General features: G+C 34.8%; 1 protein-coding gene, 1 long non-coding RNA gene and 2 pseudogenes across 3 annotated transcripts; 3 read left to right on the top strand and 1 right to left on the bottom strand.

Annotated features, from left to right (window-relative positions):
* The window catches only part of LOC120173422, a 3,172-nt pseudogene extending 3,151 nt beyond the window's left edge, over positions 1–21 (bottom strand).
* An 809-nt stretch (positions 22–830) lies between these two features.
* On the top strand, positions 831–6,594 carry LOC120169714 (vacuolar fusion protein CCZ1 homolog B-like). 2 transcript variants are annotated; one of them, XM_039177838.1, is made up of 11 exons: positions 831–947; positions 1,063–1,271; positions 1,384–1,477; positions 1,749–1,932; positions 2,035–2,073; positions 2,189–2,298; positions 3,199–3,294; positions 3,481–3,918; positions 4,573–4,728; positions 5,453–5,682; positions 6,294–6,594. In XM_039177838.1, the coding sequence occupies exons 2-11, from the start codon at positions 1,090–1,092 to the stop codon at positions 6,322–6,324; spliced, it is 1,560 nt and encodes a 519-aa protein (XP_039033769.1). In that variant the 5' UTR covers positions 831–947; positions 1,063–1,089; the 3' UTR covers positions 6,325–6,594. The 2 variants fall into 2 exon arrangements, with proteins under 2 accessions (XP_039033769.1, XP_039033774.1); XM_039177843.1 differs by lacking the exon at positions 2,035–2,073.
* Positions 6,595–23,401: 16,807 nt separating this feature from the next.
* Positions 23,402–39,095, top strand: LOC120166903. The gene is made up of 3 exons (XR_005519986.1): positions 23,402–23,413; positions 27,288–27,295; positions 38,876–39,095. It is a non-coding gene; the product is annotated as an uncharacterized LOC120166903 (long non-coding RNA).
* Positions 39,096–43,604: 4,509 nt separating this feature from the next.
* Positions 43,605–47,281, top strand: LOC120169704 (annotated as a pseudogene).
* The last annotated feature ends 21,442 nt before the right edge of the window (positions 47,282–68,723 follow it).

Below are 68,723 nucleotides of genomic sequence, written 5' to 3'. Positions count from 1 at the left end.
AAGACTTTGAATTTGAAAGTTTTGCTTGGAAATGGAATAGAGAGAGATTGAGAGAAAGGTGGCGAAGGGTGATGAAGTAAGCCTAGTATAACGTAGGTTAGTGGAGTGTGAAGTTGAAGCTAAGTGGTTATGGACGTTGCGGGAGTAGTCACCGGGGACTGGGGAGAGTGACGGCATTTTTATACTAATGCATCTAAACCGTCCTCGTCTGTATTCTACTAATGCTTCAATCGTTTGATTTGAATTTTCGTTTGATCCTCGTCTCTAACGCAAAATTTAATATGTAAATATTTAAATGAAATGATATATAAAAATATGTTAAGTAAAAACGTTAATTTTAATTTATTTATTATAATTATTTAGTTTATGAATATAAATGACTTGATTTATTAATAATAAAAGCTAAATAGTATAATTTAATTAAAAGCGTATGATCTAAATTAAAAATTAAAATTAATGATTTAAAATATAAATTTATCTAGAAAGTGATATTTTCAAAATAAGTAATTAATTTTTGAAAATACATTATATAAAAACTTAAAATAATTTTATTAAGTTATTTATTATTTTATGAAAAATGATTTTAATTGAAATGGTATTACTGAAGCGTACCAAAAACATTTGAGAAAATAATATTATTAATGTATCAAATAATTATTTAAAATTTATTCGATCAAAATTATTTTAAATTTAATAAAAAAATAGGCCCTTTAATTAATTCTTGAAGTCTTGTAGTAGGCTTTAGGCCCAAAAGTTGATTCCCAACTCAAATTGGGCTTTAGCACGAATTCCCCAATTTTGTAATTTACTAATATTTATTTGTAATCATTAACTAACAGTTACTCCTTCCACCTACGATTCGAAGTTCTTTTTCCAGACCAAAGTCTTCTCGCTCTCATTCTTTGGTTACTTAGGATCTGAGAAGCTTCATCTCCAAATTTTACACAGTAAGTGATTTTGCTTCTCTCAGTGGCTTTGTTCTTAATTGTTCTTTCTTTTCTTTTCTAATTGTGTAGCTTTGTGCATTCAATTTTTCCTTTTTTATCTGTTTATTTCAATCAGGTTCTTTGAGCCAATTCAGCAAGTTTCATGGGTTTGTCGTCTATTGGCACTGCTAGTGAAGGCATGCAACTCTGTATATTTGATTTGAGAAGAGGCCAACACGAAGGCCAAGAACTTGACAAAATTTTAGTCTTCTTTCCTGCTGATTTACCCTTTTCAAATCAACTCTCCGTGATTGGGCTCAGCGAAGGGCTCATTACATTCACGCGGTTAGTACTAAAGGACTCCTTTTTCTGATCGAACATGTTCAGATTAAAATTAGAACAAAGTTTCTTATTCTAGCTAGTTCTTTTTCAAAGAATTTGTGTCTTTTTCCTGCAGAATTTTCTCTCCGGAGGCTGCTTGCGAGGTCATAGAAGCAGAGAAGCACTCTCATGTCTTTTACGAGGCAGAGCCAGATATCTGGATGGTTATGGTATGATATGATTGTAATTTTCTAGCATGAAATATTTTTCTATGTTTTTTTTGCTTCTGAATTATAATTTTATGTATAGATGTACTAAATTCTTTTTTATTCGCCTCTATAGATTGTCTTGGAATCCTTTTGACCTTGTTTATATGAATTTCCTTAATTATCAGCATTTTGTTGGAAAAAGAGAAGAGTATGTATAACTAGGCCAGTCTGTAAAATTCTGGTCTTCTGATGTTACTCTAGGTAAGTCTGATATCTGTTAAACTTGATGTAGATAGTGGAGAAAAGTAAGGAGGACGAAGCCATATGGAGGATTGATGCATTAAGAGAGGTTCTTAAGGAAATTCACTCACTTTTCATGATGTTTCATGGATCTATTAGAGCATTGCTTGAAAAAGAGCCCGGTGGAGGACTAACTCGTGCACTATTATACCCTTTCATCATGGATTATCTAAGAGGTAAGTTGATATGAAATTTTATATCCGCTTGAAATTTTTGCTAATTTTATTGTTCTTTTGTCTTTGATTGAATTTATTTCATTGTAAGTCACTAATTGTCAGCATGTCAAAAGCGGTCTCTCTGGGATAAGTGCTGCTGGGGTAATGCTGAAGTTGCTGTATCAAATGGCCTTATCTGGATTTGTGCTTCCAAGTTTTGCTGAAGTAGCTACTAGCTAAATCTCATGCCTTATGTATAATTTTTATTTTGAGGCAGATTTTCTGGTTGGGAAGAAACTCCAGTTGCCATCATTCCGTGACTGCTTAAAGGAACGAAGGACTGTACAGATGCTAACTGTAGGTCGAGAGGCTGCAATTGAAGTTCAGGTTTGTGTTGAGAATTGTGTTTGTTTGGAAGTAGTCACATGTACTTTAGATGCCATTTTCTTTTTCTTATTTTCCAAATGGTTTAAAGTTCCTACCTTTGATGGGAAAACTTATATTTTGGTAGTTTCAAGTTATATACCCTTGTAAGTTGTATCTAAATTACTAGTGATTGGAATGTAGTATAGGTAATAGATAATTTCTATGCTTGAGTGACTGTTGTGGTTTAGATTTGTCATAACTATGTAGTTTGAATGAGGTCTGGTGCCATTACTACTCTGTATCTACCGAACCATCAAGCCTCATTTTTCCGCTTATGTGTAAGAGTTTTCCCATATATTGTCCCTACCATAGATTTCTAATAGCTATATAATTAAAGCAAAGTGATGCTATACAGTCTTTTGCATTTGTTTCTGGAATCATCAAGAAATTATTCCCCTTTCAGTGGGCAAACTAACACAATCAAGCTCACCTGTAAAGTCCAGAGTCACGAGTCTTTTATTGAGTACACTCAATTTATCAGAATAAAGATATAGCATTAATGAGTAAATCTGATTGAACAGTTCTTGATGGTTATCTTGTAAATAATCGTCTGATTCTTCCAAAAATGAGTTGGGATAATCCTATTTGACCTTTTATACCAGATGTGAGAGTTGACAAATGACAACACTGTATTGCTTAGTTTTTTGTTCTACATCAATTTTTAACCTGCTAAGTGCTAACATTTTAAAACAGGAGATTATAAACTTATTGAAACCAATCATTCTTTCCCCGACTTGATTGAAACTTTATTTACCTGCTACTATGAGCATAGAAGACGAATAATAACATATGTACTTTAAAATGGCAGTTGTTCGCAATTGTTATATCTTTAGTTTTAATGATTTCATCTTGTTTTGGCAGACACTTGTCAGAATATTAGAATCTTCTGCTGGCAATATGCCATGCTTCTCGCTCATTTTATTTCAAGACCTGCTTGTGTCCACAACACTTTCTCCGGTATGGTCTGACCTTCAAAGCTGATGTAGCAGTTTTCTAGTTTTTGTTAGCTGCCTCAACTTTTATCCCAAAGTGGTTAATATTTAATAGCTAAAGAAAGTTTCCTTGTCAAAATTCATATAGGTACTATTCCTTTTAGGCTTTATTAAAGCTAAATACTAATGTTTGTAATGATCTTCTTGTCAGGAGGATACCATAAACATGTTCACATATGCGGTTTTAAGGCTTACCCCGCTTGCTCTATCCTCTGGAGCAAAGTCATGGTCCTATTTACGGAAAGGAAATTCTTCATCACATGTTTCTACTGGTTCTGCTTCAGAACAATTTTATGGTTCACACGATGCTTCTCATGCTGGAAATGATAGATATCGTGTTACAAGGCCCTTGCAGCATGACAAGTGGTTCAAAGGGAAAGACGGTTTTCTTGTCACTGATATTTGGGGTGGGGACATCGGTAGCTTGAATGTAACTACTCCAACAGTTTGGCTACGGCAGACAGAGGAGAGGATGTATCTCTGTGCTTATCAGTACAAAAGCCTTACGTTAATCCTTCTGATCCCTCTCTCTTCTATCCTTAATGGGGACCAAGGTGTTTCAATTGTGAAACAACAACTTCTTGAAAATGTTAGTTCCTACATGGCTATATATCATACATGGCATAAGCATTTCCAATTATCAACCAGTTCATTCAAATACGTTTGTTTAATTTACAGATTCTATGCAGTTTTCTCAATGTGTCATCATTGATTCACAACATGTGTAATGCATTTAGTTCTTATTTTGATTGTCTTTCCCACTTCTTATCCTTCAAAATCTTGCTTGTCTCAGAGCCTTTGCCCTTATAGTCGGCGACTAAGTGGTTTCTGCTAGTTTAGATGCAAGCATATGAAATTCTTATTTTTCATCTTTTTGCCTAAGCCAATGGCACTATTTGATTTTGGTATTAGAACTATTTTCTTTCTTCCTTTCCAAGATTTTTACCTGAACTTTCTTCCCAATTCATTCATTTTGTTGCATAAAAATTTTAGCATCCACCTTTTTCAATTTATTGATGTTATGAACAAGGATTGGTTAGATAGATTTAATCATATCAGAAATGAGCTCGTTTAGGACATTCAAATGCACAACAGACCTGACTTAAGCATCAAAGCAATTCAGAATAGACAACGATCCATAATTATTAGGTGCAATAATTGTACCAAGTTTAGAAATGATACGTTTACATGATTAGCTAGGCTGACAGTCTCTTTGACCTTTTGCATATGTTAAAACCTGTAGGCCTCACTGAAGATTTTGAAAGTTGAAGAAAAGTTGTCTAAGGGATGGGGTGGAGAGAATGCTTATCATGTCAGTGGTTATCGTTACTTGTTAGTGGATGGTAGCAGAGACATATCCAGGGCTTCACCCCCAGCTAAGGTTACAACGTTAGCAAAGGTAAAGCACTGCTGTTTTTTTATATGGTTACCATACTTTTTGCCCTAACATGGCCAAGAAAAAAATATTGTAATCACTTCACCGATTTAAGTTTTGTTTGAACTGAATGTGTTAGTGATTGATGTGTCTTATAATTCGTTGATAATTGACGTCAAATTTACTTTTTAATAATATGTGAGCATTATTGTAGATAGGGGAGTATTTATGAGTTGAGAGATGCTCAGCTTGATTTATTAGAAGTCAGTGTTGGAACTTCTCGATCATGTAAATTTGTAAGCTATTTTCCTGTGGTGTTTCCTACAAACTGCAGGGTTTGAGGAGTGATCTTGATAGAATTGAATTGAATTGAATTTCATTATTGTCCTTCTGAAAAGATTAAAGTGCCCTAGGTTCAACTAACCGAAGTGCTAAGCATAATTTTACTCTTTCGTTTCAGTTATTTCTTAGTAATAGAATTCAGGTTGGTTTCGATGATCAATTTTACTTTAGACAGCCTTTACAGTTCTATTTACTGCCACGCAATAAAGCTTGTTTTGGCCAAATATAGTTTCCTTTTTTCAATCAAACTTCAACTCTAAGAATAAATCATAGCTGTTACTGATGACACTTTGTGATGTTATCTAGAAACTAGAAGCTGCCCTCCTTCGCATCTTGTTACAATCTGCTGATTCATCAAAATAAACATTAAAGCCTTCACTGGTTCTCTTTTTGTCTTATAATGCAGGAATCTTTACTTGCCTTAAATAGGCTTAGAGAAGAAGTAGATGCTGAAAAGAGTCGAGCAAAATGGGAAAATCCAGGTCACGAAAAAGATTTGGAAGTGTGCATTAGAGCGAAAAATAATGCCTGGGCCATTGCCCGCATTACCGGCGGAAAGGAGCTTTATATGGTTCTGGAGAAAGCTAATGAAACTCTCCTCTATGCATCTGATGCTGTTGAGAAATTCAGTAACAGGTGAGGGATTGTAGCTGTCGTTTGCAATTGTTTTCCTACAAGAGTGTTTTTATCGCATTACTATCCACTGCTCTTAATGATTACATATTCCTCGTACCTTTCTTCATGCGTAAGACAACCCTGAAATGTTTTCAAGCTCCTGGTCACGTATGGGAAGTATGCGGTTGTCTTTGATGATTACTATCAGACTATATTTTCAGTTATATTGATTTTTTAAGTGATCCAATTATGTGGTACTTCAGCTTGGCTGCAAATGTGAGATATGGACAGGGATGGTGCTACTAAGTGAAAATTAAACCTTGGCTCCCTTAAATTTTAGATTAAATACTTATTAGGTCCCTGTTAACTTTGAAGTCTATCTGATCCTGGTTCGTCCCTGGATATGGGCACGTGTCCGACACGGGTACTTTTGCTTTGAAGTATCCTTAATAGGTCATATCATCATACCATATTGTATACGGGTATTTCAAGAAAACATGGTTGGAGCAACATAGATCGTTTATTATTGACTAAAACCTTTGTTCCATATTAGTGAAACACATTTCTTCTTGAACATCTGGTTTACAGCATGGTGTTCATCGGAGTTGATCATGATTTTGCTAACTTTGCAGATATTGCAGTGGAGCATTTTCTTTGGACTAGTTAAGAAAAATTGCAGTGGAATCCATATCTTATTAGTATAGCAATAATGAAGTATTTTTGTGCTCAGACAAAACACTAGCTCGGATGAGACCCTATCAGGTGTTACAAGGTTCCTCTCAGTTTCACTACTGAACTTTGTGTGGCATAAAATACAAAAAGAAATAAAACTTATCTTCCATCAGCTGTATGCAAAAATGCAATTTGTGATTTGATGCGTGTAACGATGTCTGTTGATTTATTTATTTTGCTCCAGTGCCTTCATTTGTGTTCTTTAGAGATCAGTTTTGTATGAACAGACGAAATCAAGCACGGAGCTGGTGAATCAGAGGTAAAGGTAAGAGCATGTTGTAGTAGTAAGTTTCGGGATATATGTTGGAGATTAATCCTTCCCCTTCTGCTTGTGTGCCCCAACAAAAATGCTTCATTAACATAAAGCTAGAGTAGATCCTATCGGGTTTAGGGACGGAAACACGTCTCATATCCCAACTTCTCTATGGTTCATATATTTTGACATTTCAAAAACTTTTTTATTTTTATTAGATTTCCATTTTAAAACATTTTTGTTTCTTAATTGCTATAATTTTCCTTTTCAGGATGAAAAAGAAAAAATCACGAGAAATTTTTAAATACGAATTTTCGATGGCCCGACCCTGGATTTTTGAAAGTCTGTTACAAAGACCTTGATGTATTTCATTCATTTGTACAGTCAAAACTCAAATCCAAGAAGATACAAAAAAGATGTTTAAACCAGGCTTGATGGTTCATTGCAAATCAAACTCACAAAAAAGGCTGATATTAATGAAGTTAAATATGACTAAAAAAAAAAGCTTTAAAGAATCCAAAATTGCCCCAACGGTCAAAACCTATAACAAAATTTCAAATTTGAAAACTTGTAAAATATTTCCGAATATTTAAGATCGATCTATCAGAATCTTAGATCATTCATTAGACCAATAATTCCAACAAACCCAACATCTTCTCCTTGGACCTTTGCTTCTGGGAAACGATTTCTCTTCAAATGGTAGTTTCAACGACTTCACACATCCAAATGAGAGTCAGTTACGTTTAAAAAGTCTTTTAAAACACTTAAAATTGACACTTTCAACCCGATTACTTCAAGATTTTTATTATATGTTTAAATGTTTCATACATGGGATCTCCCGTTCGAATACCTTATTTACAAAGATACAAATATTTATTCTCAATTGATTAAGAGTCTTCGAACATACACTACATTTTATTTACCTAACATTTATCAAAAAGAAGTCGTTCATACACATATAAGATTAATCTAATGATTTTTTTTATTGGAATTCAAAGATGAATTTAATTTTTTTAAGGGTAAAACTTTCACTTTTTAGTAGAAAGATAAGTCCACGTACTCTTAAAATAATAAGTTAAAGGTAAGGAGGAGCAACAAGTGATGATGGTTAGGATAAAACAAAAAGATAAATATTAACAATAGACTCGCAGAGTGGCCACTGATTGAGACAACCATATATTTATGTACTTCCACTTCAAAACAAAGACTGAAATTCATTTTCAAGTATAATAATAAGTTGAAGATAATTTAGTTTAATATTTTATTTATTTAAATTCTTGAAGGTAAATACCAATGGTGGATACTAATAGAGAGAGAGTTAGAATCTAATTACACAACATAATTTTTTAAAATTTTATACATATTTAAGATTATTATATGAATGAAAATAGACGACTGATATTATCTTATTGTTTCTTTTTCAATAAATATCTTCACATTTCTTACTGTTAATCTCAATCGTCTATTTTTACTCATCCAATTATCATAAATATGTGTAAAACTAGAAAAAAAAAATTACGATTTGTAAGTAGATTCTACCTCATATATATATATATATATATATATATATATATATATATATATATATATAAGTTAGGTGACAAAATATATAAATCTATCATAGGTTATTAGGATGCTAATTTTCAATCAATGATAGTCTAAGGACTTTTCTTTCAATTTTCACCCAATATTTCATTCCTATTAAATAAATGATTTGAATCACATTTCAATTCATATAAATTCTTTAGTTTAAACAAAATCCCCAAAAAATAAAATTCCCTTCAGGAGGATATCAAACTTTGAAGTTGATATAATCCCCCCCCCCCTACAACCCCCCAAGAAAAATAATTTCCGTTCAAGATGATATAATGATTAGTCTTAAAATTACATACCAATGTGAAATTTCTGTGAAATTTTATTTTTTAATTTGATACAATTTTATATGACATAATTTTTATTTTTATTTAATTATACATATAAAAATAAAAGGGACAAATTATGAGATATAACATGATTGATGGTAATTCCTCTTATCTTTGAATTATGTCATCAGATATTTAATCTTGACTTATGAGTACGAAATATATTTCGTGCTCAACCGTTTTCCTTCAAAAAAAAAAAATTATTGAGAGAAAAATATCTTAATTATATTTTATTTTTTTAATAAAAATAGTATTTTTTGTTATCTTCTCGATTCTTTAGGGTTTCTCTAATTAATCCGGATCTATACGTGTCCAAATTTTGATAGGTAAGTCTCTCAGCGGGAACTTTCTGCATACATAATGTCTCGAAGTCTCGAACTCGAGATATACTTAAGTGATATCAAACTATTTACCACTTAAACTTGATTGAATAATATTGTTAAAAAGTTTTTTTTTTTAAAAAAGCATGCAGGCTTAAGTAAAACGAAGGATTACCCAACATTATCCAATTCGGAGGCTCTCAACATCAAGGGAAAAAGAAGAAAAGGTATTGGAGTTGAATTATTTATGAGAATGTGACTTTAATTTTACCTACAACAAATTCCAATTCACTGCACGCCGCGACATGAAAACGCCTCAAATCATATTAAACTTTCATCAATATTTTAAAATCAAATAATCATAGGGTAAAACTATGGGAGGGGCCATGTCAAAGAACTAACACCTTAAATCTTTTATAAAAGTTTATACAAAAAACTATACTTTAAAAATAATTTATAATTCTTATATAAATTTTATATGTAAATATTCACATTATAATTTAAATTTTAAGTAAAGTACACAAGTGGTCCCTGATTACAGGGTGTTGCTTTGTTAAGTCGAATGACTATAAAAAGTTATGAAATATCCCCCAATTATAGGATACTATTTTATTGAGTTATTCGACTATTGAAAGTTACAAAATAGTCACCTGACTATTTATATGTTACAAACTCATCATTTTCTATTAAAATTTGGTGATCGTCTGATATGGATGTTAACATGTTGACTGGATATGATAAAATTTGATCTCATAATATTTTTAGTCGTATTTTGTGGATCGAGTCTTCGTTTACATTATGTCGTGAAGTCAGTGCTTGAAACATTATGTTGGTGAGTCAATGTTTGAAAGCAACGATGATGCCAATAGACATCATTAAAATATGATTTTATCATATCTCATTCAGTAAGTTAACGTCCTGCTCAGACGAGCGTCAAATTTTTAATAGAAAATGACGATTTTGGAATATATGAATAATCAAATGACTATTTTGTAACTTTTAAAAGTCGGGGGACTCAATAAAATAATGTCCGAGATACTATTTTATAACTTTTAATAGTTAGATGATTCAATAAAGTAACACCTTGTAGTCGGCGGAAATTTTTTGTACTTTACCCTAAAATTTTCTAGTTCTACAATTTAGTAAAACAACGCTTTAAATTGTGATAAACATTCATTACTGATAATAATTATAATTAGGTAAAATGCCGCCACAAATTATGATAAACATTCATTGAACAAAAAACATATTGATAAATCCGAAAATATTAACCTTAAAAAATACTGGAAAATATTACAGATTTGACTTATACGGTAAAATTGTAGGAATAATGTGGTGAAAAATTTATCATATAAGATACATTAAAATTATTTTTTAAATTACGGTAATTATTACTGTACCTGAAAAATTCGTCAGGGTTATATAATGATTTTTGAAAAGTGTATGGACTTCACGGTAATTTTCGGATGCAAGAACTTGACATTCGACGCCGAAGAGCATAAAATCGTCCTGCAGTCTATACGTTTTTCAAAAAACGTGTAATATTCCTGATAAATTTTTCAAGAATCATCCTAATTTAAAAAATAATTTTTAGTGTGAACAATTTTTTCTACTACATTATTCAAGCAATTTTATCAACTTATAGTAAGTTTTTTCTTACTTTTAGATTTTTACTTAAATTTTTATTTTATTTTAATAAAAATAGTTATTTTAAATAATATTTTATTTTATATTAAGATTTTAATTAATTATCAAATAATACATGGTCCAAGATTATTTATTTCTACGCATTGTTTTTATTAAATTTATTGGAAATAAATGAATTGTGACAATTGTTAGTGAATCATTTCTTTTAGTTTAGATTGAGGATCGTTGTCGATGATTGTGTTTGTGACAAAAAGATGAAGGTGAAGGATTTTCGACCTAAATATCACCCTATTTTTTTAATATTCCCTATATAATATCGCTTTTCCAATATTTCTCAAAGTAACATTCATTCGTCTGATGTGGAGATAAGGTGTGTTCCCGGGAGCGAGCTTTAACGGGATTTGCTGATGTGGAGGTAAGACACATTTCAGGGGAAGCTCATTCCAACTGGTGTGGAGCCACAGTGGAAAGAGCTGGAAGGAGCGTTTCAGGGGGCGTCTTTCAAATTAGGGTATTGGTTTAGGGTTTAGGGTTTAGGGTTAAAGGTGATAGTGGTTTAGGGTTATTAGAATTTGATAATTTATTAGTTAAAGGGTTTCGGTTATGATATAAGAATGGTCGAAGGTTTTTTTTTTATTTAGGTTAGAGTGATTTTAGGTTAAAGTGGTATATAATTCGTTAAGGTGAAAGTGGTGAAGGTTTTGTAGGTTAAAGTGGTTTAGGGTTTTTTAAAGTGAGAATGATCAAGGGTTGTGTAGGTTAAAGTGGTTTAGGGTAAAGTTCGATTAAAATGAAAATGTTAATCACTTGAAGTAAGAGGTAAGTGGGAAATTTATGTAGAAAATACACATTCATTGGGAAATTGTAGAAAATACAATTACATTGAAATATTAGAAACAAAAACATACATTGAAATAGAAAATACAATTACATAAGTAAGAGTTAACGGTTAAGTGATGATAAAAGAGTTGGACATTTTTTTCCTATTATGGCTGATGTTTCTGTAATGCCCACATCTTTTTTGTTCCGTTTACCTCTCTCGAATATCCATATCACAATGAATTCAAGTGGATTTTGGACGACACGAATCCCTCAATAGCAATGGATCTGGTACAATTTTAAGCCAAGTTTGAATCTCATCTGGGTCTTTTTCGTTACCTATGGGGGGAAACTCAAATTCATATACCTTGAATACTTGTGAAAGTTTGAATATTTTTTTCCTCAAATTCATCTGGGTCAAATCATATTTGAGTGCTTGAAAGAAACCACAATCACACCACCTCTCTTGTATATTAACTCTGAAAGAGTTAGCTTCAATCCCTTGAAGAGGACGTGGCATTTCAGTAACATTAAATAATTCACGGGTGCGAGAAAAATTTGTAACCAACATCTCATTTGATGTTGCCATTTTTTTCTACAAATCAGTTATTAGTCTTGGGTGATAAATATGGTCGTTCTGCATCCAAGTAAGAGTTTGTCCCCCGAGCTTTGCAAATAGTTGACCCAAATGAAATAAGTCGTTTTGACCAACGCCGTGACTGGTAAATGACGCACCCCCTTTAAGATTGAATTGATTGCCTCAGCCAAGTTGGTTGTCATATGACCATAGCGATACCCCCCGTCATAAGCATTTGTCCACATTTCTTTGTTAATGTCCATAATGTACTCGTACCCCTTCTTATTATTGAGTTAATCAATCGATGGAATTGTCCAAGAGGGGGTGAATTGGCAATAAAAATTTTGGTGGAAGCTTTTGCAAAAAATTGAAAATATTTGCACATCGATTTAGAGTGGTTCGACTTTCTCAACCAAAGTCTACGTCCACTACCTTAGCTATCCACACTAATAATTTTCCAACAAATTCACTAATTTGTTCTTTCTTTTGAGGACAAAGAGTAACCTTACAACTCCTTCAAGAATTATACCCCAAATTCCTGAGCACTCTTTTTAAAGAGAAATACACAAATTTGCAAACTTACAAGGAAAACCTCACAAGGTAGATTGTTTGCACAATTCTAGAACAAAGAAAGAACACTCAAGGATAAATACAATAGAGCACAAATGGTGTTCTTTAGAGCACAATGAATATTGAATGAAAAATAGGCTTGAATTGCTCAAACAATGAGTTTGATGCTTTCTCTTTGATTCTCTCTCAATTCTTGTTAATCGTTCTTGATCAATGGCTTCTAAGCTTGTTTAAATACACCTTGAGATGATTCTATCCGTTGGTAACCATTTGGGTGATGTTAGAGCCGTTGTAGTGTGAAAATCAATTAATAAAACAGCTTGGAGCGTGGGGGGAATCGATACCCCCTCATAGGGAATCGGTTCCTGCAGTGTAAAATTCAAATATTTTGACCGTTAAACAGGGGGGAATCGGTACCCCCTGGGGGGAATCTGTACCCCCTGGACATTCTGTTTTCTCAGAGCCAAAACCATTCAGGGGTATCTGTACCCCCTGGGGGTATCTGTTCCCTCAGGGCAATCTGGGTTTTCTTGAAACCCCTTTAAAAAGAAAATATTTTTGGTTCGATTAAGGCTCAAAATACTTTGTAAATTTGTTTAAAAGATAAAAACATATTTTTACACTTTAGTAAGGATTAAAATGAACTTTCAAAGACTTGGAGTAATATTTTTATATTCGAATAATTATATCGAATATACTTAGAAAATCTTTTATAAAATCTTAAAATTCATTTAACTTAATTTGTTATATCGAAACATCAAAATGTTTTCAACAATCTCCCCCTTTTTGATATAAAAAACATTTTAGTAATTTTAAGATTTTCTAATTGAAAATAAATTTTGAAATCAAGTTTTGAAATTACTCCCCTTACTCTATCACTTCTCCCCCTTTTTGTTAAATAAAAAAGACTCTAAAACCTTTTAAACAAGGTTTTTTTGAAAAATTAGCCAATTGATATTTAGATATGACTTAAGCTGCTAAGATCACAATCAAGAGAAAGATTAGCCATTAGTTCCATAATTCAATATTCATAAACAATGTGAAATGGCAAAAATCGGTCATAATGCAACTAATATGTAAATGGTGCAAAAATAAAAATTAAGCTCAAAATGAAAGTTAAAACCAAACCAAATATATAAGCATGTAAGTTTAAATATACAATCATCCAAAATAAAACAATCCATAAACATCAAAATGTTTCACAATACAAAGTTCTGAGTTCGGTATTCAGTTCAAGTAAACTAACGCAAGATAGGTCTAGACGTCCATAGGAGGATCAAGAGGAGTAAGATAATATGCTCGCACTTCAAGTGTGAGAGCATCCATACGTTCACGCATCTCCCATTGAAACTCAGTCAGTTGAGATTCCATGGAAGCAAACCTTAGATCAAATGACTCTATAAATGTTCGAAAATACGGAGGCATTTGTTCCTCTTGTTGGTTCCGATGCCGGAGAATCATCGTCGGGTACAACCTCATCAATATCTTACATCAACTGTTGAAGCTCTGGATCGTTGTCAGCTGCCGGTGCCGGAGGAGGTGGAGCTCGTGAAGAGCTAGCTCCCGAAGTTTGCTCAATAAGACGATAAACCCATTGGCTCATTTCCTTATCCTTTTTCCATCCCGCTTTCTTTAAGGAAGTAGAATTGATTTGGTTTTGGAGAGGGATAGGAATATCATGAGAGATCCTAAGATCGAGTTCGATAAACAAATTACTAAGGAGGCAACCATAAACCAAGGTTTCTATATTCTTGAAAGGAACAGTGTTTATGGTAACTCACTAAAGATGATCTGTGTCAGATTAATCTTCTTATTATGTTGGATACAGTATATCCACCATATATCTATGTTCCTAAGGGAAGAGTACTTACCTCCGGATGGTCTAAACCACCAAGAGATCATATAATAAAGAATCTATCACGATGAGTTCTTAGGGTACTCTCACTATCCTTAGACTTATAGGGTGAATCCACAGTCTCTTTTTCATTAAACCTGAGTTATCTAGTCCAAAATGGGTAACGATTGTGCCGGAGTCAATAAAAATGAATTTTCCTAAGAGATAGGATCGAATTCCTATAGTTTCGGATCGACGCTCGTTTTGGACACATACCATATTGGAATAGAAAAATGCTGACTAATTGATGATAAACCAAATGTTTGAATTTAAAGAGTTTATCAAACTTCTAGGATTTAAGAATATGAAGATATTGGAAGTCCATATCTTTCATAGCTTGGATCGAAGGGATACGCTCTTCTCGAATTTTGTATGACTCAAAACAAGTATGGTACCTATAATATATATCTTGTCTATGACCAGGTACGTTGAAACAAGAGTTCAGAACGGTCATATTTGGGTCATTTGGATTAGGTGGAGGAATAATAGGTTGGTTTTGACTTGAGCAACTAGACAATGTCCTAGGTCGTTTAGGATTTGACATGGTTTAATAATCGGAATAGAATATGTAACATGCAAATTTAAACACATGTATGTGATATAATCAAACCCAAAAACTCAAATGAGTCCTCAATATTTCAAGGTTCTCTAAACCGAATCCTAAAGGGCAATGTTTTGAAAAACTATTTGGAAAATAATGTTTGAAAATCATAATGCGTATAGTTTTTATGAAAACAACACAATTGAATCAAAAACATCAATTAAAACAACAATTTTAGAAAAAAAATTATTTCAAAATTTAAAGATAATTTTGAAAAATTGAGTGTTTTTTACGAAACTGGTTGTAAAATCATCATATAACCAATGCCCGATGTAATGTCCATCTTAGAACTAATTAAAACTAGTCCTAAGTTCAAAAATCAATGAAATAGAGGATTTTGAAAAATTACCTTGAAAATTGAAGTTTGAGTAGATTTTGATGTTGTTTGCACTTAATTAATGATGCTAGCAGGTTTAGGAGATGATAATTGAAGTAATTCCGACTAGAAAATGTTGTTTTGAAGCAATGTAGAGATTTGAGTAGAGAAATAGAGTGAACGGCGAGAGAGAAGAGGATGAAGGGTTTTGAGAAAAAATGGTTTATTTGGGCATAATAAACCAGACCCCGTGGGGGGTATCAATTCCCTAAAGGGGGAATCAATTCCCATTCAAAGGGGGAATCGGTTCCCCTTCAAGGGGGTATCGATTCCTCTTGCCAGAAAAAATAAAAATCTGTAATTTAAACACTCAAAATGCTAAATTAATTTGCTCTAGTGGTATTGGCAACTCATATTAAGAAGATTAACTATGTTCAAAAAATTAATTCTATCCTAAAACATAATTTGAACATATAATTAATTTTTCACAAAGAATCATAAACTTCCCCTAACTAATAGCAAAGAAAATTAAAAGTGTTATTTTTATAAGCATTTTCCAAAACTAATTAAAAGTGCTAAACTTATTTTAAACAGTAAGTCAAGGTAGGTTGGACAAACCTAATTCCCTCCTAAGTGTCCAAAATCTTTCTTTATCTAAAGGTTTTGTAAAGATATCCGCTAATTGGTGCAAAGTATCAACATATTCTATAACTATATCTTCTTTAGTAACATGATCTCTAATAAAATGATGTCTAATTTCAATGTGCTTAGTTCTAGAGTATTGGATGAGATTTTTAATGAGACAAATAGCACTAGTATTGTCACACTTGATAGGAATGGTACCTACTTCAATTCCATAATCAAAAAGTTGTTGTTTCATCCATAAAACTTGTGCACAATAACTACCAACTGAAATATATTTCGCTTTAGTGGTAGATAATGCAACACAATTTTGTTTCTTTAAAAACCAAGAAATCAACATATTTCCAAGGAATTGGAAAGTACCGGAGGTGCTTTTCCTATCTAATTTACATCCTCCATAATCCGCATCAGATAAGGCATGCAAACTAAAGCTAGAGTCTCTAGGATACCAAAGTCCTAAACTAGAAGTGTTCTTAAGGTATCTAAAGATTCTCTTAACAGCTAGTAAATGTGATTCCTTAGGACATGATTGAAATCTAGCACATAAGCAAACACTAAACATAATATCTGGTCTACTTGCGGTTAGATAAAGCAAAGAGCCAATCATTGACCTATATAATTTAACATCCACACATTTACCTCATTCATCTTTGTCAAGCTTTGTTGATGAGCTCATTGGAGTGTCATGAGGTTTCCCATTTTCCATACCAAACTTCTTGAGCATATCGTTGACGTACTTAGCTTGATTGATAAAGATGTCATCTTTTCTTTGCTTGATTTGGAGTCCCAAGAAAAATGAGAGCTCCCCCATCATGCTCATCTCGAATTCACTTTGCATTAGCTTAGAAAATTCTTGGCAAAGAACATCATTAGTAGAACCAAATATTATATCATCAACATAAATTTGAACTACTAATAAATCTTTACCTTTATGCTTTAAAATAATGTAGTGTCAACCTTCCCTTTTGAAAAACTTTTTTTTAATTAAAAAATTTGACAATCTTTCATACTAGCTCTAGGAGCTTGTTTTAAACCATAAAGCGCTTTTGTCAATTTAAGAACATGATTTGGAAATTTTGAATCTTCAAAACCAGGAGGTTGTTCCACATACACTTCTTCTTTTATAAAACCATTTAAAATTTCACTTTTAACATCCATTTGATATAATTTAAATTCATTGAAGTATGCAAATGCTAATGACATTCTAATTGCTTCAATCCTAGCTACGGGAGAATATGTTTCATCATAGTCTATGCCCTCTTCTTGAGTATACCCTTGAGTAACAAGTCTAGTCTTGTTTTTCACTATATTACCACTTTCATCAAGTTTATTCCTAAATACCCATCTAGTACCTACAGTAGATTTATTACTAGGCCTTTCAACTAATGTACATACTCTACTTCTCTCAAATTGATTTAACTCTTCTTGCATAGCTGTGATATAATATTCATCATTTAATGATTCTTTAATATTCTTAGGCTCTATGCATGAAATAAATGCAACATAATTACAAATATTTATAAGAGAATATCGAGTTGTTACCCCTTTGGATGGATCACCTATTATTTCACCATCCTTGACATAGTTGTATTTCCTTGGATAAGAGACTTCCCTTTCTTCAATGGTTGGATTCTCAAGAGGATCTAGAGTTTTCTCATCTTTCGTTTCTTCTTTTGATGATGATTCTCCAATGTCATGTGTAACATCATTTGTGTTTATAATACCTACATCATCATTCACACAAGAATCCTTCTTCGGAATGGGATTATCATCGAAAACAATATGTATAAACTCTTCTACAACTAAAGTTATTTTATTAAATACTCGATAAGCTTTAGAATTTAAGGAATAACCCAGAAAATTTCCTTCATCACTTTTAGCATCAAATTTGCCAATATTGTCTTTACCGTTGTTTAAAACAAAACATTTACATCCAAAAGAATGAAAATAGCTAATGTTAGGCTTTTTATTTTTTTAAAAGTTCATATGGAGTTTTCTTCAAAATAGGCCTAATCATTACTCGATTAATAACATAACAAGTGGTATTTGTGGCTTTCGCCCAAAAATATTTTGGCAAATTGTTTTCACAAAGTATGGTTCTAGCCATTTCTTCTAAGGTTCGATTTTTCTTCTCAACAACTCCATTTTGTTGAGGGGTTCTAGGTGCTGAAAAAATTATAGCCAATACCATTCGAATTACAAAATTCAGTAAATCCAAGATTTTCAAATTCAGTTCCATGATCACTCCTAACACTAGTTATGGAGTAACCTTTTTCTTTTGGATTACTTTTGAAAACATGATGAATTTTTCTAATACTTCATCTTTAGTACTTAAGAATAGAACCCAAGTATATCTAGAATAGTCATCTACCAAGACAAATGCATATTGTTTTCCACCCAAGCTAGTAGTCCTAGATGGCCCAAAAGATCTATATGTATCAATTGTAATACTAGTATCTATATGTATCAATTGTAATACTCTACTAGTTGATACATCATTAATGGACTTAAAGGAAGTTTTCTATGTTTTTCTTTAGCACAAGCATCACAGATTTTATCATTATCAAATTTTAACTTTGACAACCCTCTAACTAAATCTCCTTGAATCAATCATTGCAAAACACTCATACTAGCATGTCCTAGTCTCCTATGCCATAACCAATTATCATGCTCATCCTTAGCAACTAGGCATAAATTAGTCATATTAATAGAATCTAAATGCACCATGTATATATCCCTATTTTATGACCAACAAGCATAATCAAAATGGATGCAATGTCAATCAATTTTGCAAACATTAATTTAAAATAAGACATTGTATCTTTTATTAAATTCATTTTTCAAAAGATTATGCTTTTAATCCATTCACAAATAAAACATTATGCAATGTCGATAATCGAGATTAAGAATTTATGCATAAAGTTTTTGAAAATGTTATGCATTAAAACTTTATAATATTAAAAAAATAAGATCTATGCATAAACATTAAGAAAAATTTAAGGTCAAAATTTTGCAAAATCAAAGTTCTTGAAAAATCAATATCAATTGTTAAAGAGATATCAAATACATTTTAAAAACAATTTTGACCAAAAATTAATATGATGAACTAGAGTTTATAAAATATTACCAAAAGTTACTATGTTCATCATACAATATTTTTCAACATACATGAGATAAAACATAATCATTTAGAATTATTCAACATTTAAAACCTCATGCATGCATAAACTAAATGAGCAACCAAATAAAATAATAACATTAAGTTTAGAGGTTACCCATTCTTTTTTCATGTGTGGATAGAGCATCTTGAATATCATCATCTTCATCACCATTGCTCCCACACACCTACAAGAGACATTTAAGTAGATTTTGGTATCCAAATTGCTTTGGATCCTTGAACATTAGTTTCAATGCCTCTTGTTCCTTTTGGAACCCATACTTGTCTAATTTTAAATCGTTTTCTTTTCTTTAAAGGACAAGTATGTTCCTTATGACCATGATAATGACAATGTGAACATATTGTCATTATTGAACTAGATGAATTATTTAAAATGATCTATTTTCTTTTGTTAAACATTCAAGCTTAACTTTCAAATCGAAAATTTCTTTTTCAATACTTTCAAATTTCATTTTTGAAAGCTCTAAATCCTTCTTCAAGATTTCATTTTGATTTTCAAAATCCATTTTCGTTTCTAGAAGAAGTTTGTTTAATTTGAAATTTTCTTTTTCAAAGTTTTCATATTTTATTTTTGAAAGCTCTAACTCATTTCTCAACATTTCATGTTGATTTTCCAAGTCTGTTTTAGCTTTCAAAAGAAGACCATTTTTAGTAATAAATTTATAAATCAGATTTTTATATTTGGAGTTCATGGTCTCAAACTCTGAAAATAATTCATCATAGGCATCTTGTAACTCATTAAAAGAACATAAATTTAACTTATTTGAGTTTGAAGATACCTTTGGCTCTATTAGAGCTAGTAGAGACATCATCGGAATTTGCACTTCTTTCTCGTCTCTATAGATTTCCTCAAGCTTATCCCATAGCTCCTTGGTGTTTAAACAAGAAGAAATTCCTTTATATATTTCTGGTTCAATTGCACAACACAACATGTGCATAACCTTTGTGTTTTGTTGAGCTTTCTTCCATTCTTGATCACTCCACTTATTTTCCTTCTTCGTAGGAGAGGAATATCCTTTCTCGATTATCATCCAAGCTTTCATATCATGTTCTTGGATAAATATCATCATGAACCTCTTCCAACGATGATAATTTGTTTCATTAAAGTAAGAAGGCAAGCCAATTGGTCTGGATTCTTCCATGGAGAATGAACCGAAAGTGGACGCCATCTTTATCGATTTAACTCTTCCTGAATCGACTCAAGAGGTGGTTAAACCTTCAAATGAGTGAGGCTCTGATACCAATTATTGAGTTAATTTATCGATGGAATTGGCCAAGAGGGGGGTGAATTGGCAATAAAAATTTTAGTAGAAGCTTTTGCAGAAAATTAAAAATATTTGCACAGCGATTTAGAGTGGTTCGACTTTCTCAGCCAAAGTCTACGTCCACTACCTTAGCTATCCACACTAAGGATTTTCCAACAAATTCACTAATTTGTTCTTTCTTTTGAGGACAAAGAGTAACCTTACAACTCCCTCAAGAATTATACCCCAAATTCTTGAGCACACTCTTTTTCAAAGAGAAATACACAAATTTGCAAACTTACAAGGAAAACCTCACAAGGTAGGTTGTTTGCACAATTCTAGAACAAAGAAAGAACAATCAAGGATAAATACAATAGAGCATAAACGGTGTTCTTGAAAGCACAATGAATATTGAATGAAAAATAGGCTTGAAGTGCTCAAACAATGAGTTTGATGCTTTCTCTTTGATTCTCTCTCAATTCTTGTTAATTGTTCTTGATCAATGGCTTCTAAGCTTGTTTAAATACACCTTGAGATGATTCTATCCGTTGGGAACCATTTGGGTGATGTTAGAGCCGTTGTAGTGTGAAAATCAATTAATAAAACGGCTTGGAGCGTGGGGGGAATCGGTACCCCCTCATAGGGAATCGGTTCCCCCTCATAGGGAATCGGTTGCTGCAGTGTAAAATTCAAATATTTTGACCGTTAAACAGGAGGGAATCCGTACCCCCTAGGGGGAATCTGTACTCCCTGGACATTCTGTTTTCTCAGAGCCAAAACCATTCAGGGGGTATCTGTACCCCCTGAGGGTATCTGTTCCCTTTGGGCAATCTGGTTTTTCTTGAAACCCCTTTAAAAAGAAAATATTTTTTGCTCGATTAAGGCTCGAAATACTTTGTAAATTTGTTTAAAAGATCAAAACATATTTTTACACTTTAGTAAGGATTAAAATGAACTTTGAAAGACTTGGAGTAATATTTTTATATTTGAATAATTATATCGAATATACTTAAAAAATCTTTTGTAAAATCTTAAAATTCATTTAACTTAATTTGTTATATCGAAACATCAAAATGTTTTCAACACTTATTTTTGCCAAACAATTCTTGTAGCATAGACTCAAACCTTTTAGGTAAGAGTTCATAACCTAAGCCATAAAGAATATGTAATAGTTAATATGAAGTATAAATAAGTAATATGAAAATGATTGAAAAAAATGGGGAAAAAATAACATACACAGGCGTATAACTAACTGACATTCATCATTCTTCTTGTATTTTCCATAATAGTTTGCAGTAATATGACGGACACAATAACGATATTGAACATGTTGAGGTTTCCACATTGGACCCAAAGAGTCCATTGCTACTTTGATCCCGACTCCTCGGTCTGAAATGATGCATACGCGTTCCCTAATGACAACATGCAAACGTAATTTTTTTAGGAAAAAAGTCTAAGACTCAATATATTCTCCTTCAATAAGGGCAAATGCAATATGAAGAATATTGCGAATACTATCTTGGACCACATTCAATAATAAAACTTGCTTGTATTTCCCATACAAGAAAGTACCATCAATTTGGACAACTAGTTTACAGTACTTCACTGCATTAATACACTAAGAGTGAGTCCAAAATATACGGTAGAATTGATATCGATCGCGAACTACTCAATCATTCACATAATGATGTTGAGCTTCGAACTCAACAATTGTCCCGGGATTAAGTCTTTGCATAACTTGAAACCAACTGGACAACTCGTTGTAAGAGGAATCTCATTCGCCATAAAGTTTGACAATGACATTCTGTTTTGCCATCCAAGCTTTTTTGTAGGAGACATTGTACTCATATTATGATTGTATAGCAGATATCAAAACTGCAACAGCTATATTAGAGCTTTGCTTCACAATGGGCATGATAGATTGGCAAATAATGTTCAAGTCCAAGTTGGGATGATCCTGGTTGATACCTCTTGCACAACACGTATGGGGATCGTTGTATCTTGTTAGTTCTCATAAGTTGTTCTTCCTCTTCCTTTTTGATACACGAACCATCCACTTACATCCGTTATCATGTTGGACACAGTAGCAAATATATTTCTCCGTGGTAGATTGATCAACTTGGGAGTGAACTGATTTATGAATATTGTAATTCTTAATTGCATTCATTGCTCCCTCTTTCGATGAGAACTCCATTCTAATATATAAGTCACCATCATTGACTGATGAGTGAAATACATAGTTACCAACATTAGGGAGATCCAGAAATTCATGCCCGTACATTGCACATAGTCAGCCCCATACATATGTGCAGTAAGTTGATCAGTGTTGTATTTATATGAACTTCATCATCATCATCAGAGTGTATGTTAAATTGTGGTTAGTCAAGTTCAACGAATAATCCTGTTTCAGCACTATATGTACTGGCTCGCGAAGAGGTTCTTCTGGTGGAGATGAGGGTTCCCTAGATAATCCAATGTTGAGGTCAAAGAAGTTGCCACATGCATGTCCTCCCCTTAAACTTGAAGTCATTGTACCATATGGGTTGTGAACAAACTGTTGTGTAGATAGAATTTCCATGTTCAAGTCAAAAACGGTGGCAGATGAATGCCTACCCCTTGAAGTAGAAGAGATATTTCCATATGGATTATTGGTGAAGCCACGTGGGTTGAGATCATAAGTAGTTGTTGATGAATGTCTTCCTATTGAATTTGATGGTATGGCAGCTGATGTTGGATTTGCAATTAATGATGTGAAATCATTACAAATCAAATGAGTCGGGCTGTCAACTTGATCAGCTTGATACGCCAAGCCATAATGAGAGGAATATGACAGACCACGAGAAGCACAAACCTCAATAAAAGTGGCATATATTTCAATAAGATATTGTGAACTTCTCATATGAGCATCAACCATCATAGTAATATCTTCATCATTGGAAAGCTGAACTGAAGTGAAGATAGTTTTCTCCTACCTGCAACACGAATTTTTAACAAAATTTTTATGATTAACTCCTCAAGAGTGATGTTTCTCTTCAAGGTTAAGGGGATATAATGATCTGGTTCAAAAACAACCCCCTCTTCAGATTCCCAAATTTCTCCATCATAGTAAACAATATCAGAAAGACGACTTATTTTTAGAGAATATATGTTTGAGAGTTTGAGAATTTTAGAGTATGAGAGATTAAAAAGTTGAGAACAATTATGTGTTTTGAAATTTTAAAATATACTGCATTTAATAATGTCTATAACCGAGGCACTATTCATGTGAAAGCATTTATTGTGGGACACAGCTTTCCTTTTTGTTAGAGATTCTCTGTAGTTCATCAGATTATAATTGCCCTATTATGTGTGATGTCCCCTGACGGGGTACTATTCATATCAATGCCTATTATGTTTTATGGGATGCAACAATGTGGTGAAAGCGCTTCTTATGGACGCACATTTCCTTTTTGTCAGAGAATAAGTTATAATTGCCTTATTATGTGTGATGTCCCCCGGTGGACACTATTCACGTCAAGTTTGTTATAAATGGACCCGAAAACGCTCATTCCGATGTGGCACAGAATCCCGCTAAAACGCGCCCCTGCAAAGCGTTTTACCCGCGTGGCAACCCAGTCAGCAGAAACTCATGTAAAGAGCGTCCCCTGAAACGCGCCTTTTGCCTTGTCAGCAAAAATCCCGTTAAAGCGCACTCCCGGGAAAGCGCACTCCCGGGAACGCGCCTTATCCCCACATCAGACGAATGAGTGTTACTTTGAGGAATATTGGAAAAATGGTTTTACATCGGGAATATTAGAAAAATAAGGTGATATTTAGGTCGAAAAGCCGAAGGAGAACTGTGATAGTCAACAAGAAGAAGAATCTCCCTCTCTCTTACCTGGTATAGAATTTATATACCGATTCTTTTTGTATGATGGTCATGGATGGACTACATGTGAGGGCAATCGTCTTTTGAAAATTTAAAATTATCATATATATTATATATTTTTATTGAAAATATATTTTTGTCCCCTGAAATTTTATAATTTTTCGTATCTTAAAATTTTAGAGGTTTGTCTCCAACATAAAATTTTACGTATGTCCCTGAATTGATGATGTTAGACATATGATCACCATTGTTATTCATATACCAACAAAATATACAAATATAATCGTCAGTCAATAAATTTGACTTTAATAAATTTATTAAATTTATCATAACTCTTATCAGAATTTTTTAATCAACGAAAAATTTTACTTTATAGAAAAGTCTCTTCAAAAATAATCTTAATAAACGAAAGTGTTATATCTCAAAAAATATAACTAAATTGAAAAGGTAATATTTTACTTGTTGAGATATAGATTACACGAATGATTTGTTATTTTAGGGTTAATAATAGGTTTAATAAAAAATTAGTACATAAAATATATCTTTTTCTTTATTTATGTGTCTAAACTATTTTTTGATCAATTAAGGTGTCTAACATTTTTAACATTACACTTTTAGGTACTTAGACAGTCACCGTCGTTAAATTCCACCGATAAAGTTGTCTTTATAAAATTTTATTTAAATTAAAAGAACTTAAAATTATATTTTTAAAGAAAAAACCCAAAAGTTTATAAAACTAAACGAACCCAAAAATATTTTAAAACCCTAATTTCAATCCATTTTTCATTTCGACAACCACCAACGTCGTCAATCTACCGAACACCCAACAACGTATGATTGACCAACTACCCAATAACCAAAACCCCTTACTTTCGCAAGCTGTTGAACATCCAACGATCGTGTAAATACAAGATTTCACGATCGCTAATTTTTGCCGCTACCACTGATTTTTGCTGTAATTAGAGGTAAGAGTAGGGGATTTTGATCGTTGGGTGTTTGGCGGTCACACGCCATTGAAATTTTGGATAGTTGACGGTGTTAGCTACAATCGATGATGGCAAAGGGTTTTTTTATGATTCAAAAAAAATATTTTTTAAAAATAATATTTTTAAGTGTTTTAAAAATATACAATTTTATAAATGTGACACATATCATTTAACGATGAAATTTAACGGTTGTGATAATTCATACATCTAAAAATATAACGTTAAAAAAATTAAACGCTTGAATTAACGAAAAATAATAGTTTAAATACATAAATAAAAGAATTGATATAATTTTAAAACTTTTTCTTATATTAGTCCTTAATAATAATACCATATATCTTTTGGTCTAAGCAAAATGATAATGGTGATTGGTGATGTTGTGGAAACTGTCCACTCATGCTACTTTGCCGTTTTGGACTTTGGTTTTGATGTGATATTATATTTTTTTACTTTTATTATTTCTTAAACATGCCATAAGCAACTCTTCAAGTCACCCAAAAGCCACAATTTTCACCTAATGGGTTAGTTGACAAAGATATTAATAAATAGTTTATTGATTTGAGGAATAATTAATTAATGCATGCAAATTTAAATTAAAATATAAACGAATTCGTACGCCCCATCTTTTTGACAAAAACCAAGTTGAGATATAAAATATTTGATTTTTAACCGCAGCAATTAAATAAAGGGTAAAGTATAGTAATAGTCACTAAACTTTTTTAAAGTTTTCATTTAGGTCTCTCAATTTTTAAAACTTACAATGCAGTCCTCTAACATTTAGTCCGTTTGCAATATGGTCCCCGACCGTTACACTACCATTAATACATTTTCAATATGGTCACTGAACTTTTTAGGCACTTGCATTTAGGTCTCCCAACTTTTAAAACTTACAACACAATCCTTAATTTTATTCTAAACCCCAAATTCTTTTTCGATCTCGAATTTCCTTTTTTGCTTATCTCTTCTTATTTCCAGTGTAACTTTTTAGCCGGGGATGGATGAGAAATTCTAATCTAACTTTGAATTATGTGGAGGTGTTGACTTGAATAAGGGTCCATTGAGAGAAGACCCGACCAAGGGACTATCGGGACCATCAACGATTCAAGGTGTAATGTTAGATACAGATCATCTCAAGTGAAACATAGATGTTCGATGAAATGCTTGTGAGAAAAAAATGGGGTTAGAAATACAGAGTTGACGAATACTACTAAGATTAACTAAATATCATTGTTGAAAGTCACCCACAAAGCTAGAATTATTTTGTATAAATGACATATAATAATTTCTTCGTTTAATCATTGTGGTTAAAGATTTTCCAACAGATGATCAAATATATTGAAATCTCAAACAACACATTCACCTATCAGTCTCTTTCGCTCACATGCACTCTCGTTTGGTTTTTGTTCTTCAATTTTCCGCCATGTAAAATTGTAAACCCAAGCAGTGCTCTGTCTTTCAGCTTTTTATTTACAAAGAAAAAATGGAGAAAGAATTGTTAAAACGCAACACTAATTATGTTTATTTCTTAGTATATCCTCTCACTTGCAATAAGGTATTTATTTTCTCTTTTGGGCTATCTGGAAGTAAGCTTTTCCTCTTTCGCACTTTCCCATTTTCAACTCGCATTGTGTGTATTTTTGTTGTTGAAATTTTTATGTTCCTGGAACTGCATGTCAAGGATCTGTATATTCAGTATTAGTTTTGAACCAAACCATCTAATTTTCTTTTCTTCTTCTTATTTAAAACTTTTAGTACTTCTTATGAAAGATATTCAGTCCATCATAATAGAAGCAAAAGAGGGTCCTAGGCTAAATTTTTTTGATCTTCTTGTTTGGTTTTTCTTTAAATCAGGGAATTGGTTGTGAGTATCGACATAGTGAAATCGCCAGGCTCAATCCGAGAGACTGCTGGTACTAGTTTACTGGGAATTGTATTGATCCGACCTGTGGTTTTTGGCGTCCTGTGAGCTCGTATTCTTTTTAATAAGTTCATGTTGATTATAGGACTGATATATAGTGAACGAAATGGATTTTTTACATGTTTTGAAAATTTTACAGTTGAATTTGTATTGAATTATGACTTTAGAAGACAATTCTACATGCACGCAACTCGAAAGACATAATGACAGGGTAATATATTTAAAGCAATTACTTGATATGTTGCCCTATCATTTCACATTTGCACCTTCATTTCTAACATATATGTAGCACCCTCAACTCATATCCGACACGGATACGAGTCCAGGATGTCACATTGACTAAACAAAATAATACTTAAAAAACTGATAAAACATTCGAACTTATTTTATTAAAATACAATAATATACATATATTAATACAAGTTTATCACAATACTCAGAGAATACACAACTTAACCCTTTAGTTACATGCCAACATCCATTTACATAACAAAATGACCTACTGATTAAGTTGCTTATGATCTGATAGTTGCAGGAGTAATATTGTCCAGCTGCTTAACCTCGATCGTCTACTTTATCGGATCCTACGTGTGAAACACTCACACGCTAAGTCATCGACTTAGTGAGGCAATATATTAATAACAATAAAATATAAAGGAATTGCCAAAATGAGATGAGTTACAATGATAAGATGTATGTAAACAATGCAATAACCATAACCATGTTTCTTACACATATACTTATCAAATTCACATTCATAAGTTCACCTTATTAAGTTCATTAGCCCATGGTACCATACTGAGAACCTAAGGTATGTGAGTATTGTGAGGTTGTGCACTATGCTGTCACCACAGCTCGTATAATTGCACCGAAGTGCCACGTAGAATTGCACCGGAGTGCCGCGTATAATTGCACCGGAGTGCCATATAATAATGTCCATAAGGACCACATATCATTCCTTAAGAATCATATACATATACTAGGGATCAAGTATGTGTCTCACAAGACTTCACACATATTTCAAAGAATATATATATATCCCGAAGGACCGCGTAGACCTTCTACCCTTGGCATGCCAACTATACCTATAGTTCTCATCTAGATAACATGTGCTTTCACAATTCACATAATTTGTATCACGTAGACATATTATTTTCATACCTTTATCACATAGACATATCATTTTCATACCTTTATCACATAACTCATATAACATTTTCTTGCATAATCATGTCACATAATGCATATGGTATGAATTCATGTCATGTATCATAATATGAAATGCGATCATATATCAAAATATTGAATCTAGACTTATCACAAGTCTAGAACTGAATAGAATACATATTCATGCTATGCATATGCACTCACCTAGATTTCTTTGTCTTTCCCTCGATCAATCCTACTTGTCGATTGTTCTAAATCTCGTTTAGGCTCGATATCTACATAGTAATTCATTGATACTTATCAGTATACTAATTAGTATATTCTAAACTATCATTTCTTAGGCTAAAAGAAAAGCCATTTTTATCTTTTAATGGAGGTATGCATCGATGCACTACACCATGCATCGATGCATAAATCCTATTCGATGTTTGTATTTAAGAGGTGCATCGATGCACTCCTTATGCATCGATGGCATTCGATGTTTGTATTTTAAAAGAGTGCATCGATGCACTTCATGTGCGTCGGTACACCTTGAACAATTTCTGGGATTTATCCTTGATGCATCGGTGCACATTGAATGTACATCGATGCACATTGCCCAGAAATGTCTTTTAAGCACTAAAATTTCTTCTTAATCTTCTCAACACTTTATATATCCCCTCTTTTTATATCCCTAACTTGCTTACACTTACTTAAACTAATTATTATCCATTCGATACCTTTAAAACTTAGAAATCCAATTCTCCATATAAAATTTAAGAATTTCACTCAATTTCAACATGTTCTAAATCGAATTCTAACACTTCCTATCCTTTAATTAGCTTGATAACAAGTCAAATCCCACTTCTAATTCTTATTATGAACTCTATTCTAAGATTTCACTTTTCTACTTCATTTCTTTAATCCGTCTTAACTCCATCATCTTTTGATTTTAAGATAACCTAAGCTTTCCTTAAGCTTAGTTATCATCCAATGATCAATAAGAAACCTTAAATTCATCAAGAGTTTGATTAACAAGAAAACTCACCTTTAACTTTGTCTTCACGGGGAAGAAGAAGAAAGAAGAAGAAGAAAGAAGAAGAAGAGAAATCTGAAAACTTTTGGTCTTTCTCATTAGCTTCCATGTGGGAATAAATATCCTCAAACTAAGATTTATTTAATTTCCTTGTTAAAAGACTTATTTGCCCCTTTAATTTCCCTTCTTTACTTATCCATCCTACATGAAATATTCCCATTAAATCTTTCAACTATTCAATTTATCTACTTTGGTCACTAACTTTTAAAATTTCACAATTTGATCACTAACCCGATTTGGAGGATGTTACAAATCTCCTTCCCTTAAGAAAATTCGTCCTCGAATTTTTATTGTACGAACAGATGGGGATATTGAAGTCGCATATCTTCTTCACGTTCCCACGTGGCTTCTTCTACCTTGTGATTTCTCCAAAGAACCTTGACCAACGGAACTGTCTTACTCCTTAATTGTTTGACTTCATAAGCCAATATTCTCACTGGTTCTTCTTCATATGTCAAATCCGATTGGACTTCTACTTGTTCTGGTGCAACGATGTGAGAGGGATCGGACCTATATCTTCGTAACATGGACATATGGAAGACGTTATGGATCTTCTCCATTTCCGGTAGCAAGGATAACTGATATGCCACGGGTCCTATCCTCTTAACAACTTCATATGGCCCAATGAATCTAGGGCTTAACTTTCCTTTCCGACCAAAACGTAATACTTTCTTCCAGGGAGATACTTTAAAGAAAACTTTATCTCCAACCTCGAATTCAATCTCTTTTCTTTTAAGATCAGAATAGGACTTTTACCGATCAGAGGGTACTTTGAGGTTATGCTGAATTTCTTGAACTTTCTTTTCTACATATTAAATTAAATCCGGACCAAGAACAATTCGATCTTTGAGTTCATACCAATTTAATGGTGTATGATATTTCCTCCCATATAATTCCTCATATGGGGCCATCTTTATATTGGACTGATAACTATTGTTGTAAGTGAACTCTGCCAGCGGTAAATACTTTTCCCATGATCCTTTGAATTCCATTACACATGCTCTCAACATATCTTCCAATATCTGAATAGTTCTCTTTGATTGCCCGTCAATCTGAGGATGAAAAGCCGTACTAAAGTTTAAACGAGTTCCCAACGCTCCATGCAAAGATTTCCAGAATCTAGAAGTGAATCGAGGGTCTCGATCAGAGACTATGGAAACAGGCACTCCATGCAATATAATAATTTCTCTAATATACAACTCAACGTTCTTTTCCATAGAGAAATATGTTCTAACCGGAAGAAAATGCACTGACTTAGTCAATCGATCAACAATTACCCAGATTGATTCTCTTTTGTTCGAAGTCAAGGGTAACCCCGAAACAAAATCCATCATAACATTTTCCCAATTCAATTGAGGAATATAAAGCGGTTGCAATAATCCTGACGGAACTTGATGCTCAGCTTTGACTTGTTGACATATCAAACACTTAGACACAAATTCGGTGATGCTTCGTTTCATCCCTGGCCACCAAAATCGATCCTTCAAATCCATATACATCTCGGTTCTACCCGGGTGCATCATTAATGGACTGCAATGAGCCTCTGTTAATATTTCTTTCTTCAAGTCTTCAGTGTCGGGTATCACAATTCTTCCTTTACAATACATATTTCGATCTGACTTAACCTCAAAGTCTTTAATCTCTTTGCTCTTTACTTGCTCAATTCTTTTCAAACACGTTTCATCTTTACTTTGCAATTCTCCTATTCGTTCCAACCATGCTGGTTTAAGTTTTAACTCTGTACAAAGACCACCGTCTCCAGTTAAAGATAATCTTGCATCTATAGCTCGTAATGCTGCAAACGTTTTCCTGCTTAAGGCAACTGCTACCAAGTTAGCCTTTCCGGGATGATAGTCAATTATCACATCATAATCTCTCAAAAACTCCACCCATCTCCTTTGTCTCAAATTAAGCTCTTTTTGAGTCATCAGGTATTTCAAGCTCTTATGATCCGTATACAAATAACATCGTTCTCTATACAGATAATGACGCCAAATCTTGAGAGCGAATACTACAGCAGCCATTTCTAAATCATGGGTGGGATAATTATTTTCATATGGTTTTAACTGCCTCGATACATACGCCACCACCTTACCTTCTTACATTAATACACACCCCAACCAGTTATGGGACGCGTCACTGTATACTACAAAATTCTTTCCAGATTCCGGTTGAACCAATATAGGAGTTTCTGTCAGAATTCTCTTTAAAGCTTCAAAACTTTCTTGACATTCAGAAGTCTAAACAAACGGTACATTCTTTCTCATCATCTTCGTTAAGGGCAGCACTATCATCAAAAAATTCTTAACGAATCTTCGATAATAACCGGCAAGTCCAAGGAAACTCCGAACTTCAGATACATTCTTTGAACTTCCCAGTCCATTATAGCTTTAACCTTCTGAGGGTCCACTCTAATCTCATCTGCCGAGATCACATGCCCCAAGAAAATTACTTCGTTTAGACAAAATTCACATTTGGACAATTTCACATAAAGATTCTTATCCCTGAGAATTTACAAAACTAGCCTCAGATGTGCGCTGTGCTCTTCAATGGATTTCGAGTACACCAGTATGTCATTAATAAAGACAACAACAAACTGGTCTAAATAAGGATGAAAAATCCTATTCATAAGATCCATAAAAGCAGCAGGTGCATTCGTTACTCTGAATGGCATTACAATGAATTCATAATGACCATATCTCGTTCTGAAAGCCATCTTCGGAATATATTTCTCCTGAATCTTCAATTGATGATAACCCAAACGTAGATCGATCTTCGAAAATACCGAAGCTCCTTTTAGTTGATCAAACAAGTCATCAATACGCGGAAGGGGATACTTGTTCTTGATGGTCACCTTATTAAGCTGTCGATAATCAATACAGAGATGCATTGATCCATCCTTCTTCTTAACAAATAACACCGGAGCTCCCCAAGGTGACACACTTGGTCGAATAAATCCATTTTCTAACAACTCTTGCAATTTACTCTTTAACTCTTGCAATTCTTTCGGAGCCATCCGATAAGGTGTCATTATAATTGGAGCGGTTCTTGGCATTACTTCAATTTGAAATTCTACCTCTCTATCTGGAGGTAATCCTGGCAACTCAGCCGGGAAAACATCAGAGAATTCTCGAACTATTAAAATCTCATTCAATCCTTTTTCTTTAGCTCTTAAATCTATCACATTTGTAAGAAATCCTTGACATCCCTGTAGCAACAGTTTCTTAGCTGACATTACTGATATTACATTTGCTAAAGGGTTAAACCTTTCACTACTCACACTTATCTCTGTTCTTTTTGGACTTTTTAGGGTTACCTTTTTCGATCTGCAATTAACATCTCCATAGTAACGGAACAACCAATCCATTCTCAGAATCACTTCAAACTCGTCAAAGGGTAATTCCATCAGATTAGTAGGGAATTCAATTCCCTGAATCTTTATGGGACACCCCTTACAGACTTTGTTCACCCGAGCACTATGTCCTAAACGATTAGTTACTATAATCTCATTACTCGTAGCTTCTAAGAGAATCCTCAATTCCTTTACTAACTTACTCTTAATGTAAGAATAATTAGAGCTTGGATCAATCAGTACCAATACTAATTTATCGTACAGCTGAAAAGTACCTGCTATAATATCAGGGTCATCACGGTCTTCACTTGTCTTTAGATTGTACACCCGTGCGGTTGACCGAACTTCAGGTTGAGCAGAGGATTCAGACTGGTTCCTTCCTCTGCCTCTTCCTCGTCCTCTTTGTGAGGCAGAACCAACTCTTTCAGATGGTGCAGGCTCACCAACCATCAATAGACAATCCCGGATAAAATGCCTGGCATCTCCGGATCAAAAACAAGTCCCAGCAGTCATCTGACAAGCCCCAGAATGGTTTTTCCCACAGTGCTGACATTGTCTCGCTTGACTCAGAGTATATCCAGATCACACTGACTGCGTCTGTCTAGGTCTTGCCTGACTTGCTCCCCTAGCAGATGATGCAACTGATTCTGATCTAGCTTGTGATCGAAATTCTGTGTCTCTTCCTCTTTTTGATGGTTCTGAGCTAGAAGAAACACCAGTTCTCTTTGATGTCTGAACTCTAAAATCCCCGAATCTCTCATTTTAAGCTCTTTCAAGAGCCTTGGCATGATTGATCACCTCTTGGAACGAGGACAAATTCAATACTATCAATATCTCTTTCAATTTAGGGCATAAGCCCTCCACAAACCATTCACAAGCCTCTTTTTCAGTAGGCACAAGCTCAGATTCAAACCTACTCAGCTTGTTGAACTCATATTCATACTCATATACAGAGCGGTTCATCTATTTCAAATTCAAAAACTCCTACTTCATCTGCCGAATAAATTGATCTCCAATGTACTTGTTTTTAAATTCATCTAAGAACAAAGACCAAGTCAACTGGTCACTGGACATCCTCATGGTGAGGTTCGTCCACCATATCCTCGCCTGACCCCTCAGCAATGAGACAACTCCATCTAACTTCTCTACTTCAGAACAGTGGAGACCTTCCAACATGATTTTCAAATCATTTAACCAAAGATCCGCCGCAACCGGACCTTCCTCGGCTTCTTCCTTAAATTTGGGAGCTCCTAAACCTCTCAACTCTTTTGCTACATTCATTCTTTGAGTTGGTGGAGCAGGAGATTGAAGACGCGTCAGAATAGCATCCAACGTCCTGAAGAAAATATCTTGATCTTGTACAGGCACTCCCTGAGATGCCTGTCCTTCACCTTGCCTGGCCAGGGCAGGTGAATTACTGCTTTCAGTAGGCCTATCTTCTCCCGCTTCACTTCGGGAGCTATTATGTCCGGACATCTAATAAAATAAACACATTGTTCTATTAGAAAAATAACATACTCATACTATACCAGATCAGAAGTACTCACTATTTGTTGGCATGTATTCCATTTAAAGACTCTATAGACTCTGGTTTATACTTAGAATCGACTAGACCATAGCTTTGATACTATTAAATGTAACACCCGCAACTCATATCCGACCCGGATACGAGTCCAGGATGTCACATTGACTAAACAAAATAATACTTAAAAAAACCGATAAAACATTCGAACTTATTTTATTAAAATAAAATAATATGCATATATTAATACAAGTTTATCACAATACTCAGAGCACACATAACTTAACCCTTTAGTTACATGCTAACATCCATTTACATAACAAAATGACCTACTGATTAAGTTGTTTCTGATCTGATAGTTGTAGGAGTAATGTTGTCCAGCTACTTAACCTCGATCGTCTGCTTTATCAGATCCTACGTGTGAAACATTAACATGCTAAGTCATCGACTTAGTGAGGCAATATAATAATAATAATAAAATATAAAGGAATTGTCAAAATGAGATGGGTTACAATGATAAGATATATGTATACAATGCAATAACCATAACCATGTTTCTTACATATATACTTATCAAATTCACATTCATAAGTTCACCTTATTAAGTTCATTAGCCCATGGTATCATACTGAGAACCTAAGGTATGAGTATTGTGAGGTTGTGCACTATGATGTCACCACAGCTCGTATAATTGCACCGAAGTGCCACGTAGAATTGCACCAAATTGCATTGTAGAATTGCACCGTAATGCCATATAATAATGTCCATAAGGACCACATATCATTCATTAAGAATCATATACATATACTAGGGATCAAGTATGTATCTCACAAGACTTTACACATGTTCCAAAGAATATATATATATATATATATCCCGAAGGACCGCGTAGACCCTCTACCCTTGGCATGCCAACTATACCTATAGTTCTCATCTATATAACATGGGCTTTCACAATTCACATAATTTGTATCACGTAGACATATTATTTTCATACCTTTATCACATAGACATATCATTTCCATACCTTTATCACATAACTCATATAACTTTTTCTTGCATATTCATGTCATGTATCATAATATGAAATGCGATCATGTATCAAAATATTGAATCTAGACTTATCATAAGTCTAGAACTGAATAGAATACATATTCATGCTATGTATATGCACTCACCTAGATTTCTTTGTCTTTCCCTCGATCAATCTTACTTGTCGATTGTTCCAGAACTCGTTTAGGCTCGATATCTACATAGTAATTCATTGATACTTATCAGTATACTAATTAGTATATTCTAAACTATCATTTCTTAGGCTAAAAGAAAAGCCATTTTCATCTTTTAATGGAGGTATGCATCGATGCACTACACCATGCATAAATCCTATTCGATGTTTGTATTTAATGGGGTGCATCGATGCACTCCTTATACATCGATGCATCGATGGCATTCGATGTTTGTATTTTAAAAGAGTGCATCGATGCACTTCATGTGCATCGGTACACCTTGAACAATTTCTGGGATTTATCCTTGATGCATCGGTGCACATTGAATGTGCATCGATGCACATTGCCCAGAAATGTCTTTTAAGCACTAAAATCTCTTCTTAATCTTCTCAACACTTTATATATCCCCTCTTTTTATATCCCTAACTTGCATACACTTACTTAAACTAATTATTACCCATTCAATACCTTTAAAACTTAGAAATCCAATTCTCCATATTAAATTTAAGAATTTCACTCAATTTCCAACATGTTCTAAATCGAATTCTAACACTTCCTATCCTTTAATTAGCTTGATGACAAGTCAAATCCCACTTCTAATTCTTATTATGAACTCTATTCCAAGATTTCACTTTTCTACTTCCTTTCTTTAATCCGTCCTAACTCTATCATCTTTTGATTTTAAGATAACCTAAGCTTTCCTTAAGCTTAGTTATCATCTAATGATCAATAAGAAACCTTAAATTCATCAAGAGTTTGATTAACAAGAAAACTCACCTTTAACTTTTTCTTCACGGGGAAGAAGAATAAAGAAGAAGAAGAGAAATCTGGAAACTTTTGGTCTTTCTCATTAGCTTCCACGTGGGAATAAATATCCTCAAACTAAGATTTATTTAATTTCCTTGTTAAAAGACTTATTTACGCCTTCAATTTCCCTTATTTACTTATCCATCCTACATGAAACATTCCCATTATATCTTTCAACTATTCAATTTATCTACTTTGGTCACTAACTTTTAAAATTTCACAATTTGATCACTAACCCGATATGGAGGATGTTACAATATATATGTTTGGTGCAGTGTCCTCTATGTTTTACAATGTCTTTTATTGCTCACATGCCATGGATTTACAAGAATTATGAGGTCCTATGATTTTAGTTCTGCTATCTGCTTTATATTCTCATGTTTGGTTATTGAGGAACATTAAACATGGAGCATTGGAAGCAATTATATGTTAAAAGGGTAGGTCATTAATGCATTTGCAACTGGTAATGTTGTATTTGGAATCTAATGTATATCTTAAACAACCCATTTGACGCATTAGCTATTGGAGTGACTATTCTCGAATCTCTTTCCCTTTATTTATTAAGTCCTCCTTTTGAATGAGTTATTAATTAATATTCTTGGTTTATTTTAGTTATTGCTTGGTTGTATGTTGTAGTCCTATGAACTAAAACGCTTTACTATTTTCGCAGTCTTTGGATGTGCATGCTCAAGTTCCATCCAAACCTATTGGATTGTCATACCAAAGTGCAACAGCTACGAACAAGACAAATTGGCCTTGTTACTTTTACTTCAACGGTTTATGTAATAAAAGTGATAGATGCACTTTTCATGTTCAAAGTACGGCAGCCGCTGGATGTGCATGCAAAAACCCTCAAATTTATATTGAAGTAAACATTGCCAAATAGCAAATTCATGTTCGAAATTCCAAAACACTCCAATTACATTCTAAACCTCAAATTCTAAAATACTTTAATTATAGTCTAAACCTTAAATTAAAGTATTTTAAAATTTAGGGTTTAAAATATAATTGAATTATTTTGAAATTTAGGGTTTAGAATGAAATTAAGGAATATGTTGCAAGTTTTAAAAGTTGGGGGACCTAAATGCAAGCGCTTGAAAAGTTTAGTGACCATATTGCAAATGTACTAACGGTATTGTAATGGTCGGGGACCATATTGCAAACAGACTAAATATTGGAGGACTGTATTACAAGTTTTAAAAGTTGGGGAACCTAAATGAAAGCTTTAGAAAAGTTCAATGACCATTACTATACTTTACCCTTAAATAAATTAACACTTCCTTTTACACTTAAAAGTTATTTGAAATTAAAATATAAGTTTAATCACATATTAAATTATATAAAACCAAAAAAACAATAAAATTATTCCTAAAAAATAATTCATAGATTTGATATATTTATTTTGATAAATGTAAAGGAATGAGACAGACAAAAATAAAAAATATATATAAGTGTTGTTATTTATTGAGATAATTAATTTAAAAAATACACTTAATTAAGATTTTATGAAAAAAGTTTGATTATTTATTTTCATTAATAAAAAAATTAGTATGTTATGAGCAATAACGTGTGGTCGAACGTATAATTTTTGGGTGAGAGTTTGGCTAGAAATGAGATTGAACAATGATACTAGACTCGAGTGAGGAGTCTAGAATCACTATAATTGATTAAAAACAAGAACAACAATGATACTTAAATAATAATAATATGAATGAATAAATAATAAGACAATTAATGCCGTGTGATGAGACGTTTAGCTCTATGACGATAACTTGATAATGAAGATTCAATAATAATAATGTGATGGTAATGATATATATGTGATAATCATAAAAAACTTATAAAATAAGATTTATGCATTTGTTTGACACTCGAAAAACGACGAGAATATCCGAGTTACTTCTGTGTGACGATCATATATTATGTTGATGTATGTATGTATGATGAGTTATATAGATATCCTAAGAGTTGTGTCGATGCACTAAAAATATATTAATCGAATGTTGCTCTAACACTCTTGTGACAGACTCGTCTTTTACTCTAGAGGACTAGGCTAGTCGGGTGTACGTTATTAATGCTGAGGACTAAACTAAATGTACGTTCATGATGTAAATGTGACTCATGTCTCATCCAAACTACCTACTTCATAAGCTAGAGGGGTGTAAGTCCTCCAACCTATGTGACTCTAGACTACACCATGATAATAGTTCGTGTTGTGGATGAGAATTAAGACTAAATGACCCGAATTTCGTTAATTTTCCTCAATTGGATTGAAAGAATGAACCACTAAAAGTTGTTACAATCTATTTTTCCCATTAACAATCCCCTTAAATCCATGATATATATTTTTTAAAATAGTTTCTCTTATCTCTTATATATTTGTACATGATAAATTACATATTATTATATATAGAAAGGGTGGAAAAAATGCCAGGATAATGCAGAATGGGAAAAAAATTTCCCATTCTAACGTGGTTACAACATTATTTCCCCATCTAGGACATTTTGTACAGTACACACCTAAAGATTCGGATATCTCGGCGTCTTTAGTTGAAATAGGGGTGCTGCTGCATGTTAGTAATTTTTTATTTGTTTAAGGTGTTTTAATGACAGAGATGGAGAAAGAAGAGAGGAGCCAAAGAGCATGCAAAACGATAGAGCCAGAGGTGTTTTTACAGTGGGGGAATAGAAAGAGGCTAAGATGTGTGAGAGTTAAAGACCCTCAAAAGGTCTCTCATAAATCCAGTGTTGTAATTCGTAGAAGACTCACTTCTACCAATTATAATCATGGTCTCACCAGGTATGAAACTATGAATATAAATCATGATTTTTCTTGTCTCTTTTTGATGGTTTTAAAAAAAAACATGAAATTTTATTTGTTTTCAAGCATTTTCTCTCTTTTTTTTTTGGATTTTATTTACCCTTTTCTTTGATTTATGAGAAGCTGGTGGGTTGAATTTTTATTTTTCTCTCCCTAAATTAACTGGAGATGGTTACGTTTTTTCCCCAGAAACCATCTGCCAGCAATTATGGATTTTCCAAGAAAATGACTAAATGATTTTGCGACTGTTGTTTTTGTTCTCTCAGCAGCCAAATACGGTGTTAAGAAAATTCCCATGTAAAACTTCTATAATAAAAACAAGCATGGAGACTCAACTTTCATGAAGGAGAAAGCAACGAAAAGTAGTAGCAAGAGTAATCTTAAAAACCTAAGAAGACGCCTAGAATTCCCGGCCACCTCCACATGCAGCAGCAACTCTATTTCAACTAAAGACGTCGAGTAATTTCCAAAGATTATGCATGTAAAATTTTAGCCTGAAGAAGCCGAGATATCCCGAAGTCTTTAGGCGTGTACTATAGAAAATGCTTTAGATGGGAAAATAATGTTGAAACCACGTTAGAATGAGAAATTTTTTTACCATTCTACATTACCCTGGCATTTTTGTCAGATTTAGGGTTATTTTCAATATAGTCTACTAATATAGGTTATTTTCTGACCACTCAATTTTTTTTGAGAAACCCCACTTGCAATATATAAATAATTTATCCTAAACTAATAAATACCTATTTTTAGTATCGATATTTGTTAGCTAAAGGATTTTAAAAAGCACATTATTCCCTTAGGTACCTGTTTCTTGCAATGTTTTAGGTAAAGTTTTGAATGCATATACTTCATTAACTCACTGTGCCTAAAGTCTTTAAAGGTGACCTAATTCTAGTTAGGATAAAGTACTTTAATTTGATTTATTTTCTTTTAATTTATTAATAAATTAAAGATATATATTTTAAAATCATTTTCAGCCTTTTCTGTAATTTCCCCAAAAAACTGGCCCTAATTTTCTGCCGTGCTTTCCTATCCGTTGGATCTACGGAGGCTTGTAAACAAAGGAGGGAGTCCTTCCACGTAAGCAGTTCCATGAATGGGACGATGGACCGCCGTCGTAAATGGCAGCAATACAATTGAAAACATTATCTTTAAAATGTCACAAAGGGAACTGTGCAAAGCCAGGGGTGTGCTGGCTAGGGTTTTTGTCGCTTCGCAAATTTTTATTTTATTTTATTTTATTTTAAAGTATACAAATAATACAGTAATTATATGATATCATTTTATTATGTATTTCAATTATTATTGAAAGTTAAAAAATGATTCAGGATTATAAGATGTTGTTTTGATGAGTCTTTAATTATTAAAAGTTGACGGCTGTTTGAATTAGATATTAACTTGTTCATTGAGTCTCTATTTACATTCTATCCTCGAGTCAGTGCTAAAAATATTACATCGTCGATTCAGTGCTTGAAATTAACAAAAATGTCAGTAGATATCATTAAAGTATAATTTTATTATATCTCAATCATCATATTATTATCTAATATAAACAACCATCAAATTTTAATAAAAAATATGAATTTAAAATATATAAATAATCAAATAACTAATAAATTTAATAATGGGAAATTAAAAAAATAACATTAGAGGAGAAATTAAATAGAGAAAATAATCTCAGTGACAAAAAATGCCTTATAATGTACGATTTTAACCAAATTTTTTTGGATTTGCCAAAATGACCAACTAAATCGCAATGCGATCGATAATTCGAAACGCGATCTCCGGTATCGCAAATCAGTTTCCAGATTCGCAACGCGAACTTTGACTATCGCAATGCGAACTTGGACTATCGCAATGCGAATATGTAAATCGCAATGCGATAGTCGAAGTTCGCATTACGATAGTCCAACTTGGCATTGCGATAGTCGAAGTTCGCGTTGCGATTTATTCCAAATTCGACTATCGCAACGCGAACTTCGACTATCGCATTGCGATTTACATATTCGCATTGCGATAGTCCAAGTTCGCATTGCGATTTATTCCAAATTCGTTGCGATAGTCGAAGTTCGCGTTGCGATTTATTCCAAATTCGTTGCGATAGTCCAAAATCGCAACGACTGGTGGTATTGCATTTGTTTCTTAAGAATTTTCTCTAAAAAGATAGTATTCGCGCGGACGTGTCGAAGACACGTATTACCACGACCACGACCACGACCACGACCACGACCACGACCCGAGACGGACGGCGGCGGCGGCGCGCGAGAGTCCCCCTTGTTCTCTATCACTCAACAAGAAAGTGGGAAAGCCAAGCCTTAAATACCATTCCCAATAGTGTTTCCATTACTATGTGGGATTGAGCATTACCAACACTTGTTTCCAATACAATGTGATTATCAGAAAACATTAACAATCATGCACCTTAAAACAACTGAATCATCAACCAATTGCATTAGTATTATACGATTAAATATGTCATAATTAAAAGTCAATCTACAATCAATCGCGATTATTGCAATTTTAAGCAAAACATTCAAAAATAATATCACTATTTAAGGCTCAATTCCACATAGTATTGGGAACAAGTGTTGGTAATGCTCAATCCCACATAGTATTGGAAACACTATTGGGAATGGTATTTAAGGCTTGGCTTTCCCACTTCCTTGTTGAGTGATAGAGAACAAGGGGACTCTCGCGCGCCTTCGCCGCCGTCGTCCGTCTCGTCTCTTCTCGAGTCTGGTCGTGGTCGTGGTAATACGTGTCTTCGACACGTCCGCGCGAATACTATCTTTTTAGAGAAAATTCTTAAAAAACAAATGCAATACCGTTGTTGCGCTTTTGGATTATCGCAACGAATTTGGAATAAATCGCAACAACGAATTTGGAATAAATCGCAACGAGAACTTGGAATAAATCGTAACGCGAACTTGGACTATCGCAACGAATTTGGAATAAATCGCAACGTGAACTTCGACTATCGCAATGAACTTGGAATAAATCGCAACGCGAACTTGGACTATCACAATGCGAATATGTAAATCGCAATGCGATAGTCGAAGTTCGCCTTGCGAATCTGGAAACTGATTTGCGATACCGGAAATCGCGTTACGAATTATCGATCGCATTGCGATTTAGTTGGTCATTTTGATAAATCCAAAAAAATTAGTTAAAATAATATATTATAAGATATTTTTTTGTCACTGATGTTATTTTCTCAATTAAATAATCGGAGATTATCTATGTAGTTTATCTTTTATTTTATTATTATTATTGGTTTTCTGCTGTGTCGAGCGTGTTGGAGGCTCTGTTAAGCCATAGTATATTAGGCCATGGGTCCCGCTCTGCTGACGTGGCGGATAACTCAATGTGACGTCCAGCTGTTTTCGGTCCGTTTCCCCACCTTTGTATCGTATCGCCCCCGATAACCTTTTTTATTATTACTATTATTATTTTATTTGATTGGATTTTTAATTGTAATAATCACGTTTCGCCCATAACAAGGATAAATTAAAAAAAGGAATTACTATTTATTTTTCATTGTTATTAAATATTAATCTACAAATTACATATAAACATATTAACTTTTTAATATGCTTTTTAATTAAATTATCCAATCAAAACATATTCGATGGAATGAAAAGGTAATCTAAAATGTCACACTCAATTTCTTTTATAAGCTCATAAAATATATAACAAAAATAAATGAATTACTTTAAGAGTGTATATTTAGGGATGAATTGAGAAGACTCACATGGACAGTTATTTTATGAAAATTTTAAATTTTTATATAATTTTAAAATTAATTATTTTCTATATAATATAATATAAAAAGTTATTGAAAATGATAAGAGTTTGCATGAATAAAACATAACAAACGTTGTATTTATAGAAGAAAAAAACAGCTCGTAAAGTTGTAGGTTGAATTGTACGGTTTGTTGGGAGATATTTTAGGTTCACAGCTTCAATAGCGTATTGTCGGATCACGATGGTTTGCGTTTCTCTACTTGTTTTTATTCATTATCCCACGAGATCTCGGGTGAAATCAGTCAAAACGAGAGCACATATCTCTAGGAAACCTACTTCGAGATGGCTTTGTGTTGTCAACGAAGCATGGAAACGATGCCACGTTGCCCACGAAGACTTACTCCAGCGAATAGTTTCACGACACGTGGGATTTCCCACGACCCATTTTACAGCTAATTTCAGACAAGATCCCTGAGGTTTGTGGGTCCCACCCTCCGCATGTTGCCTCGTGGCGGTCTAACCTAAGAGGACAACAGGATAAGAACTCCGAGTGCACATTTTCCTCTACTTCCGACCGTCAGATTATTCCATAAATCTCATCCGACGGTTTATATTTAACCTCAAAAATGTATTTTTTCCCCTATAAAAAAAGAAAACTCGGAATATTTAGTCTCTTTCTCAGTGAGTTCGGCTAGGGGGGGGGTCGGCTAGGGGGTGTTGTTTCTGGTAAAGGGTTTTAAAGATCAGCTTGAACCTCAATCAAAGCTAATTTCTTTTTCATTTATTTTTTTGGGGTCACACTGTTTAGCTTAAAGTTCTAAGCTTTTTTCTGTGAATTTCCGATATTCTTATCTACCCAAAAGGAAAAAAAAAGTAGGAATTCTTCAATATTCAACAACTACTACTCTGGTAATTTCTTTAACTGTTCTTGATCTTCTTCTTCTTCTTCCCTTTTAACTTTGGAATTTTCTGTAGTAGTTGCTGTAGCAAGTGTGGCAATCTCTAGTGGAAAATTCTTTTGGGGGCGAACTATATTTTCTTAGTTGTGTAATCTTGAATCTGTTCCATTCCCTTTAATTTATCAACTTATTTTCCACCATCTGTTTTTTATTCACTTCTTCTTGAGCTTATCTTGCGCCTCTTTTCTCATTAACCCAATGTTTCTGTCTTTACCCTGAGATTCGCCATCTTTGTCCCCTGGATTTTTATTGTTTCCGTGATTTTTAGTTGCAAAACGAATCCCCCTTTAATGGGATTTTTTTTGGTTTTGGGAATAGTGAAGCAACTCTTTTGATTAGCTTTAAGAAATGGTATCTAGATCATACTCGAATCTCTTGGGGCTTGCCTCCGGTGAGCCTCCAGCTTTAGGCCGAATTAGCCGTCGGATTCCCCGGATTATGACGGTCCCCGGGATCATTTCCGATATCGACGATGATCCGTCGGAGAGTGTATGCTCCGATCCATCCTCCTCTTCCCAGAAAGATCGAATTATCATGGTAGCTAATCAGCTGCCTATAAGGGCACATCGAAAATCAGATAATAATAAAAACAGCTGCAGCAGCAGCAGCAATGGTTGGATTTTTAGCTGGGATGATAATTCACTTCTCCTTCAAATGAAAGATGGGTTGGGAGATGATGATGTTGAGGTGATATATGTTGGTTGTTTGAAGGAAGAAATCCACCCAAATGAACAAGATGAGGTTTCCCAGATTCTTCTTGAGACCTTCAATTGTGTGCCCACTTTTGTGCCACCTGATCTATTCAGCAGGTATTATCATGGGTTTTGTAAGCAGCAATTGTGGCCTTTGTTCCATTATATGTTGCCTTTGTCGCCGGATCTAGGCTGTCGCTTCAACCGGTCTTTGTGGCAAGCCTACGTATCTGTCAATAAGATTTTCGCTGATCGGATCATGGAGGTGATCAACCCGGAGGATGATTTCGTTTGGATACATGATTATCATCTCATGGTGTTACCAACTTTCTTGAGGAAGAGGTTCAATAGAGTTAAACTGGGGTTTTTTCTTCACAGTCCATTTCCTTCATCGGAGATATATAAGACATTGCCTATTAGGGAAGAGCTTTTGCGTCCTTTTTGAATGCGGATTTAATCGGGTTTCATACATTCGATTACGCGAGGCATTTTCTGTCGTGCTGTAGTCGAATGCTTGGTCTTACTTACGAATCCAAGAGAGGGTATATAGGCGTCGAATATTACGGAAGAACCGTTAGCATCAAAATTCTCCCTGTGGGGATACATATGGGTCAGCTCGAGTCGGTTTTGAGCCTTCCGGAGACTGAAGCGAAGGTCGCTGAGCTCATTAAGCAGTATTGTGATCAAGGCAAGATAATGTTGCTTGGGGTGGATGATATGGACATATTTAAGGGTATTAGTTTGAAGCTCCTAGCGATGGAGCAATTACTTTTGCAGCATCCCAAGTGTCAAGGGAAGGTAGTGTTGGTCCAGATAGCGCTTCCGGCTAGAGGCCGGGGAAAAGATGTGAAAGAAGTGCAGGAGGAGACTTACTCGACTGTGAAGCGGATTAATGAAACTTTCGGGAAGCCTGGGTATGACCCTGTTGTATTGATCGATGAACCGCTTAAGTTTTACGAGAGGATTGCATATTATGTTGTTGCAGAGTGTTGTTTAGTAACAGCTGTAAGGGATGGAATGAATCTCATACCGTATGAGTATATAATTAGCCGACAGGGGAACGAGAGGTTGAATAAGGTTTTGGGGTTGGAGCCATCCACACCTAAGAAAAGCATGCTTGTTGTTTCAGAATTCATTGGCTGCTCTCCATCTCTGAGCGGAGCAATTCGAGTAAATCCGTGGAACATAGATGATGTAGCAGATGCAATGGAGTGCGCCCTCGCTATGGCAGAACCGGAAAAACAGCTTAGGCATGAAAAGCATTACAGATATGTGAGTACCCATCATGTTGGATATTGGGCTCATAGTTTCCTTCAAGATTTGGAGAGGACATGTCGAGAACACGTCAGACGAAGATGCTGGGGTATTGGTTTTGGGTTAAGTTTTCGAGTTGTGGCTCTTGATCCGAACTTCAGAAAGCTCTCAATGGAGCACATTGTATCAGCTTACAAGAGGACGACAACCAGGGCGATTCTTCTAGACTATGATGGCACTTTAATGCCACAGGCTTCGATCGACAAGAGCCCATCATCTAAATCCCTCGACATCCTAAATAGCCTGTGTAGAGATAAAAACAACATGGTGTTTATCGTCAGTGCCAAAAGCCGAAAGACACTTGCTGAATGGTTTTCTCCATGCGATAAACTAGGAATTGCTGCTGAGCATGGCTACTTCTTGAGGTTAAGTGAACTAGCCTGAATCCTTGTAATTCCCACTTTTATCTTTATCGTAGGACTGGTTTCGAGTTTAAAGTTGTTTTAAAGTTTTTTTTTTTTTTTTTAGTCTCAAGGGAGACGATGAATGGGAAACATGTGTCCAAGCTGCGGACTGTGGATGGAAGCAGATTGCAGAACCTGTAATGAAGCAATACATGGAGACCACCGATGGCTCCTACATCGAAGACAAGGAAACTGCCCTAGTCTGGTGTTATGAGGACGCGGATCCAGATTTTGGATCGTGCCAAGCTAAAGAACTTCTGGATCACCTCGAAAGTGTGCTGGCCAACGAACCTGTTACAGTAAAGAGAGGTCAGAATTTTGTGGAGGTTAAGCCACAGGTTAGGAAATATTGTCCCGAAGTTATACAGTGCTTATATTTTCTTGGTGCGCTGAAAAGCAATTTATTGTATCGGTTAGATCACATATTAGCCATGCATAATGAGCTGATCATATTCGGATTATCATCGAAGTCTATTAAGGATTAAACGAAATAAAACCGGTTTATGATCATAGCTTTCTGATTGATGTAACCATGTGATTGCTAGACCTTTGGATGGTGTTTCTTTATCAGGCAATCATTTTCATTTGTGTATATGCAGGGTGTTAGCAAGGGTCTTGTAGCTAAGCGCCTACTTTCCACCATGCAAGAGAGGGGGATGTTACCCGACTTCGTTCTATGCATAGGAGACGACCGATCTGACGAAGACATGTTCGAGGTAATAATAAGTTCAGTATCCGGGCCGTTGATTGATCTCAGAGCAGAAGTGTTCGCATGTACCGTAGGTAGAAAACCGAGCAAGGCTAAGTACTACCTGGATGACACAGTAGAAATCTGTAGGTTGATGCAGGGTCTGGCTTCTGTTTCGGATCAGATGCTTTCGGTGCCGACGTAACGACGAAAAAAAACAAAGGAGTACATTATCTTAGTGTTACCAGGAGAAACTTGTTTTGAAATGTACATTATCTTAGTGTTACCAAGAGAAACTGTGGAAGCGGATACTTTGTCTTTGTTTTTGCTAGTAAAGCTGTAAATATGTGCTTGTGTGATCAAATCCCATTTTCCCCAATCGCTGACCCCTTACGATTTTTGGGGTTAAATTATGGTTTTATTCTACTTGATTCTCTTATTATTTTCACTGCTATTTCTTGATCTGAGTTGTTAATATCGTTAAAAGAATTCAGTTTCATCTCATGATTTTTTTTTTCCGATTAAATTATAACTAATCATAATTTCATCACCAATCACAGATTTACATTTGTGTATTAATTTTAACACCAAATTTTAAAATCTTTGAATTTTAATTTGTACGGTCAGTTATTACTGATGGTCATTTATAATAAGATCGGTGTTGAAATATTTATATTTTATTTTTCTTTGTTTCGATCGGTTCTTTATCCTTGTAAAATCTATCTTTGTAAAATCTATTTATTATTATTATTGAATTAGCCTGAAATAAATATAACAGTAGTATCAGTTTAAAAATCTCAATCACATTGAATATTGAGAACGCAAAACTTTGAGGAATGACGATAGTTCTTTAACCATTAAAATTTTAATAATCTAATATATATTTAAAACGTAAATTAAGATTTATTATTAAAATTAATACGAAATTTAAAATTTAATTATTAATAGTATAACCTATACTAATTTTTATAATTATTTAAGGGCTATCTAAGGGATAAATTACATGTTTAATATCGTAATTATTGTTTTGGTTTTAGTTTAATTATTCAATTATTTTTTAAAAATTATACCTAACGTTTAATTTTAATTTTATTTTGTTATTAATCGTTAACGAATCAATGATGATGTTGACGTGTCACCATTAAATAATCTTACATTATCTTCAAAAAATAAAAAAAAATATCACATCAACAATTTTGTTAATTTTCTAACTGTGGATGATCAAAATAAAATCAAAACGTAATGTTATGCATAATTTTTCCCCTAAAAAATAGTTGAATAATCAAAAAAATATAAAATAAAAATGTAGTTGGGGTACTGAATATGTAGTTTACCCTTATTTAAATTATTTGTAATCTGATACAAATTTCTGAAACGTGTAGCATTCGGCTTTCTGGGTGTGGTCTTCATTGTTCGTTCTCTACCAAGTAAATAAATAAATAGAATCACGGTCATTCGACTAACCCTTTGTATTTGTTTTGATTATTTGTCGACGATTGTTGGTTCCCAATTCATTTTGGGCATTCGAGTGTGATGAGTAGGGATGAATCGACTTACCTAAAAATTTTAAATTATTATATATATATTTTTTAATTTTTTAATTTAAATTTTATTTTCGTCTTCTGAGATTTTATAAGTATATTTATCCTTAAAATTTTATAAATTCACTATTTTTAGTATAAAATCTTATCCGTCAAGTGACAAATAAACCAACATAAAAAATAGAAAAAAAAATTCTTACCCTCGAATCCATGATTTAGTTTAATTACTTCCTATTTTTGGATCCGTCTATTTTTATAAGATTATATTTGTGATGAAATATTGAATACTTCAGATGGGGTATTGAGATTTTTTTAAAGAAAAAAATCATTAAAGAAATTTAAAGAAGAAACAAAAAATTAGTTTTCATTAAAAGGTGGGAGTAAGAAAATAATATATTATAAATATAAAGAGATCTGATTATAATTTTTTTTAATGTAAATAGAAGTAGTTAGTTTTATTAAAAAAGAAAATTTTAAATCAACAATCAGTTGGTCTCTAGTAGGATGAGACACTAGATCTCTTAAGCAAGGTCAGAGGTTTGAATCTTGGTGTTTGCGATAGGGGTGTTCACGGTCGGTTTGGATCGGTTTTTGGCTAAAAATTCATTCGATCCAAAAGTATAAATGTTTGCGGTTTGGAGGTTTCTAAAAAAATCATATCCGATCTGATCCAATTAAGTGCGGCTTGGATTTGTGCGTTTGTTGGATTCTAATTTTTCAAAATAATTTTTTTTCATAAAAAACAACATATGTATAACAAAAACAAAGAGAATATATATTTTAACAAATGCAAGCTTGTGAAGCTTAAAAAGCTTATATATATTTTAACAAATCAAGACACGAATCAGTTTCTCGTCAGTAAGTCACCCATAAAAGTAAAACGACACATTTTCTAAGTTTTGCCCGATAATTTTATCTCTACCTCATAACTGAGGAAATAACAAAAGACTATACTATCATTCTTTGCTATTATCATTTATCGCACCATTTTTTTTCATTGACATCGATGACTAGAATCTGGAGCAAAATTGTTACGTGCATGTCGAGGAAAGCTGAATCTGTATTTGTATCTAGGTTTTGTGAGATTTTGTGGGGCTTTTGATGGGTTTGTTTCAAGTTTGTAAATTCAATATTCCATTTCATCGGCTCGGTTCGGTTTGGATCGGTTCCATATTTCCAAACCGAAACCGAATCGAACCGATCTGTTTTTTTTTTAAAAATCAAACACACTAAATCGGTTTCGGTTTTTTTCGGTTATCGGTTTTTTGGATTAGTTTTCGGTTATTTTTTTGATCGGATTGGATCTGAACACCCCTAGTTTGTGAATGGAGCAAACTAGGTTGGAAGGGTCGCATTTATCTCTACAGTATCCGATCTGGATTATTCGATTAATAAATCGAAAATTAGTGTTGTACCAAAAATAAAGTTTAAAATTACAATGATAATTTACAATCATAAGTGTAAATTAAACATATAATTAGACATTGTCTATAATCATTAACACGAAACTCACAATTTAAGATCACATAAGGATTATATAAGAAAAATATTAAAAAATCATTTAAAAAAACTAAAATAAAATAAAGATAAAAATAGTTCTGACTGTATCAGCAAACGAACCACAACATGCGTCATTTTGATAAATCGAGACAATATCAAATCCAACCTTAAAAAAAGTAAACAAAAAAGAATGATCAAATGATCTATACTGTTAGTTCTAGTTGCTTTAGTTAAAACATCACAAAAATGATATCAAAATGTATTAGATCGTCGATCTTTCCTAATCAACGTACATCATGTTATTTTATTTATCGAAATGAAAAATTATAATAAAAACAAACAAAAATCATGCCATTAAAATAGATAAAAAAAACAACAATAATGTATAATAAGCAGAAAAATCTAAAATATAGAGGATCTTATTAAAAATTAAATATAAGTAAAATTATAAAATCAAGATGAGAGAAAGGTGACTCTCGTTAAATCTATTGATAATCAATTGATTTAGTAGAATGAGACGTCAAATTTTTTAAGCAAGATGAAGATTAAGGAGCTCGATTTTTAATGTTGTGAATAGAATAAATTGAGTTCGGAGGATCACCCTCAATATAATTTTATAATACCTGATTCGAACTAATCAATTAATAAATCAAATATCGATAGTTAAAAAAATTATATTAAAATCTTATCCAGATGCTAAGTGACACAAAAATGGTATAGACAAACAATGATTTTGAAAACTAAAAAAAAAAATCATAAAAAACGCTCTAAACCTGTTGTGTGTGAAAATCCAAATGTAAAGAAGAATTGAGGCTTGACTAGAAGTCCAGTGAGAGTAGCTGAAGTCGTCCCCCGTTTCCGTTAAGTGGACGATTAGAAGACCACAAATGGTCTTTTCCTCCCAACCCATAATTTCATATACTCCATTTGACAGCCAAAATTTTCATCTCCATTATTAACGATATATTCATAAATATTTTTTAGATTGAATACATATATATCAGTAATATAATTTTTTTATAAATTTTAAGATGAATACACTATTAAAATAAATAATTATAAAAAAGAAATTTAATTTTAAGATGGATAAATGTCCATGAATGAATCCATCACTATTCATAAAGTTTAATAGTTGTCAATTGAACCCAGTTTTCAAGATTTCGTCTTGACTAATCTGAACTAACCCACATCGTACATCTAACTTTAGTGAGTGAATCTCCCAACATGAATTTTCTGCATATACAATGACTCGAACTCGAGATCTTACTTAAGTAATATCAAACTACTTACCACTTAAACCCCTATTAGTAAATACCATTGAAATTTTGATTCTATATAATGTGCTTTGATAATAAAGTTTGATTCGATTTTCTTAAAACGTCAAAAAATAAATAATAATAAATAAAGTTTAAACATAAGTGTACCGAAATAATTATGTTAAAAAAGTCTCATCAACATAGAAATTATTTAAAGATTTATTATCTATAAAAAATGTAGACACCCGTTTTTGTTTTTGTTTGTGTTTTAATTGTTTATTATTATTAATTATTATTACTACTACTGCTATTATTATAAATAAAATATACTAACATATAATATTCTTTTATTTTTTACAGATCCAATAAGTCAAGCCCAAATTACAACCAACCCAGACCCATTTGCAGCTGCCCATTTCTGTTCAAGCCCAACAGCCCGTCAATTAAGTCCAGGAATGAAGCCCACGCATGAAAGCCCATCAACTAGGGTTTTGTAACCCCTTAGCGCTGCCAGTATACAACCATAGGATCTAGACCCATTCAATGATTCAGATCAATCCAAACTTAGGGTTTCACCCTAACAGATCAACAGTCGTCACCGCTACCCAGCAAAGATTGGCCACCTAATAGGCGTGTGTGATGCACACGCTTCATTCTTTAGTTCCCCAGCCGTGTGAGCCGCCGCCGATAACTGCCAAGTCGCTGTAGTCATCAAATCCGACAAAATAGTAGCCAAACAACCAAATCAGTCAAATACCAACCCAAATCTAAAAAACCCATTTAAAAATTCACTTAAATCTCGATAAATCCGGGAAAAATCATTTCCCTATTGAGTATGATTCATGATTTCACCCTAAAATCATCCATAAATCAGCATGCAACCAATATATTCGAGGGAGAGACTTTCGAACAAAGGGGACTTTGGAACGAAAAAGAAAGAACTGCCATTTGAACGAAAAAAAACTCACCTTTGGAAAAATCTTGCCACCGATTACCTCACCGGAGTTAATAAACTCCATTATTGAAGGTAAAACTTTTACCTTTGTGGACTAGGCTTTGATTTTTTGTACTTTTGGTTTTGATTTTAGGGTTTGGTTGTAAAAAAGATTGTTTGGGAGGCTGTTTCGAGCACTTTGTGCCCCGTGGTCACTGATTTACGGTGGTCGTAGCCTTGTTTCACCCTCATCGGTGGCGTGGGGGAGGAGGAGAGTAGTAAAAGTAGGAGAGTTTTAGGGTTTTCAATTTGACTGGTTTGAGAGAGTGAAACCCGTGGGGTTTTTAGGCCATTTCGGCCGTGCCTTATTTGGTTATATTCAAGACGCCAAACGACTTTGTTTGGAGAAAAAGGGGCACTAGTGCTTTGGCACTTGGGTTAATTACATTTTAAGTCCTTAGTCATTTGTAATATTTTATTTTAGTCATTAATGAAATTTTATGATATTTTGTTTCGGGCACTTATTTTTCTATATTTATGTTCAAGTCACAATCTTATATATGATGACATTTTCGTTGATGTTTAACTCTGGCTATAATATTTACAAAAATTTTATTTTGGTCACTGTTTTGGTATGAATGTCTTTAGGTAGAATTATTGATTATCCTTCTGAATTTCTGGTTCATCTTATTTTAGTCCCCAATATTATTTATGGTTTATTTATGTTTCTAGTACCTTTATTGTTTAATATCTTCAATGGTTAGTTTAATTATTGTTGGTTTTACTGTTTGGTCTTTCAAGTCACCGTTAATATCATTTTGGTCCTTTGAATCACCAATTGCTTAGCTTCCTTTGTTTGTATTCTGATCTGTAATGTTTCCTTGTCTCTTATTGTAGTCCTTTATGTGTGTGTATATAACTATATATATACATATTCGTACATGTGCGTAACATTACTTGTATATTATGATCTTATATGTTTTATGTGGAATAAAAGTATTTTATATACTAAACACATGTATTTCACCATGTTACATTTGTTAAACATTTTACGTATCCTTTTTCATGTATCGAATAAGTATACATATACCATATATAAATTACATAAATGTCATTAGCCCTATTTGCTATAGATTTCTTTTATTCTTTATATATTTTATTATGGGTATGCATAAATTATTTTTATATACATATTTTTTTTATTCATATTTATTTTTCATCATTATTTTATACTCCTTTATTTGTTAATATTTTATTCTGATATTTTCAAGAATACTCGTCGTAAAATGGGAGTGAAAAGCACCACCTTATAGAGGTAGTGCAATTCGATACCCTATTCGAACGAAGAGTGAACTTGAAATAAATCGAGCATTCTTTACCTATTAAAATGATAGTAATATTTTAATTTACCTTTTTTTGTAACAATCCGGAAATTTGAAAATAATAATAATAATAATTAATTGAATTTGGAGGAGATAATTAAGTAAATTGGTGAAATTTGGGGACTAAATTGGAAGTTTTTAAAACTTGTAGCTTGTTTTAGAGTTAAAGGAAATTCAGGGACCAAACCTTGAATTTACCCTAGAATGGTAGGTAAGCGGTATTATATACGTGAATTGGTTTCTGAAAATCAGAAACCAATTCCTCCCAAAATTTCCTCCCCCAACACTATCTTCCAACCACGATCTCGAAGCCGTCAGAATTCTGATCGTCGTTTTGAAACCACCATCTTGTTCATCATCGAGCGAGGAACAAACCCCTTAAATTAATTGAAGTGAAACGCTGCCAAATGCCGTGAATTTCAAGTTAAAGTCTCGACTTTTTTTAGCTCAATCACTGAGAAAATCTTAAATTCATCACCAATCGTTGCTCCGTTTAAGACACCTCCCGCACCATCGTGTTCCTTGTGTCGTTCCGAGTCCGCCGGTGTCATCCTTGGTCTCCGTCGACGGCAGCGAGTGGGGAGGTGAAGCGGTCAAAGTTTCCGATTTGTTGAAATCGAGCTCTCCGCCATTCAAAAATTTGAACCGAGCTTTGTAAGTATCTCGAAATCGCTCAAAATAATTTTTAGAAATTTTTTTATGAATTTTACGTTGCCGGAAGTGGTCTCACGCGCCCCCACGCGCCCACTGCGCGTGGGGAAGATTAAAACAACCGGTTTGACCGGTTTTGAATCTGTTTCACCGGTTTGACCAGTTTTTGACTCGACCCGACCCGTTGACTCGACCCGACTCGTTGACCGTTGACCGGGTAACATTTTGGTAATTATTTGGGAAATGGTGCTATTATGGTAATTATTTTGAAAATGGTGCTATTTTTGTAATTTTTTTAAAAAAGTGACAATTTCGTAAAATTTTTAAAAGAGTGATATTTTAGTAATTATTTTGAAAATGATGCTATTTTGGTAATTAATTTCAAAAAGGTGTTATTTTCGTAATTTAAAAAATGTTAATTTCTTAAAATGGTTGACCACCTTTGACCAGAACTTTGACTGGCTTTGACCGGTTATTAAACGACTTTTAATCTTTTCCGAGTAAACCTATCCTGATATTTTTCGGCGTTCTGAATTCGTTTTTGGGGTTCATTTCACCAAATTCAAAATCGAAAGTCTTCAAATTGTCAGTCAAACCCGTTGACTTTGATTTTGACCAAGAATTCAAATTTGCGAAAAGTCATATTTTATGTATTTCGACGTCTTGAATCTGATTCCGAAGTCCGTTTTGCCAAATTCTGACCCGAAATTCCCGAATCGAGCATGTGAACCCAAAAAGGCTTAGTATTTTAGTATTTTGATTATTTATTTGAGATTTGGTTAAGGAATTGATCAAGTACAAATATTTGATGAAGGTACTCGTGTTTCACCTGAGCAAGGATTAGTTAGGTCCAATGTTGTCCATTCGTTAAATCAGCCCGAACCGCGTACTATGAGAATCACCCATAGGTTTCCGTATATTATTTAAATAAAGATTAAGATTATTTATAGTAGGATTCTAATATGGATTTTTCCGATTCGTAGGATCTAGTGCTGCAGCAGAGCATGATCGACAGACCCAGTAGTAGTCTTCCTTATCTGATTTCTCAGACTGTTACAGGTGTGTTTACTGACGGTGTTATCTTACCGTTTTAAACTATCATATGAATTGTTTCATATTTATGATGATGTTGAATATTATTACAACATGATACATGTTTTATGAATACTGGTTACCCGATACTTGATTTACCGGATATTACTGATCTGATGTATGGTTTTTGTAATTTCTGCATATGATTTTCAAGCATGAACCGTTTTCATGTTTTAATGGATTAATATATATTTTCACCTAAATATATACATGTTTATTTCTGTCACTAAGATATTATTGAGGGAAGTATTTCAGGCTCCTTTGCTGTGTGCTCAGGGTAAGTTCTTACTGGTGTGCAGGTGGGTGTATGGTTCTGGGGAACCTACACATTGTAGTGATTGGAGTGACTGGATGGGGAAGTTATTACTGCAGGCTCCTTTGCTGTGTGCTTAGGGTAAGTCCTTACTGGTGTGCAGGTGGGTGTATGGTTCTGGGGAACGTACACATTGTAGTGATTGGAGTGACTGGATGGGGAAGTTATTACTGCAGGCTCCTCGGCTTTGTGCTTAGGGTAAGTCCTTACTGGTGTGCAGGTGGGTGTATGTTTCAAGAAAATATACAAAAGATAGAAATCAGAGTGATTGAATGGAAATAGTGTTCATATTTTAAAATATGTTTGATAACTGATTTTATTGGAATATTTTATTCGTATGTTTTTATACACTGTTTGGAGCACACTGGGCTTTTTAGCTCATTCTATAGTTTTACCCTTTTTCAGATAACAGCAGACCGTAAGCTAGCAGATTTGGCATCAGGGGAGATCAACTACTTATTTTGTACGAACGTATATCTCTATATGTTTTTCAGTTGTGTTTGGTGACATGTATTTGCTATCATTTTGGATATATTTGTATTATTTATATTTTGTTCTGTATTATATCTAATGTATTAAAAGTTGTTTAAAAAAAATCTTTGAATGGGATATGTGACCACTTAGATTTGGGTCTAACTTATAGACTGGGTCTGGAGGGTTATATTTGGTGGTATCAGAACTTTTAGTTTTAAACACTCAGATTGTATATGGGTCATAAACTTTAGATTAAAAAAAACGTGTCACCTTATTTTATGATTTAAAGTTTCTCGAGATCCCTGATGCTAATCTGACATATGTTTCAAATTCTTTCTGTAGAGTCTTATAGATCCAACAATGAGTGCTGCTAGAGGTCGTAGAATAGGACGTGGCCGTGGTCGAGGACGAGTCACTCGACCTTCTGTTACAATAGACGATCCGATGTCTCCACGTGATCCTCCTGTTCCGCAAGTAGATTCAACCCTTACTCATGATGATCAGTTTACTCCTGTGAGAGACCCTCCCGTCACTGGAGATGAGGATACTGACATGAATGAAGATGCCATTAATATAGCTATATTTCGCATGTTTCAGAGAGCTGTCAGAGCCCCTAGTAATATGACTGCGGTTGAGATTTCAAATTCTCTGGTTGCTGCTGGTGTAGTTTCATTTGAGGGTATTATGGGTGGACCCCCGACAGACGCTGAATATTGGCTGGAGGACATAGAGAGGATTATGTATGAGATGGACCTCAGACCTGAACAGAAGTTGAAGGGGGTCCTAACTATGTTGAAGAAAGAGAGCTTCAGATGGTGGCAATCAATTTCTGGTAGTATTCCGAGGAACCAATTAACATGGGATCTTTTTAAGACACGTTTCTGGAGTCGCTACATCGGAGAGAGATACCTGCAGGAACGACGTCAGGAGTTTCAGAATCTGGAGCAGGGTAGTATGTTTGTTATGGACTATACGGTTGAGTTTATCCGATTGACCCGTTATGCTCCTGGAATTATTGACACAGAAACAGACAAATGCTTGAGGTTAGATAATGGACTCCGGTATGATAGCAGAAGTCGAGTAGCTACCCACCGAGAGAGGAATTTTGATGCCTTAGTTGAGATAGCCAAGACTGTTTTGGAAATAGAACGATTGTTTATGGAGCACAAGAGAGATAGTGATCGAGCTCAAACCTGATTCAGAAGGTCTACCGGTTCTGTTGATTCTTTAGCACACCCCAGTAAGAGAGGCAGGGGTACATCTTTACAGAGAAGTGGGGAGAGTGTCAGGCATCTGACATCCAATTCTTCAGTTGTATATTCTTCTAAAGATGGTGATTCTTCTGGGTGGTAACCTTTGCAGCTATGTGATTATTGTGGGAGACGTCATCCTGGAGAATGCTGGAAGAAATTGGGTACATATTTTAGATGTGGTTCTTGTGACCATTTCATGAAAGATTATCCAAGGCCAGTTACTACAGTTTAGACGCCAGCTCGTACTCTCGCACGTGCTCAAAGTGTTGTTCAGACTCTAATAGTGAGTCGTAATCAGAGCAGAGTACCATGATTTGCTAGTAGAGGCCGAGCATCTCAGAGTAGGGGTCCAGTCAGATCTGAGGTCGGACAACCTGCATTGGTTTACATTGCCGGACTTCAACAGGATCGCGATGGGCCTAATGTGACTGCATGTACTATTACTATTCATTCAGTTCCCTACTTTGCATTATTTGATAGTGGTTATACCAATTCCTATGTATCATATTCCGTTTTTGAGGGTCTAAATATTCCTGTTGAGAATACTGAGCATTCGGTGATAGTTCAAAGTCCCTTAGGCAAGTTCATCGTGTTGGATCGTATTATTATAAAGTGCCCTATAGAGATCAATGGGGAGATTTTTCTGGCTGACCTGATGGAGTTACCTTGGGAAGAGTTTGATTTGATTCTTGGTGTAGATTGGTTGTAAAAACATTGAGTAAATATTGATTTTGAGACCAAGAGAGTTGTTCTGAAGACCCTAGATAATCGAAAGATTGTAATGATCGGGGAACGTCGTGGATTTCTGACGAATGTTGTATCTGGTTTGGTAGCTGAGAAGATGATCATAAAAGGTTCCGAGGTGTTTCTTGCTTATATATTGGATACCAGGAGTTCTCAATCTGATATTGAAGGCATCCAGATTGTCAAAGAATTTTCTGATGTTTTTCCCGAGGAGTTGCCTAGATTACCTCCAGATAGAGAGGTTGAGTTTGAAATTGAAGTCTTTTCTGGTTCCACACCGGTTTCAATGGCTCCTTATCGTATGGCCCCAAAGGAGCTTAAGGAACTAAAAGTCCAACTTCAGGAGTTGTTGGACAGGGGATTTATCCGACCTAGTGTATCACCGTGGGGAGCCCCTATTCTCTTTGTCAAGAAGAAAGATGGGACATTGAGACTCTGTATTGATTATAGAAAAATGAACAAGCTCACGGTTAAAAACAAATATCCTCTGCCCAGAATCGATGATCTATTTGACCAATTTCGAGGGGCTTCTATCTTTTTAAAAATAGACTTGAGGTATGGTTATTATCAACTCAGGGTGAAAGACTCGGATATTTCGAAGACTGTTTTTCGTACTCGGTATGGGCATTATGAGTTTTTAGTGATATCATTCGGGTTAACAAATGCCCCTGATGTTTTTATGGATTTGATGCATAGGGTGTTTCGACCTTATTTGGACCAGTTTGTAGTTGTGTTCATTGATGATATACTGGTGTATTCTAGAAGTGAAGCAGAACATGAGAAGCATTTAAGGATTGTTCTACAGACACTAAGGGACAATAAGCTATATGCTAAGTTGAGCAAGTGTGAGTTTTGGCATAGCGAAGTGACTTTTCTTGGACATATCGTTTCTGTTGATGGTATTCGGGTGGATCCAAGCAAAGTGGAGGCTATTCTGAATTGAAGCAACCCAGGAACGTTTCTGAGATCCGTAGTTTCTTGGGATTAGCTGGTTACTACCCTCATTTCGTTGAGGGGTTCTCTCTTATTGCAGCTCATTTGACGAAACTATTCAGGAAAAATGTTCCATTTGTCTGGTCTGAGAACCAACAAACTAGCTTTGAAAAATTGAAGACTGTTCTAACTCAAGCCCTAGTGCTGATTCAGCCTGAATCTGGAAAAGATTTTTCTGTCTATAGTGATGCTTCTCACTCTGGATTAGGATGTGTTTTGATGCAAGATGGGAAAGTTGTCGCTTATGCTTCGCGTCAGTTAAAGCCGCATGAGTGTAACTATCCTATTCACGATCTAGAGTTAGCTGCTGTGGTCTTTGCTTTAAAGATCTAGAGACACTACCTCTACGGTGAAAAGTGTTATATGTATACTGATCATAAGAGTCTGAAGTATCTACTTACTCAGAAAGAATTAAACTTGAGACATCGCCGCTGGTTGGAGCTTCTAAAGGACTATGATTTAGACATAGAATATCATCCAGGAAAAGCTAATGTAGTGGCAGACGCCTTGAGCCGTAAGACGATATCAGATCTCAGATCCTTATTCGCCAACTTGAGTTTATTTGATGATAATAGTTTGTTAGCAGAGTTGCAGGTTAAACCCACTTTGGCTGAGGAGATTAAATCCAAACAACTTCTGGATAGCTCATTGCTTTCCATTATTGAGCAACTTAAGCAAGGAACGGGTTCAGAGTATATTGTGAATCAGGATGGTATTTTGTGTTTTCACGGTCTTTACTGCGTACCTAAAGATGATGAGTTGAGACGGGTTATTCTTCAGGAGGCTCATAGTAGTCCTTATGCTATGCATCCTGGCGGGGACAAAATGTATAATAATCTCAAGGAGCGCTACTTTTGGACTGGTATGAAAAAGAATATTTCAGATTTTGTGGCGAGGTGTTTGACTTGTCAGCAAGTTAAGGCAGAACACCAACATCCATATGGATTGTTACAATTAATTAAGATTTCTGAGTGAAAATGGGAGCGTATTACAATGGACTTCGTTACTAGTCTTCCTCTTACTCATTCCAATAAGGATTCTATCTGGGTGATTGTTGATCGACTCACCAAATCAGCGTACTTTATCCCTATCCGGATTAATTATTCTCTGGACAAACTGGCTAAGTTGTACAGTTCGGAGATTGTTAAACTTCATGGTGTACCGTTGTCTATCATATCTGATCGAGATCCAAGGTTCACTTCCAGGTTCTAGAAGGCTTTGCACGAGGCTCTGGTTACTCGTTTGAATTTCAGTACATCTTTTCATCCTCAGACTGATGGACAGTCTGAGTGTGTAATTCAGGTGTTGGAAGATATGTTACGGGGTTGTGTGATTGATTTTCGTGGTAGTTAGGAAGATTTCTTGCCATTAGCTGAGTTTGCTTATAATAATAGTTACCAGGAAAGTATTCGCATGGCACCGTACGAGGCTCTGTATGGACGTAGATGTTGTACTCCTATATGTTGGAAAAAATTACATGATAGAAAAACTTTGGGTCCAGACTTGGTTCGAGAGACTGAAGATACTGTCAGATTGATCCGTGATCGCTTAAAAGAGGCATTTGATAGACAGAAATCATACACATATAAACGACGTAAGGATATCGAGTTTGAAGTTGGAGATCAATTTTTTCTCAAGGTATTCCCATGGAAGAAGGTATTGAGATTTGGACGTAAGGGTAAACTGAGTCCGCGATTTATCGGGTCGTATCGTATTTTGAAGAAAGTTGGACCTGTTGCTTATCAGCTTGAGTTGCCTTCCCAGCTCAATCGTTTTCATGATGTTTTTCATGTGTCTGTATTGAGGCGATACCTGCCAGATCCAGATCACATCATTCAAGTTGATGAGGTAGAGCTCAGTTGTATTAATTGAAGTGAAACGCTGCCAAACGCCGTGAATTTCAAGTTAAAGTCTCGACGTTTTTTTAGCTCCATCACCGAGAAAATCTTAAATTCATCACCGATTGTTGCTCCGTTTACGACACTTCCCGCACCATCGTGTTCCTTGTGCCGTTTCGAGTCTGCCGGTGTCATCCTTGGTCTCCGTCGATGGCAGCACGTGGGGAGGTGAAGCGATCAAAGTTTCTGATTTGTTGAAATCGAGCTCTCCGCCGTTCAAAAATTTGAACCGAGCATTGTAAGTATCTCGAAATCGCTCAAAATAATTTTTAGAAATTTTTCTATGAATTTTACGCTGCCGGAAGTGGTCTCACGAGCCCCCACGCGCCGCCACTACGCGTGAGGAAGATTAAAATAACTAGTTTGACCAGTTTTGAACCTGTTTGACCGGTTTCTGACCCGACCTAACCTGACCCGTTGACCGTTGACAGTTGACCGAGTGACATTTTGGTAATTATTTGGGAAATGGTGCTATTCTGGTAATTATTTTAAAAATAGTGCTATTTTTGTATTTTTTTTTAAAAAATGACAATTTTTTAAATTTTTTAAAAAGAGTGATATTTTAGTAATTATTTTGAAAATGATGCTATTTTGGTAATTAATTTCAAAATGGTGCTATTTTTGTAATTTAAAAAAATGTTAATTTCTTAAAATGGTTAACCACCTTTGACCAGAACTTTGACCGGTCATTAAACGACCTTTAATCTTTTCCGAGTAAACCTATCCTGACATTTTTGACGTTCCGAATCCGTTTTTGGGATTCGTTTCACCAAATTCGAAACCGAAAGTCTTCAAATTGTCTGTCAAACCCGTTGACTTTGATTTTGACCAAGAATTCAAATTTTTGGAAAGTCATATTTTATGTATTTCGACGTACTGAATCTGATTCCGAAGTTCATTTTGCCAAATTCTGACCCGAAATTCCCGAATCGAGCATGTGAACCGAAAAAGGCTTAGTATTTTAGTATTTTGATTATTTATTTGAGATTTGGTTAAGGAATCGATCCAGTACAAATATTTGATGAAGGTACTCGTGTTTCACCAGAGCAAGGATCAGTTAGGTCCAGTGTTGTCCGTTCGTTAAATCAGCCCGAACCGCGTACTACGAGAATCACCCGTAGGTTTCCGCATATTATTTAAATAAAGATTAAGATTATTTATAGTAGGATTCCAATATGGATTTTTCCGATTCGTAGGATCTAGTGCTGCAGCAGAGCGTGATCGACAAACCCAGTAGTAGTCTTCCTTATCTAATTTCTCAGACTGTTACAGGTGTGTTTACTGACGGTGTTATCTTACTGTTTTAAACTATCATATGAATTGTTTTAAATTTATGATGATGTTGAATATTATTACAACATGATACATGTTTTATGAATATTGGTTACCCGACACCTGATTTACCGAATATTACTGATCTGATGTATGGTTTCTGTAATTTCTGCATATGATTTTCAAGCATGAACCATTTTCATGTTTTAATGGATTAATATATATTTTCACCTAAATACATACATGTTTATTTCTGTCACTGAGATATTATTGAGGGAAGTATTTCAGGCTCCTTTGCTGTGTGCTCAGGGTAAGTCCTTACTGGTGTGTAGGTGGGTGTATGGTTCTGGGGAACCTACACAGTGTAGTGATTGGAGTGACTGGATGGGGAAGTTATTACTGCAGGCTCCTTTGCTGTGTGCTCAGGGTAAGTCCTTACTGGTGTGCAGGTGGGTGTATAGTTCTGGGGAACCTACACATTGTAGTGATTGGAGTGACTGGATGGGGAAGTTATTACTGCAGGCTCCATGGCTTTGTGCTTAGGGTAAGCCCTTACTGGTGTGCTGGTGGGTGTATGTTTCTGGAAAATATACAGAAGATAGAAATCGGAGTGATTGAATGGAAATAGTGTTCATATTTTAAAATATGTTTGATAACTGATTTTATTGGAATATTTTATTCGTATATTTTTATACACTGTTTGGAGCACACTGGGCTTTTTAGCTCATTCTATAGTTTTACTCTTTTTCAGATAACAACAGACCGTAAGCTAGCAGATTTGGCATCAGGGGAGATAAACTACTTATTTTGTACAAACGTATATCTCTATATGTTTTTCAGTTGTGTTTGGTGACATGTATTTGCTATCGTTTTGGATATATTTGTATTATTTATATTTTGTTCTGTATTATATCTAATCTATTAAAAGTAGTTTAAAAAAAATCTTTGAATGGGATATGTGACCACTTAGATTTGGGTCTAACTTATAGACTGGGTCTGGAGGGTTACATTTGGTGATATCAGAACTTTCAGTTTTAAACACTCAGATTGTATATGGGTCCTAAACTTTGGATTAAAAAAAAACGTGTCACCTTATTTTATGATTTAAAGTTTCTCGAGATCCCTGATGCTAATCTGACATATGTTTCAAATTCTTTCTGTAGAGCCTTATAGATCCAACAATGAGTGCTGCTAGAGGTTGTAGGATAGGACGTGGCCGTGGTCGAGGACGAGTCACTCGACCTTCTGTTACGATAGACGATCCAATGTCTCCATGTGATCCTCCTGTTTCGCAAGTAGATCCGACCCTTTCTCATGATGATCAGTTTACTCCTGTGAGAGACCCTCCCATCACTGGAGATGATGATACTGACATGAATGAAGACGCCATTAATAGAGCTATATTTCACATGTTTCAGAGAGCTGCCAGAGCCCCTAGTAATATGACTGCGGTTGAGATTTCAAATTCTCTGGTTGCTGCTGGTGTAGTTTCATTCGAGGGTATTACGGGTGGACCCCCGACAGACGCTGAATATTGGTTGGAGGACACATATAGGATTATGGATGAGATGGACCTCAGACCTGAACAGAAGTTGAAGGGAACCCTAACTATGTTGAAGAAAGAGAGCTTCAGATGGTGGCAATCAATTTCTGGTAGTATTCCGAGGAACCAATTAACATGGGATCTTTTTAAGACACGTTTCTGGAGTCGCTACATTAGAGAGAGATACCTGCAGGAACGGCGTCAGGAGTTTCAGAATCTGGAGCAGGGTAGTATGTCTATTATGGACTATGAGGTTGAGTTTATCCGATTGAGCCATTATGCTCCTAGACTTATTGACACAGAAACAGACAAATGCTTGAGGTTTGAGAATGGACTCCAGTATGAGATCAGGAGTCGAGTAGCTATCCACCGAGAGAGGAATTTTGATGCCTTAGTTGAGATAGCCAACACTGTTGAGGAAATATAATGATTGGGTATGGAGCACAAGAGAGATAGTGATCGAGCTCAAACCCGATTCAGAAGGCCTTCCGGTTCTGTTGATTCTTCAGCACACCCCAGTAAGAGAGGCAGATGTACGTCTTTACAGAGAAGTGGGGCGAGTGTCAGGCATGTGACATCCGGTTCTTCAGTTGTACATTCTTCTAGACATGGTGATTCTTCTAGGTGGCAAACTTTGCTGCTATGTGATTATTGTGGGAGACGTCATCCTGGAGAATGCTGGAAGAAATTAGGTCCCTGTTTTAGATGTGGTTATCGTGACCATTTCATGAAAGATTGTCCAAGGCCAGTTACTACAGTTCAAACGCCAGCTCGTACTCTCGCAAGTACTCAAATTGTTGTTCAGACTCCAATAATGAGTCTTAATTAGAGCAGAGTACCAAGATCTTCTAGTAGAGGCCGAGCATCTCAGAGTAGTGGTCCAGTCAGATCTGAGGCCGGACAGCCTGCATTGGTTTACACTGCCAGACTTCGACAGGATCGCGATGGGCCTAATATGACTACTGTTACTGTTACTATTCATTCAGTTCCCTACTTTGCATTGTTTGATAGTGGTTCTACCAATTCCTATGTATCATATTTCGTTTCTGAGGGTCTAAATATTCCTGTTGAGAATACTGAGCATTTGGTGATAGTTCAAAGTCCCTTAGGCAAGTCCATCGTGTTGGATCGTATTTTTAGAAAGTGCCCTATAGAGATCAGTGGGGAGATTTTTCTGGCTGACCTGATGGAGTTACCTTTGGAAGAGTTTGATTTGATTCTTGGCGTAGATTATTAGACAAACATCGAGTAAAAATTAATTTTGAGACCAAGAGAGCTGTTCTAAAGACCCCAGATAATCGAAAGATTGTAATGATCGGGGAACACCGTAGATTTCTAACGAATATTGTATCTACTTTGGTAGCTGAGAAGATGATCATGATAGGTTTCGAGGCGTTTCTTGCTTATATATTGGATACCAGGAGTTCTCAATCTGATATTGAAGGCATCCGGATTGTCAAAGAATTTTCCTATGTTTTTCCCGAGGAGTTGCATGGATTACCTCCAGATAGAGAGGTTGAGTTTGAAATTGAAGTCTATTCTGGTTCCACTCCGGTTTCAATGGCTCCTTATCGTATGGCCCCAAAGGAGCTTAAGGAACTAAAAGTCCAACTTCAGGAGTTGTTGGACAGGAGATTTATCCGACCCAGTGTATCACTGTGGGGAGCCCCAGTTCTCTTTGTCAAGAAGAAAGATGGGACATTGAGACTCTGTATTGATTATAGAAAAATGAACAAGCTCACGGTTAAAAACAAATATCCTCTGCCCAGAATCGATGATCTATTTGACCAATTTCGAGGGGCTTCTATCTTTTCAAAAATAGACTTGAGGTCTGGTTATTATCAACTCAGGGTGAAAGACTCGGATAATCCAAAGACTGCTTTTCGTACTCGGTATGGGCATTATGAGTTTTTAGTGATGTCATTCGGGTTAACAAATGCCCCTGCTGTTTTTATGGATTTGATGCATAAGGTATTTCGACCTTATTTGGACCAGTTTGTAGTTGTGTTCATTGATGATATACTGGTGTATTCTAGAAGTGAAGCAGAACAATAGAAGCATTTAAGGATTGTTCTACAGACTCTAAGGGACAATAAGTTATACGCTAAGTTGAGCAAGTGTGAGTTTTGGCTCAGCGAAGTGACTTTTCTTGGACATATCGTTTCTGTTGATGGTATTCGGGTGGATCCAAGCAAAGTGGAGGCTATTCTGAATTGGAAGCAACCCGGGAACGTTTCTGAGATCCGTAGTTTCTTGGGATTAGCTGGTTACTACCGTCGTTTCGTTGAGGGGTTCTCCCTTATTGCAGCTCCTCTAACGAAACTATTAAGGAAAAATGTTTTATTTGTATGGTCTGAGAACCAACAAACTAGCTTTGAGAAATTGAAGACTGTTCTAACTCAAGCCCCAGTGTTGATTCAGCCTGAATATGGAAAAGATTTTTCTGTCTATAGTGATGCTTCTCACTCTGGATTAGGATTTGGTTTGATGCAAGATGGGAAGGTTGTCGCTTATGCTTTGGTCAGTTAAAGCCACATGAGCATAACTATCCTATTCACGATCTGGAGTTAGTTGTTGTGGTCTTTGCTTTAAAGATATGGAGACACTACCTCTACGGAGAAAAGTGTTATATGTATACTGATCATAAGAGTCTAAAGTATCTACTTACTCAGAAAGAATTAAACTTGAGACAGCGCCGCTGGTTGGAGCTTATAAAGGACTATGATTTAGACATAGAATATCATCCAGGAAAAGCTAATATAGTGGCAGACGCCTTGAGCCGTAAGACGATATCAGATCTCAGAGCCTTATTCGCCAACTTGAGTTTATTTGATGATAATAGTTTGTTAGCAGAGTTGCAGGTTAAACCCACTTTGGCTGAGGAGATTAAAGCCAAACAACTTCTGGATAACTCATTGCTTTCCATTATTGAGCAAGTTAAGCAAGGAACGGGTTCAGAGTATACTGTGAATCATGATGGTATTTTGTGTTTTCACGGTCGTTACTGCGTACCTAAAGATGATGAGTTGAGACGGGTTATTCTTCAAGAGGCTCATAGTAGTCCTTATGCTATGCATCCTGGCGGGGACAAAATGTACAATAATCTCAAGGAGCGCTACTTTTGGATTGGTATGAAAAAGAATATTTCAGATTTTGTGGCGAGGTGTTTGACTTGTCAGCAAGTTAAGGCAGAACACCAGCATCCATCTGGATTGTTACAGTCAATTAAGATTCCTAAGTGGAAATGGGAGCGCATTACAATGGACTTCGTTACTGGTTTCCTCTTACTCATTCCAAAAAGGATTCTATCTGAGTGATTGTTGATCGACTCACCAAGTCAGCGCACTTTATCCCTATCCAGATTAATTATTCTCTGGATAAACTGGCTAAGTTGTACATTTCAGAGATTGTTAAACTTCATGGTGTACCGTTGTCTATCATATCTGATCGAGATCCAAGGTTCACTTCCAAGTTCTGGAAGGCTTTGCACAAGGCTCTGGTTGCTCGTTTGAATTTCAGTACATCTTTTCATCCTCAGATTGATGGACAGTCTGAGCGAGTAATTCAGGTGTTGGAAGATATGTTACGGGGTTGTGTGATTGATTTCCGTGGTAGTGGGGAAGATTTCTTGCCATTAGCTGAGTTTGCTTATAATAATAGTTACCATGCAAGTATTCGCATGGCACCGTACGAGGTTCTGTATGGACGTAGATGTCGTACTCATATATGTTGGACAGAATTACATGATAGAAAAACTTTGGGTCCAGACTTGGTTCGAGAGACTGAAGATACTGTCAGATTGATCCGTGATCGCTTAAAAGAGGCATTTGATAGACAGAAATCATACGCAGATAAGCGACGTAAGGATATCGAGTTTGAAGTTAGAGATCAAGTTTTTCTCAAGGTATCCCCATGGAAGAAGGTATTGAGATTTGGACGTAAGGGTAAACTGAGTCCGCGATTTATCGGGCCGTATCGTATTTTGAAGAAAGTTGGACCTGTTGCTTATCAGCTTGAGTTCCCTTCTCAGCTCAGTCGTATTCATGATGTTTTTCATGTGTCTGTATTGAGGCGATATCGACTAGATCCATATCACATCATTCAAGTTGATGAGGTAGAGCTCAGTCGTATTAATTGAAGTGAAACGCTGCTAAACGCCGTGAATTTCAAGTTAAAGTCTCGACCTTTTTTAACTCCATCACCGAAAAAATCTTAAATTCATCACCGATCGTTGCTCCATTTACGACACCTCCAGCACCATCGTGTTCCTTGTGCCGTTCCGAGTCTGCCGGTGTCATCCTTAGTCTCCGTAGACGGCGGCGCCTGGGGAGGTGAAGTGGTCAAAGTTTTCGATTTGTTGAAATCGAGCTCTCCGTCATTCAAAAATTTGAACCGAGCTTTTTAAGTATCTCGAAATCGCTCAAAATAATTTTTAGAAAATTTTCTGTGAATTTTACGCTGCCAGAAGTGGTCTCACGCGCCCCACGCGCCACCACAACGCGTGGGGAAGATTAAAATAACCGGTTTAATTAGTTTCCGACCCGACCCGTTGACCCGACCTGACCCGTTGACCGTTGACAGTTGACCGGGTGACATTTTGGTAATTATTTGGGAAATGGTGCTATTCTGGTAATTATTTTAAAAAGGGTGTTATTTTTGTATTTTTTTTTAAAAAAGTGACAATTTTGTAAATTTTTTAAAAGAGTGATATTTTAGTAATTATTTTAAAAATGATGCTATTTTGGTAATTAATTTCAAAATTGTGCTATTTTCGTAGTGATTGGAGTGACTGGATGGGAAAATTATTACTGCAGGCTCCTCGGCTTTGTGCTTAGGGTAAATCCTTATTGGTGTGTAGGTGGGTGTATGTTTCGGGAAAATATACAAAAGATAGAAATCAGAGTGATTAAATGGAAATAGTGTTCATGGAAATAGTGTTCATATTTTAAAATATG

The sequence above is a fragment of the Hibiscus syriacus genome, unplaced genomic scaffold, assembly GCF_006381635.1.
Source record: "Hibiscus syriacus cultivar Baekdansim isolate YM2019G1 unplaced genomic scaffold, ASM638163v2 tig00003041_pilon, whole genome shotgun sequence".
NCBI classification, from domain to species: Eukaryota; Viridiplantae; Streptophyta; class Magnoliopsida; order Malvales; family Malvaceae; genus Hibiscus; species Hibiscus syriacus.
The sequence above is the reverse complement of the archived record's forward strand: the minus strand, read 5'-3'. Positions and strand labels throughout refer to the sequence as shown.

Coding starts and splice junctions, on each gene's coding strand:
- LOC120169714 (XM_039177838.1), top strand. CDS start 1,090: ATGGGTTTGTCGTCTATTGGCACTGCTAGTGAAGGCATGCAACTCTGT. Junction 2,074..2,188: donor CTGGGATAAGTGCTGCTGGG/GTAATGCTGAAG, acceptor ATTTTGAGGCAG/ATTTTCTGGTTGGGAAGAAA. Junction 3,919..4,572: donor AACAACAACTTCTTGAAAAT/GTTAGTTCCTAC, acceptor TAAAACCTGTAG/GCCTCACTGAAGATTTTGAA.